Source organism: Salvia splendens, chromosome 19 (assembly GCF_004379255.2).
Source record: "Salvia splendens isolate huo1 chromosome 19, SspV2, whole genome shotgun sequence".
Classification (NCBI taxonomy): domain Eukaryota; kingdom Viridiplantae; phylum Streptophyta; class Magnoliopsida; order Lamiales; family Lamiaceae; genus Salvia; species Salvia splendens.
This window is the reverse complement of record NC_056050.1, coordinates 1-53,823: the sequence shown is the minus strand read 5'-3', so window position 1 is coordinate 53,823 and position 53,823 is coordinate 1. Positions and strand designations below refer to the sequence as shown.

Genomic DNA, 53,823 nt, shown 5'->3' with positions numbered 1-53,823 from the left:
GGGCGGGTGGAGCAATGCGGCTGTTGTAGGTGATGAGTCGTGGGCATCGGGAAATGAGATGAGGTAAGGATAATAGTATTATAGCATTATTAATATCGGGTGAAGTGGATACGTGCAAGGCGGGAAGCCTGAGAGTATCCACTATAAGGCGGACGTCCCCAATATCCCCGCCCTCTTTTTTGTCCACAGCCCCAATTTTTTTGTCCGCGCCCAAAAAAAAGGTTTCCGCCACTATAGGCGGACACTTCCAATAGCCCCGAAATTTTATAACCAATTTTCATTTTAATTTTTTCCTTTAGTTTTAAAATCATCGGAATTTAAATAATTATAAAACGAGGTAATTGAGACTGAATATTCGTTGTATTGGCAACGGTAAAATTATACAACGAACATTTAAAACATATTACAAATAAAAACGCCGCCACCGTCTAATCGGTGGCGACGTCGGAATCCTCCTCTTCTCTTCCGTCTCCCTCGCTGTCGCCAGCCGCCGCTGCCCCAGGAGCCTCATCAGCCAAGCGTATACGGCGCTGGATCCGACGTACGAGGTCGGAGTATACATCCTTGATGAACGGGTCGGTTGCGGCCTCGTATTTGCTGCAGACTTCGTGCAGTTGTTGCATCAATTGCACATATATGTTCTCCCTCAAGACCTCGCTGGCAATAGGGACCTTGTGCGGCGGTATAGGGGCGAGCTGCGGGGTGCGCGATCCAGACGCGACCGACGATCCGCGTGAGGAAATTCCAGCTTCTCTAGCACGTAGGATAGAGGCCTGTTGTCCCGGAGGGCGTGCGCACCTAGAGTGTGTAGCGGAGGGCTCTTCGGCTTTCTCGTCGTTCAGGTCGAATGATTGCGAGCCGCTGCCGCTGCTGTAGTCCCCGGCAATGTTGTGTCTTGTACGCTTCGGCCCAGGAGCTCCGGCCTGCTCTTGCGCACAGATGGCCTTGAATTTCGGACAGTCCTCGAGAACTAGATACTCCTCCCACATTGTGAACTTCGGCCAGCCCTCAGTGTTGTGTTGGCCCATCGACAGTGCCTTCACGTCAGCTTCGCTTCGGCCACTCTCAGCATGGAGCAGGTTGTTCTGGTATATGCCCGCGAACCGCTTGGTGGCCGGCAGAATCCTAGACCACTTTTTGCGGAGCTGTTCTGCGTCAAGCGGTCTGGCGCCGCGAGGTTTGAACTCGTTGTACGCCAACTGGACGCGCTTCCAAAAGCTCCCCTCGATCTGATCGGTGCCCACTATGGGGTCGGATGTGACAGCATCCCACGCCCTCGCCACAACAATGGACTCTGCTTTGGTGTAATGGACACCCCGTTTGTTTTCCGGCGCCGCTGCCACTGCCCGAGCAGCCACCGCCACTGCGACGGCCGCCAACTCTTCCGCCACCACCGCCGCTGCCCGAGCCAGCCCCTTCGGACCCGCCGAGTCTCGTCGCAACGGGCGTATCCGATAAGCCGGAACTGAGCAGACCCATCATCGTATCCAGTGCGTCTTGATCTGCGTCAGTGAGAGGAGAGTGGCTGGATTGGAAAGGGGTCTCCGGACGCGGATGGTTAAGGGCGTCGAGGTTGGGTCTGTAATCTCCAAACGCCGAGCGGCTCAGATTCATGTGCAAAGGTTGGGGAGTGGGAGAAGACCTCCACGGCTGAGATGGAGGAGGAGTTGGACTCGATGCCCACGGCGGGGGAGATTGACTCCAACTCCAAGGCTGAGACGGAGAGCCGCCATATCCCGACGGCTGAGAAGGATAGCCGCCATATCACGACGGCTGAGAAGAATAGCCGTCATATCCCAACGGCTGAGAAGGATAGCCACCATATCCCGATTCGTGCGAGCCGGGTGATTCATCGTCTCCACCGTGCATTTTTAAAGAGTGAAAGTGTAGATAGTGAATGAATTGAGAATGTGTGAAAATGGTGTAAAATGGATGGTGTAGAAGTAGTATTTATAGGGTTAATTTTTGAAAAAAAAAAAATTTGAAGGGGGCGACCGGCGCGCCGATCGCCGGCGCACTATAGGCCAGCGCGCCTATAGGCGCGGCGATGGGCAACCGCCGCATCCTCGCACAAAAAATGCCGCTCGTCTGCCCCGTTTTTTTTCTTCCGCTTCGGAGCGGACGTCGCTCCCACTATAAGCCGCTCCGAGATCGCCCTTTCCGGGGCTATAGCCGCAGCTATACTATAGTGGATACCAATATATTTACGTATCCGGGCACAGCCAGGAGTTGGTCCCCATACATGGATCGAGAAGACAAGAGCTGACAACTTTGTCTATCCAAAGGCGTACGATGACTTTGTGTATTCTAGCAAAAGCAATGTGTTCACTTGGTTGACCTGACGAATCGGGGTTGGAGGACTGGGACCTGACAGACATGGATGATTCTCCCAAATTAGCTTGGATTTCTGGAGCAGGCGGATGAGCTGTTCCTGGTTATCCACAAACGCCAACACAAAACTCAGTTTTTCATTACATGTAAAATTATGGAGGAGGAGGATGGATGGATGGATTCGGTACCCATCTTCATCTTCGTCTTCGTCTTCATCTTCATCTTCGCCTTGTTTCTTGGAACCAACCACTCCTTCCTTTGCCATCTCCTTACTTCACCCACCATAAACAACGTCATCATCATCAACCAGATGTCGGAATATACCATTGCGGCCCATTTGATTTGGTTTACTCCAACACTAGCTTGATTCTAGTATATTTTTTTTAATGTTTTCTGATCCCTATTTATTTGATTATACTACTTAATTTTTGGCTGCAACATATTATTATTAAGTACATGAGTTGTTAGCGTATTTATAATGAACAATATATATTGCATTTATGCTAGTTATTGTGATACTACTTATTTGTTGGTATGCTGCTAACATATTGGATTTTAAATGCACAAAAGCAGGCCAATGAGGTGGTGCTCCGTTAACGGTATGTTATGTACGTACATTTTCCTCCCAGCGCAGCAACAATTTGCTTCAATTGAATTTCTTGCTCACATTCCTCAATTTTTACCACCATTTTCAATTGAATACTCACTCATACTATGTATTTCAAACAATATTTTATTTATCAAGCTATCATTCTCTATAGCATTTATAGAGTCGTGGGAAAAAAATGTCAACCAACAAAGAATGAATAATCAACTCAATATCCATCATATGTCGAGGATTATCACTTTTCCATTTTGGTATGTCACCAAAATTATGCCTCATCCCAATTTTACTCTTATAATTGGTTTTTTAATCATTAAATTCCACATAATTTAATCTTTAAGAGATGGTTAATGATATAACTATTACAATTAGATTTAATAAATGAATATTTGCATCAAAATCTTTTAACATTATCACATGGTTACATTGTTGAGTAGAACTGAAATTTTTTCATTTACAAATACAAGAAATAGACTAATTTAATGAGAAATATTAGTGTCAAGTTCTAACCTCAGCATATATTACATAAAGGTTAAAGACCACTATTCAACACACAAGGTATTCAACAGGAAGTGCTCATAAGAAGCTTGTGGCAACACTGAGGTCATTCAAGTTGGACATGATCTGCATCCGTGTCGTACCAATCTGATTAGCGATTTCAAGTTGATCTTCGAGCGCCAGCATCTCGAAACTGCCAAAAAAGGGTAACTTTTTTTTCATAGACAGAGAAATAGGCTAAGTAAGGATGTGTGTGTGAAAGAGTAAGATACGTACTGCACGAGCAGCTCACAATCGACAATGCTGTCAGGACCTGGGCGATGAGCCTTTCCATTCGAATGGAAGTGTCTGAAAGATCGTGGATTTAGTCCAGCAACATGGCAGACAGAATTCACGAGCTTTTTCTGCAATGACTGCAGACGACGAAAGGTAAGTTCCTCCAGAGGTGCAATGCAGCCAATGCTGCCTTCCAGGGTACCAAAAAGTAATGCAAATCGGTTTGTCTTATCAGAGCCAGGAATAATTCGATCAGCAGATGTGGGAAGAAGCTGCAACCGTAGAAATTTGGTAATATGGGCGCCAACATGAAACTCAGCTCTCGACAGAAGCTTCTGTCCTTTCCAGCTCTCTGATGCTTTTGGAGCATAATAGAATATCTATATGTTGCACAAAAAGGTTACCAGTTATAACATATAACCATTTATATATATGAGCATATTACAAATATTCAGAAAGAGAGAAGAAACACTATATTTATACATATATTTTTTAAACTAAGAAGAATATACTTCACTTGCAATTACCAAAATAAAATACACATAAAATACAGTATTAAATAGAAATCAAAAGGCAACCTAAAAAGGAAAAAACACACTCGAAATGTTTCATTATTTGTTCACAAATGTGCTAACCTGAACATTCTTCTGGTCATCTGAAACAGTGAGGCTGAGTGTCGTTCCATCGATCAAAAACTCAGTTGCTAAACAATCAAGTGACCCAAAATCTTTTGCCAACAGATTGAGTTGAGAGCCCTGCTCTTTCCAACTAAGAAAATATATGCTTTTGTGAATGTCGCCGAGAAGAATAAAATTTTTAACCTGCACAATTTTCATGATTAACAGCAAGTCCAGTATAAAAGCTTGAAAGTTCATAATAAAGCTACAGTGCTGCATCTCTTTTAGAGTTTTATAAAACCAAACAGGGTATAACAGATTGCAATTAACAAGACAGAAAAGTATTTTAAGTTGAAAGTTAAACATAGATTTCCTAGGAAAACTTGCCCAACCCATAAGATTTTTCAATTCAAGTCTTAACAAAGATGAAAATCTAAGCAATTGAAAGAGCTTGTCTGCTATCTCAACTGGACAAAGATGCATCAACTGAAAATTTTACACTGCCAACATTCAGCTTCCTTGCAATTGAAATTCGAGGATGTTGGCAACACCATATTCAGTGATAAAATAATCTTGAAAATATTTAAGATTTTGATGTCCGTACTGAACAAGAATGACTAGGATGTTCAGTTGGGAATAAAGCAATTATAAATAGGACAAGTCATGCCTCTGCAACCATTAATCTACCTCTTTATATAGCAAAATGCACATGATAGAATTGCTTGGACCAAAGCATAGATTGAATAGCAAGTGAGATTTGTGTCCAGATAATTATGAGTTCACTGTTTATGCATCTATATCTGTCCTCGGGTCAAGGAGCAAACATATTTAAAATACACATGTTTCATGTAGAATAAAGAGGGGCTTACGATGTTTAAGCTCACGACATAGAGAGGTGGAACATCATGAAAGGCAACACCGTTCAACTCAGAGCCTGTCCATTTGTGCAGGATAATTTTAGGACCTGAAGCAAGTAGTAAATGGCCTTGAAGTGATGCAAGAGCTGATATAGCACCCTTCAACTCCTTGGAATAGACTTCTGTAACCTGAAAAGACTAGGATAAAGTTAAGCATTGAAGTATTAAAAATATAAAGGGGAAGATCAGACACCAATATGACTGGTTGAAACTCTGAAATAAGTCTCATACAACCCTCATATTAGTTAAAAGAGTTCAAAGTAAAACAGCAAGCTACCTTCACCTGTATACTGTCTGAGATTCTTTCAACAGAATATAAAAGAATGCGTCCCCTTGCTGCAACATCCTCTCCTTGTACATAAGCAGTTCCAATTGCCAAAAGTGTCTCATTTCTTTGTGCAGTGGTGTTCTGAAAGTACATAAACACAACAGGGACTATGAAAATTCCACAGATATCTGACCATCTTCATAAAGAAAATGGCAAAACCAGATAGCACAGGGGAAAAATGGAGAAAACAACAATGTCAAATGTCCAATGACGCAGCAAAATATGTGAAGTTGAGCTTACAAATAATGTCACCACTCGCACAGTAAGAGCATGTTCAGAACTTTGCATAGGAATAGTAGCCCTAGTCTGCCAGGGGCCATTTATTTTCTCTGGTTCCATAATCCGAACCTCAAATTCTTCCGTGGGATATGTCCCCTCCATATTAATATTATCATGCTCAAACTGATTTCCGACTTCTTGATCAACAAGAGATGAGAGCACTTGATTAAGTGGCTTGAGCACCTACATGAAAATTCAAAAGAACGGTTAGTTAACCCAGCTTTAACTTCATATCTTATTATCATTTGGTAATCACAACATGGAGAGGCAGAATTGGGTCACGTAAGTACTCATGGAAACAGACTTCATGATAGAGATTGCCCTTACTGGAACAGAAACTATAACAGGGTAAAAGTTCTTCTCTGCAAAATAGGTAACTTGATGTGGAGTCCCCTTCAGCCCAATCTGCCAGCACTCCCAATAGCCAATGGAGAGAGAGCAAAGGCACCCATACAAAACACAAAGAAAAGCAACTCGCATGAGCAAATTAGGCACATATGACCAATAGCATACAAATTGACTTGTGGCGCAGAGAAAATCGAGAACTGATGGACATGCACCTTTTGTACAGGCCAATAATTGTCATATGATAAAGCTGGAAGCTGGCATATTTTCAGAGCACCCTGAAAAAAGGAAGATTATATATTGCTCGTTGACATAGCAAACAAGGTTCCGGCAGAATTACATAATTAGAAAGCTAACCTCTGAAGTTATACATATAAACCCATGGTTGCAGTTAACATTGTGAAGAACGGTGAAGGCTACTATAGGTCCATCACAGCCCTTAAACAGAAAATGGTAATAGTGATTAATGAGCTCATTAATAACTGGAAAATTGGAATATGAATATTCTAGTAATACAACAAAATGCTATGAGAATAGTTGCTTAGTAATTGAATCAAACTAACCTGTGGGTGCATCCGAAGCCGCTCTCGAAACATCATAAACCACATTGGCCTTGAGCCAGAAAGAAAAAAACCTTGTAGACCACCAACATTCTTGAAAACAGTGATGCGTTGTGAGCGGACTCCAGATGGTGTCTCTTCTTTTGCATATGTGTCCAAGGGGACACGAACGAATCGTAAATTTCTAAGCCTAGATGCATTCGTATTGCTAAGATTAACGGAATTCTGAGAAGAAATGACACCCTCAGTCTTGGAAGCATTATCTGAAACTTCATAAATGTAAGCATGATAACAAAGAATGGTCCCATCAGACAATATTCCTAAAAGGAATGGCCGGTTATGCTCTGAATCCCATCTCTGCATAGACAGCTCAACCACCTTTATATTGTGAGTGGCCTCTTTTCTGACTTGTCCAATATCTTCAGAATAATTGTTTGTGAGGTTTATATGATTATTCGCTGCGCCATGGAAAAATGTATCTAAGATGTGGCTCCTTCCAGATACAAATTTATCGACCAAGAAAACACTGTTAAAGTTAGGTACATCAAATATCTCCAGATCTCCATTGTCATAGCATACAACGCAATACACGTCACCATGATCATGTGTTGAACCATCAGCCCCATCGATAGCCTCACCAATCCCAGTAGAAAGCCAGGCATCAGTACTTGTCTTACGAATCCATGGTTCAGAACCTTTATCATGATAGAGAGTGCAAGCTAATACCAACTTATCAGAGTTTTCAGATACTGGTGGATTGATGACTGAAACAGAGCAGGTATATGGATCTGGGACAAAAGAATCATCAACCAACATGTCAGGAAAGGTTAAGTATACCATATGACGCTTGGTAACAAGTAAAAAATATGTGTTGTATCCATAAATGTCTCTCTGAAATACAAAGCATACATGTATATAGATTGTAGACTAGAATATTAGGTCTGCAAGATTGATCTCCAAGGGATACAAATTTAATTCCATTTTGTATATTTAAATAGAAATAAAGATTCTTGAAAGCAAAGTACATACAGCAAACACAGACAAGTAATTGCAACTCTATAAATATTGTCGAGACATACCTCCAACAAGAAGCTGAATGCTTCCATCAGTCATTCTCAGCAACACATAAGGATCAGCTATGGAAACTGAGGACACAGTTGCCCCATCAGAAGCTGCATTCATCTCTGTATTGGAAGATTTTAAGCTCAAATCTTGAGTCATAAAAGCACCATCAAGTATCCGAGCACCACGAGCAAACACTTGGATAACTCGACGTCTGTTTGAATATTAGCATGAAACATAGTCACTTATTAGAATTCCCATCAAGGTATTGTGCTAAGATAAACTTTTTCTACATAAGCAGGAATCCATGCATTCAAAAGCTAGGAAAGATTTTCAAACTAATGTCACAGAAATTTTTTATGCACCAAGGTGCCAAAACACTCTCCCTCTCATAAACTTATAAAGAAGAGAACTTCTCACCATCAAATCTCCTAATAAAGCATATTTGTGTGCTGTTAAAAAACAACTGACAATAAGTAATTTGAACCCCCTGCATAATTTAGTCTTTACTCTTTAGCAGAACCATTTTTCACCTCCTTCCAGAAAAGGACTAATTTCTTCCAGAACCTCCAACCCCCTCCCAATAACACATGCGCGCACACACATACCAGAAAGATGTTATATGATGGTTTGTCGGTAGACTAAGAAACGCACCTTCCAAATAAATTTCCTGCAGAAACTGTAGTTCCTTGGACGTAATAGTCCACATTTTCAGTTACCTCCTCAAGATTATTAGCAGTTTGCAATACCTGTAGAGTAAACAAGAACAGAATACAACTGTAAGAAAATAACAGGTCAAGGCAATAAGTGTTTTATACAACAGATAGTGATTAATTTCCAAATGTTATCTTCTTCGGAAGGAAAAGGTGAACAGCAGCACACCATTGTACGATTTTCCAAACTAATAATCAAGTATGCATGATATTCATCCTTGTCAGCTACTCCTTTAGAGGAGTCACTGCGCAAATTCTTGTGGTAGACGGTCCAAATTCCTTTGCAACCAGGTAATGATTCCTTCAGAAACAACGTATAAACAAACTCATGAAACAATCAAGGAGAAACTAAAATTCTCTTAAAGCTTTACATTCAGCGAAGAAGAAAGTAAGAAGCTCTCAATACAGTTACTCAGCCTTAATTTAATACAGTTACATAAGACATTATGTTTAGTACCCTAATAGAAAATGCTATACATCATAATATAGTTCACAAAGATGTATGGAGACCAAATACACATGGGGGCATTTGTAATATTTAAGACCCTACAAAAAGGACAATTTCAAAGTGTAGATCAAACATTTTATTTATTTATTTTGTTTCTTTATATATATGTTTTCTGGGAAGATAAGGAATATTAATCTAGCTAAAAAAACAAATGGGCTTGGTCTGATTGACATCCCAACTACTAAGTTCCAATGTCGAAATAGAAATTTGACATTCACAGATTCTAAGAAGAGATATTCTTATGTTTTTTTATCTTAATTTGACAGTTTTTCAAGAGAATTGCAATGAATTTCATATACGATATAAATGGCCACAAGTGTGTAGCCTAATAGTTTTACCAATAGAAAACTAAGTTTATAAAACTGAAGGCATCGCATGACAAGCTAACAATGTAAGAATAACCACAACCTACATGATTTTTTACTTTTCATTTTCTGTTCTAAAAACATACTGACTTATTCACAGATAATTCATTCATATTACTACTAGACATTAGAAAAATCATGTGTAGGACAGTAGGGTATAACATCTTCCAGAATTATACAAGAAGCACAGCAATAACCTGATATTTAAAAGCCCATGTAGTGAGTAAAAGGAAGTGTACACACTTGAGTTACTGTATCTGGGCGGATTGATTTTTGAAGTACTGTGAGAGCACCATTTTTTCCATGGCCAGAACAGCATACCTAGATAGGGGATGCATACATGATTTGTATATCAGATAACAAAGGACTGTAAATGTCTGAACAATGAAGGACAATTTAATAAATAAGGACAACACTTTTAGCAATGCATTGGTTATCAACTGATAAGCCAACTTAAACTGAAGAATGAAGCTAAAACTAACCAGTTCATAATTACTTTGCTTCGCAACTCCTGTAGCATTTGGATCGCCATTAATTCTCAAACCATAAGAGAAATCCTTTAGTGGCCCAATATTAAGCAATGAATCCCGTACTGCAAATGTAAAGTTTTTCTGCAAAAACCAAATAACCAACTCATCACTTAAAAAATAGAAAATTCTAAAATACATTTCAGTATTAATGCATTAAAACCAAATGTCAATTCAGCAGCTTAGAATGAAATTTATCATCATACTATGAGAGATCTGACATGACATCCAATCAAGTTCATCAAGGTCAAATTACAACAGAAACAGAACCCAAGATAGGAAACCATAGGATATCATCTAGTTAATTCATATGACTTCACATTCGAGATGAGTACAACCTCAAGTCCATAAACATAATATCGCTGTTCTACAATTAAGATTGCGCTTCAGTAAGAAACTAAGATGCAAAGTTCAAAGCAGCTAGAATTTTAAAAGGATTGTCAATGTTTGGAATTTATCAATCCTAGGGGAGAATGTGAAGAAAACCTTACGGTCCCAAACTTACAGTGAGAGATCCAACAATAAACGTAAGTCAAGGTCGTCTGGTGAAGTTTAGTTTTTACATTCATCCTCAAAGCAATTGTTGAGCCTTCTGATTGAAATCTTTGATAGATAAATTATAAATATGGGCCGTATTCAAAGCAATGTACTATATTTTTAGGCTCTCTTTTGAGAAGATTCTCAATATCTGCTTAAAGCATTTTCCCAAACAAAATTCAAGCTCACGGAGAGAGGCTGATGTTATATAGAGCACCAATAACTATAAAAACAAACATCACAGATAGGCTGAAGAAGCATCTTCTACGATCCTAATGAAGCACTATTGTCAGTTTGTCACAAACTTTAATCATTTCTCCAGCAGAGAATAAATGACAACCTTGATATCAAAGCAATATATGATACGTATAGAATTTTCTTGATGCTAAAACAATTAAAAATTTAAGGTTAGTTTTAAGAATAAACAGGTCAGTTCTCTTTGAGCATAGTTCTACTTCACATTAAAAAATCATAATAAAATAAACACAATGGAGCTCAGCAAAGAATGCAGATCATGGTTTAACCTGAGCAATTTGAGCATTGTTTGGACCTGTGCCATAGAATGTAAGTTCCTCGCTGGTAATCAAATCCTGCAATGCATCAGAAGGAGATCTCCGCAGTCTCTTCATTGAAGGGGCATCACTTTCAATATCCCCAACCTAGAGAAAAGGAGAACATGCACAGCCCATGTTAACTGTGCCTTAAGATACATAAAAAAAATTAGAGACTTGCAAACCCCATGGCTAATATTATGCCAGCACTTACAGAGTCCGCATTTCAAGATCAAGTCTTATTTTAAGAAAGCAAACTTGAAATATACTCATTCTGAGTTCTAACAGTCAAAATGACAAACCTCTTCCTTTACACCAGGACTTAGTGTTGGAGCTCCAACTCCAGAATAGTACTGTACAAGCAGACTATCACCCAACCGACTGCCCAAGAAGAAAAACGAGCTTCCAATGGTAGTAATGTCCTACGAAACATCAAGTTCAATTGATGAAAAATCTATCATTGCAGATGTTCATCAGGTAATGTGTAATAACATGAACTTAATGTGGCTGACCGATGTAAGGACTGAAGCTCTTGACTTCATCAGTTCAAGCCTCTGAACAACTCTGCAGAATTGAATAGGACAGCATATCAAATATACAGTATACGACTACATAAGTAATGTCACCGGCCCTAGTTTTTACACAATCAAAGGCAAGCCAACAATGCATAGCCCAGGCATATTTATACATCATATTCTACACTTGAAGCTTAAGTATCTCATTTTTGCATACTCTCAACCGAAATGATAACACATCACTAGAAAGTCTTTCAAACCAGATCTGCAGAGGTTTAATTTGGCAATATTTGAAAAGCTATAAACATAACATAAAGAAATTTCCAGATATTCCCAGTAACACACTCTACCAACAGATCATAAGATAAAATTGTTGAGCCAGATAAGTCAGCAAAAGAATATTCTAAACACCCATGTCAGGAACAGAATATGCAAAGTTAAATGCAAGGGTTGACTTAGTTAAACAAAATGAATACGGCACTTCCGTATGTCCCCAATAAGAGAACCAAGTGAGAGTAATAAATCGCCAACCTCCCATCATAAACAAGAGTAAGCAAAAGCAGTTCCCCAGATTTAGAGGAGAACACAGCAACATCATTAGTTAACCACGTCGCAGTGGCGGCATCAAGCTCCGTAGTAAATCCAGACCTAGGCATCTCTTGACTGAAAGAGGAGTGCATATACATTAGAAATAATGCAACTTCTTAGTAATAAAGGCTAGGTGGAGATATCAAACATTCTAATCAAAGTTATTAACAGTAAGTACTATGTTTACAAATATCACCTTTAAAACTGATGCGAAGCATATTTCCTATTCTTTACCCCGGTTTTTATGTTAATTGTAACTCACCAAGTCGTGCTTTGAGTGTAGTTTCGGGTGTTAGAAGCTGGAAGTTCGTCGGAAATGCATAGCTGAGATTCCAGAGAGTTCGCCCGGTCGGGCGTTTTGAAGTTGCTAAACGCCCGGTCGGGCGTTTCCATTTGTGCATGCGGAGTCCAGAAAGTTCGCCCGGTCGGGCGTTTTGATTTCAACTAGACGCCCGGTCGGGCGTTTCCCGCGAAGCCATGCAGAAGCCTTTCGCCCGGTCGGGCGATTCCCTCTTCTAATATCGCCCGGTCGGGCGTTTCGGAGCAGAACTGCAATTCGGCAGTTGGACGATTAAAAGGAGGAGAAAACAGACAGTGTCAGGGACGGTTTTTGACAGAGGAAAAAAGGAGAGAAAAAGGAGACAAGAGAGAAGGAAGAAGAGAGGAAGAAGTCCGGCCAACTTTCCGACGATCCGACCCCAAATTCCAACTCCACTCATCGAGAGCTTGAATCCTACGGTTTTCATTGTTATTTTCTCCATGTGTTTAGGCTAGACTCTCATTGTTGCTCCAAGTTGTGGTGTAGACTTGTTCGAATTTATCTACAACTCTTAATTCATGTTTTGACACCGTTGATGTGTTTGATACTAATGTTTATCACTTTAGAGGCCTCTATCGTTATAGATGTTTAATCCTTGTTTATCATCTCTTTAACATAGACTTGGATGGATTAATCAATTGATGTGTAGTTAAATTAGAATTGTTCAAAGGATAATTTGACGACGGATTAGGTAAGTTCTTATAGTAGATGATATTTTATTCTCGCGCTTCCGCAGGAATTTAATATCGTTGAAAGTTAATTCATGGAACAAGTGTTCAGCTGACTGTGAATTCTACGTCGCAAACATGTTCAGTGCACGTGATTAGGTTGATTAATTAATCCCAAAAACTTGTGATATAGTTGTAGGTAAAATGGTTCACGTCTAACGAGCAACTTGGAGTGACATTTTTTTCTTTCCATTCTTCGTCAATTAGCTTGTAGTGTTCTTCTTAGATCTTAAAAGTAAAAACCTGTCTACACAACCCATCTCTTATGTTTCTTGCTCGTATTGGAGTTAAATAAACTTTACCTTCCCTGTGGATCGACACTCGAAATATCGCAATCGACACTGTATTCTTGCAGTATTGTTGTAATATTAGAGCTATCTTTTTAAACTTGTGTGTTCTAAATCCCTTAATATAAAAGCTCGAAAATTACACATAAAAAACCAGCAAACCTATATGTACAATAAGTAGTTTTTTTAGGAACGGGACGGAAGAACAATGTATAACCTATCCTAAAAGGTGGCACCGTGCTTTGTGCACTTATTCCTAATGTAAATCATTATAAGAGGCAAAGTCAACAATGAACCAATAGTTTGTCTAATAATACATGCACGGTCTAACTTAAAAAAACTAGTAGATTATATTGAATGGTAATACATCCTTCTCCACATATTATAGAGAAAAATAAGGGGCAGAAAGAAATAGTGAAGCTGAAATTTCACCTTCCATCTGCGGGAACAGCAAAATTGTTCAACCCCAAGTGACATGAAGCAGACTGACCAATTAAGCACCATCAGATATAGAGCAGGACAAAAAGAATGGAAAAGCAGGTGATAACGAAGATGCAATGCCAAAAAGAGCAAACCTGGCTATGATAATGAATTGTATTTGCACCAATTACAAGAACTCCACCAATAGGTGAAGGAACTGCAAGAAGCTTGTATGCATCATGAGGGAGATTCTGAAAATCATGTAGAAAAATATAGTAATTAGTTCAGATTACATTGGTTGGAAATTAGAGGGTGGTTAGCTTTAAGCTAGTGTGAAAAACTCCAACGTTCTTCCTTTGTAATCTATCAATGCCTAAGAAAGGTACAAATAGAAGATAACCGAGGCATCATAATGAAGGCTTTCTCAACGATGGATGTAGGTCATAAAGTATACCTCTAGCACCACAAAAATATGCTATATTAGCGTTAGCACGTAAAGAAAAAATATACTTCATGACATGATAAGCTCTTAATATAGTTGGAACAATTACATGAGACCCTATAGGTAAAATAAGAGGATCATAATTTAAAACACTGACCATGGCTGACCATATGAGCGGATGCTGCTTTAATGTTGTATTGACGCTGAGTGCTGAAACCATACAAGTGTGATGTTTCCAAGCAACCCGACCCGCCCATGTAAGCTCATGTTCATGAAGAATTACCACAACAGGCTCAATATAACCTGAAAAATAGCTTTTAATCATTCTCAAAAAGGAGTGGCCCGGAATTGGCTGAGGTGCATAATGAAATGAAGTTGCTGAGAAAAGATATACGAACAGATCACAAATTAGTTGCCTGAATCTTAGAGAAATATAATCAGGATACTAAGGACCTAAAAGCAAAAACAAAAGATTAAATAGAACCACTGATTAGACCAAGCAATGGCTGCAAGTAAGACTACTTCACAGCAAATCAGAATAGTCCTCTTATTAGAGGCCCTTGGTGTACCCAAAAAAATTATGAAGTTGAATTGAGAATTTAATCATTTATTATAAATTGATTACCACTTAGTTGCTGGCGGTCAAGAGTGTCTCACTGAGTTGGAGTCGTCTATAGAACAGAAGAAGGTCAAGAATTTTTAACTGAAGAAGATCAAAACCTGGTAACTACAACCACATTAAATTATAACTTATAAATTTTAACTGAAGAAGGTCAAAACCTGGTAACTACAACCTTAAAGCATAAAACAGATTTTTTTCTTTATCACTACTTCACTAGCATCAAATTATCCAGATTAGAGAAGATTTTGACAATTCCACCTACTCAAAGGAAAATATACAGAAAAGATCTATGTCGTAGACTTCCCAAACTAGTTTTTTTGCCCTGTAACCAATAAGCTCAACTTAAACTTGAGATAAAAGGAGCGGCAATGATGAGAAAGTCAATAGAACCAAACAAGTAATGGTCAGTCTCTGCCTTTTAGAAAACCACACTTGATACAATTGAATAATGCAGTCATTTTAGAAATCAAAGCTATCAAACCAAGCATATATTGGGAAACCTATAACTTGGAAAGATAAAGATCAGATTAGCATCCAATTAAGAATACAGAACAGAAAAAAAAATCATCATAAGCCCTTTTCAAAATCAGCAATTAAACATCGGCAGTTACAAGAAAGGAAATTTTTGTGCTGTAGCCAATAAGAAAGTGCTGATTCCCAATCTGGTTCTGGTGCATGCCTTTTATTGACTATTCTGAAGTATACAATCAAAACTTTCCAGTGAAGTATGGGTAAGGAAATTACAATGATTAGGAAATCTATAGCAACAAAAAGCATACACAAATATTTGAGAATATATACTTAGCCATATTGGATTTTCTGAACCACCCTTTATTAAAAAAGGATGCCAGAAAAACCAAATCAGAATTCTTACCATGGATGAGAATACTTACCATGGATGAAGATGAAATCTTTAACATGCTTCATATCAAGATCTCGTAAGCCAACAATATACGATGATTCAATTCGAGATGCAGCAGCTGTCCTGAAAGTACTGTCCTCCGCAGGTGCAGTTAAACCAGTGCTAGCCTAGCATCACGTTTCACAATTGAATTTACAATTTTTTAAACAATAAAAGCAGTTACTACTTGAAAGCATCATAATCCACATGGCTCAAACATTCATCATCCCCAACAATCTAAATAGTTCATGAATTGATACAGTATATATCTAGTAGTAATTAAAAAATATATTCCCGTGTTCCTAGTAATCAAAATATCCATATCAAAAGAACTATAACAGAGTAGAGACAGATCAGTTACACAACCTCGGCTGCTTTGAGGACTATCATTTGTAATCCATATGCAAGCACTGCAGCACACCTCCCCAATGGATCAACTTTCACTAGTGGGCCTCTTGGGAAAAATTCTCTGCCTCTTCTCAAGTGAACCCAATCAGAACCCTCAAAACAATGCATGGAACTGAAAGAGAAGAAATAAAAGTATCTATAAGTAAATTACCACCAAACAGCATTCTCCTGACAGTTTGTGTTGAGGCATACTATTCTGTTCGCAACTTACGATCTGAAATTACTCTCCATAGCTTCGGGTTTGTTATATATCTCAGGATTTAAACTTGTAAGCAGTTAGAATTCACAAGTCCATGTTTAAGAAATATAGCAACATATATAACTAAAAACAAATCAAAGACCTATTTTTCCTGTCACAAATAATGTAAAGAGCTACTTATATATGCATATGACTACATGAGTGCCACCAATAGCAGCATAGAATGCGTTGCGTTCCTTCAACATGTGGGAAAGGAATATGCAATAATAAGATTACATCACACCTGGTTCGTAGCCCACATATTGATTCATCAAACTCCAAAACTGAGATCTTTGCATCTCGAAAAGTCAATATAATAGAGTCTCTCCTCCTTCCACCATCAGTAGCTCCATTTGGTAACACCTCCAATGACTCCACATTGCCATGCAGCCTACACCACATTAAACAAAATTGAATTAGCATCTGAAATAACGAATAATAGTGTTGTGCCATTGCAACAAATTACTTGAGGAAACTGACACTCATTCTGAAAAATTGTGGGTGCAAAAAAAGAATCATTGCTAATATTAACAAAATTTACTACAGTAAATAGCTACATTTTAATCCAATTTCCAAAACTAGGTTAAAATACTGAGTGCGACAATGATGATGACGTTATGTAAGCTCAACCACGACAACTACTTTCTTAATACAATCTTAAACAACGTGAAAGACAATAGGTAATAGAACAAAAAAAGTGAGTAACCATGATGGTACATTTGTTGCATTTGATGAATTTAGCTTCATATTAATACTCAATAACATTGTTGCAAACAAAAATTTCGCAGTTTTACCTACGAACATTCAAACATCTCCGACAAATTTCAACTAATTCCTCCAATCATCAATTTGAACACATATAATATTAACTAACTAAAAACAAAGTATAGCTATGCAAGGCATCAAACCAAACTGAAAACTAAAAACAAGAGGACAATTTCTCAATACAACATGTCCTGCAATACAGTATTTTCCTGGAGCATCCGCCTAGCAAAAAAGTGCAAACGAGCTCAATTTCCCCTCCCAATGAAAGGAAATGCATAATTCAAGTAATTACTAGATATAGGAAAAGAAGAAACCTATAATGGCAAACGAGCTCAAGTGAGGCACCGGAAACGCCAGCTAAGACGGCTCCACCACCCTTGGGCTCGGCAGCAGCTTTGTGAGCTAAGGACGGAGAAGCCTCTTCCTGAATTCTTACAATGTAAACTTCAAGAACGTTGGCGGCAGCAGTAATGAGGTTGGGAACCGGTCCAATCGGCTTGGTGGAGGTGGTCCAGTCCGAGTCGATGTCGTCGGCGGTGATCGGAGGGATTTTGGGCGTGGAATCTGCGGAGGAATGGGTGATGAAACCCGAGGCGCAGTGCTCGATGCCGGTTGCCCAATGCATCATCTTGAACGCCGCGAAACTCATATCTGCAGTTGATTGGATTCAAATGGTGGAAGTGGGGATGAGTGATGGTTTGGGGATATTGGGGATAATTTTGCTTTTTCATTATCTATGATAATCTAAAGTGTTAGTTTAATGAAAAGACTTATTTGCCCTTTTTGGCGGGAAAATGCAAAGCTATTTTGTTTACCCTTTTGGTCATTTAGAGGCCGATATTATTGGACGAAATAACATTTTTACCCTTTTTGGAGGGAAAATGAGAAGCTGACTGTAAAAAGTATAATACTTTATTTTCTTTCTTTATTTTGAGTGTTCCAAAATATAATTCAAATATCGATGGCTGTGCAGTAAATTAGTTTTAGGATTGAAATCTTTATAAATACCATTATAAGCTACACAAAAAAATATTAAGTACAATAAAACAATTTTAAAAATTGAATATTGGAAGGTATAGAAATTTGAATCAAACCAAATCTTGAACTCCCGAGGCAGGCGGAAGGATGCAGACGGCGGGAGTACCGGCGAGGTAGGGTGGTAGAGGAAGAGGCTGACTCGCGGCCTTGCCGCCGGCGCCTGCGCGACTCTGTCGCTGTCGTGGGCGGTGCTGGTAGCACAGAGGAGGAACTTCCCTGCTGCAGCAACGCAGCTAACGTTCAGCAGCTTTGGAAAGCGGCGCTGTCTGGTTCTGCATACAACTCACCTCACAGGCAGCGGGCGGCGAGACAGGGGGTGAGGAGTGCCGGCGAAGTAGGGCGTGGCGGCGAGGCGGGTTCCGCCGATTAGGGAAGGGAGAGAAGAAATGGAGGCGGGTTGGCAGCTTATCATTTAGGGTTGAGGAGAAATATTAATGTATGTAAATATTGGACTTTAGTTTAGGCTTTAAATATATTGTACAATTATAGTATCATTTAAATTTAAATTTTGGGCTTTAAGTTTATTGTAATGTTAGTATAATTTGAATTTTAAATAATAGTAGAAAAGAATTTTGCTTTTTCAAAAAAAATAGTAAAGAATTTTATAATGTATCCTTTTTAAATAAATAGAGTTTAATTTAGATGTTGAGTTCTATTATTAATTTATTATTATGTCTAAATTCTACTGCTAATCTAGATTTTTAATTTATTGGATTGTGTTCGATATATGTTATAAAATTAAATTCTTTTTCATGAAGTATTTGAATTTATACATTTATTTATTACACCTATATTTATATATGAATTATTTATTTACATGTAATATTAAAGATATATGGAGTAAATTAAAAAAAAGTTTAATCTATAACAACGAGCGAATCTGCTATCAAGATACGTTTGGAGGTTTGTTTTTATTTACAAGCCATTTTGTCTTTAATTTAATATAAAAAAATAGTACTAATGGAGTGTTATATTGCTAATTCAATACTTAATTATTAACTACAATTAAATAATAGTCCTTAGATATTCAAATCAAGGGTCCAGATCAGCAGCCACGAAATGTCAATACGATCAACAAAAAACGTCAATAAGGTTATTAAGGTCAATTTATAATCATTTAGTTGTAACTAACTTTTGAAAAATATCACATAACTTTAAAACGCATATAACTTTCTCGATTTAAATTATTTTTTCGCACAAGATATATCAAATTAAAGATAATTTCATAAGGATTCTAATGAGATCTCACTTGCATATGTTCCAATGTCAAAATTTGAAAAAAATAAAAAAAAATCAATTTTCAAGAGCAATGTGGTGACATTCTCTAGTCATTGTGTTGATATTTTCACAACACCATATTGACATATTTATCCAAACCCCTAATTTGGTAGTTTTTTTTTTATTGTACGTTTCTTATTCCAATTTCTACTCTTTGATCTTTACTCTCGCATATTTTCTTTATTTGTATATTTATTCTAATTAACTTATATTCTTTGATCCTTAGTTACACATATTCTTTTTTGTCATTAATTTTATTGTTTTTACTCCACTTGGATCATAAATTAAAATTGTATATAAATAATACATTCATTAAGGAGTAGTACATTTTTTTTAAAATCTTCACATTACTTTGAGTTCTTTTTTTCTATATTTTTATTATACTTTGTATTCATTATTTGAAACTCTTATGTCACGTGCATAGCACGGAGGTTAATACTAGTTTGTGTAATGCCAAAATGTCTCGATGAATTTTTTTCGGCTAATGATCGAGTTAATTAGTGGATTAGATTATTTTCGAAGCTGTATGTATAGGGGCAATAATTGTCACATGAACGTAGAAGCAAGCAGTGGATGATCGAGAAATCTTGAAATTAAGACAATAATTTTCATTGAAAAGTTAAAAAAGAATGGGATATGCCTAAGCATTTATATTTGATAAAGGTAGATTTGATTTGTCATATTGCTCACACTCCTATGAGGGTTGCTACAATGTTCGTGATCCAATACGAAGGACAAGGAGGAAGTGCAAGAGGCATGAGAACACGGGCAACGATCTAAAATTGGATAAATGACTATAATATAGTGGTTAAAAGGGCGATGATAAAGAAGGGGGATAAAACATTGGGCGATGGAGGAGGCGGAGACCGCGACACGATACTAAAAGAAAGGACGGTACAACAACTGGAGAGAGTGAATCGATAGGGTGCATGTTAGTCCCTAACAGTGTTACACATAAGTCAAAATGACAAAAAATGACAAAGTGACATATTTACTCATAAACTAGTACAGCATCCGTACCATGCACGATCCTTATAGTTGTCACATACAAATTATACATTCTCAATAAATCAATGGAAATAAGATTAATATCATTGCGTAATCTTCGAAAAATAAAATAATGTGTAATACGGAGTAGCATTTTATTAGATAAATAAAAAAATTTTAATTAATTAAATGTAAATTTAAAAGAGAGAAAGAGTCAAATATGCATGGGAAGGGAATTTGAGGGTTTTAATTTGCCATTTTTCATCGCAGAATGAGGCTCTTCTCAGGATTTTTCAATCTGAAAGGTGTATTTTCATATTTTTAGATGGATCTTTGTGCCCTTGTGCCCATGTTTTTTTCATATTTTTGTGTCCTTGTTTTTCTATATCTGCTTGATTTCGATTTTTTGTGCCCCTCCTATTATGTATCTCGATTGTAGTTCAAATGTTAGTCTGTATCTCGATTTTTGTGCGAATGTTGTTTTGTATCTGCTAGATCTCGAATTTTGTGGTCGTGTTATTCTCTATTTGCTCGATCATAAGACCATCCACAATAGGCGCCCAGCGACCGCCCAGCCGAGCGCCGGCGCTGGGCGGTTCGCTGGGCGGTCTATTGCAGCCGCCCAGCGGCTGAGTGGAGAGAGAAACCGCGCAGCGCTGGGCGGTTATGTGGCGCTGGGCGGTCGGCTGGGCGGTCCGTTCGGCGCTATTGCAGCGCTCGGATCGCCCAGCGCACCGCCTAGCGCGAAAAAATAAATTTTTTTTTCGAAACACTATATATACGCGCTTTGTTCGTCATTTTCATTCGCACGACTTGTTTTAACGAGTACTCTCTCTATCTTAATTTCTGTTCAAGATCAACAACGCAAAATGAGTAATGCTGGTGGTAGTAGTGGTGGTAGCGGAGGGGATGCTGAGGAGTACGAACGTCGAATGGCCGAGGCGTTGGACGCCTATACGACCAACGCGATAAACCAATGGATGGAAAGGGCCTTGCAGCCGCCGCAGTGTGATTGATCGGGATCACGTAGCTGCACATCAGCGCCTATACGAAGACTACTTCGCACAGGAGCCTCGGTTCAACGCCAACCTTTTCAGGCGCCGTTTTAGGATGACCAGGAACCTGTTTATGCGTATTGTCAACGCTTTGGAGTCTCGATATCTGTATTTCCGCTTCAGACACGATGCGTCTGGCAGACCTGGCGACACACCTATTCAAAAGTGCACTGCGGCAATCCGGCAGTTGGCCTACGGAGGCGCGGCAGACATGTGGGACGAGTATCTCCACATCGGTGAGACGACTGCCTTGCAATGTCTGAAGAATTTCTGTCTAGGAGTGATAGAAGTATTCAGTGATCAGTATCTGCGAAAGCCTACCCCCGAAGACTGCCAAGATCTGTTGCGGATGCACGGGAGTCAGCATGGGTTCCCGGGTATGTTAGGCAGCATAGATTGTATGCATTGGGACTGGAAGAACTGTCCCGCAGCCTGGAAGGGGTTCTACACGTCCGGCTACAAGGGAAAGAATCCCACGATGATCCTGGAGGCCGTAGCTGATTACCGGCTTTGGATTTGGCACGCGTATTTTGGGATAGCTGGTTCGAACAACGACCTCAACGTCCTCAACTCGTCGCCACTTTTCAACGAGCAGTGTCAGGGCGTCGGTCCGGCCATCAGTTTTATCGCCAACGGCAACCAACATGATATGGGCTACTACTTGGCGGATGGGATATACCCTAGGTGGCCCGTCTTTGTGAAGACGATCCGATGCCCAGGAGATGCGAAGAAGGCCTACTTTGCGGCACGGCAGGAGTCGGCGCGCAAGGACGTGGAGCGCGCATTTGGTGTGCTCCAGTCTCGATGGGCGGCAATTAAGGGTCCAACGCGTTTGTGGGATGTCCAATGCATTGCTGATATCATGTACGCATGTATTATCATGCACAACATGATTGTCGAAGATGAAGGTGGCGAACTGACCAATTGGGTCAACGACGATAATGAAGCCGGTCCAAGCCACGGCGTGGCCGCCCCCAACGTACGGAGTGGGGTACCTCACGATGAAGCCGGCCTCTTACAAGCGCACGCCGACATGCGCCAAACGGCGGCTCATATTCGACTCCAAAAGGATTTAATTGAAGAGTTTAGGGTTTAGGGTTTTTTTTTTTTTTTTTAAAAAAATTAACTTCATATATTTATATCATATATATGAAGGAGGAAATTACAAATCAACTCCTATAACAAGGAGGAAAGATAAATTACGCCACCCAGGGTTCGAACTCGAGACCTCCGGGATGGACGCGGTATCCAGCACCCTTTACCGCTAGGCCAAGGGGCTTGGATAGTTTAGGGTTCAGGGTTTAGGGTTTTTTTTTTTTTTTTTTTTTTACACACACATTGGAGTTCGTGATACATTCGGCAAGCGAGCTAACCCTGACACACAGCCCCTCATGGCTCGAGGACTAGCCCTGACACACACAGCCGCGCACCAGCCTGTGAACAAGCCCCTCCTCAGGCCCGTTCTCTAGCCTCCCGTTCGACGGGTCCGGGGCAGCCGGGGTCGGGACCGTAAACTCTCGCCATCAAGCGGGTCGGGGTCTGCAAGCTTGCCAAGCCCCAAGGCAACAAGCCTTGTAAAGGCTCACAGGGGAAATTAATCCCAATTTGCACCATCCAGGATTCGAACTCAGGACCTCCTGGATGGCGCCATATCCTTGCCTCCTTTCTCAACCAGTTGAGCTAGGAGGCTTGGATGGTTTTTTTTTTTTTTTTTTTTTTTTTTTTTTTTTTCAAAATTAACTTCATATATTTATATCATATATATGAAGGAGGAAATTACAAATCAACTCCTATAACAAGGAGGAAAGACAAATTACGCCACCCAGGGTTCGAACTCGAGACCTCCAGGATGGACGCGGTATCCGGCACCCTTTACCGCTAGGCCAAGGGGCTTGGATTTTCTTTGGTTCAGGGTTTAGGGTTTTTTTTTCTTCAAACACCATCACGGCGGGGGGTTAAGGCGGACCCCCAACCTGTATATATCAAAAATCACCAAAAGAACATACATCAGACGAGCCCAAAAGTGACTCGGTCCGCACGAGAGATACAAAACATAAGAGCTAACAAAGCTACTATGGTATCCCCACAGACCGGGTACTAACCATCTAACTAAAGAGAGAATAAACATAACAAAGCTATACATCATAAAAAGGACAAGGATGATGGCCAAAAGCGGGCCAAATCCAAAGGAAATAAAAAAAACCATAAATCAAAACCACGAACCAAGTGAAGTAGTCATCCATCTCGATATCTGAATCTGAAGTTCGGATAGCCCAACTGGTCCATCCTGACGAGCGACTTCAAATACCGAGGCGCTGAATCCGCATCAAAGAAGGTGATGGCAGGGGTCAGGACCCCCCTACCTGCCAAAAAGTCTGCTGGTCGGTTGCCCTCTCGAAAGATGTGAGAGAACATGAACAGTATCTGTGCGAGCAAAGTACGAATGCGAGCCATGTGATGTCTCACATCCGCTGCTCCTCTGCGTCCTGAAGCGAACACCGCGACCACTGCTGCCGCATCCATCTCGACCCAGACATGCGAGGAGAACTGCATAGCCAGTGTCAGCCCGTGAAGAAGAGCTAATAGCTCCGCCTCGAAGGCCGACCCAGCTGCGAGAGGCGTACAAAAGGCACCCAAGAGAGAACCGTCTGAGCCCCGAACCACTCCCCCACCGCCTGCCTGTCCCGTCGAGCTAGTAAAGGCCCCGTCGGTGTTCAGCTTCACCCAAGGATCGTCGGGTGGATGCTAAAGCACTTGCAGGGACCTCAGAACTCGCCGGCGAGGAGGAGCCAAAGGCATGAAGTCAACGGCCGGGGTGCAACCGCGCCAATGAAGGGGGACTAGCACACCCGCCGCCACCAAGATCCGTAGGTGCCGAACAACCTGCCAAATAACATGTGAAGAACGAAAAGAAATGCCGCGATGCTTGCAGCTATTCCTCTCCGTCCAGATAAACCAGTATACCAAACAGGGAATGATGAAACTAATGTGCAAGGCGGTGGCCCTGTGAGAGGACCTCCACCAAAAACCTAATCTAAGTGCAATGTCAGTGCACGTGTGAATGTGTGTGCTGATGTAAGGGAACCAGCCATCAAAGTAATCCCAAACCGATCTCGCCAGAGGACTCGACACAAACAAATGCTGAAACGACTCGACTGAAATAGAAGAGACACAACAGAGACACTTGGATGCAAGAGAGATACCACGGGCCTGAACATAACACTCAACAGGGAGCCTGTGGAGGAGGAGGCGCCAGATGAAGACAGAGATGGTAGGGGTCAGCCCAGCATTCCAAACCATGCGAAGTCCGAAATGTCTAGGGGACCGTGTCCGAATGAGCTCCCAGGCTGAGGCCGTCGAGAACTCGCCATCGCCAGTGAGGCTCCATCGCATCACATCCCGCCTGCCCACCTCAATCGGGACAGCCCTGATAAGATCCAAAACATGCAAAGGCACACCATACAAAGCCAGATAATCATGCAGTTTTTCAACATGCCAAGTATGATCATGCCAGAACCTAGAAACCTCAGCAGCAGGAAGATCAGTCCCGGGCAGACAATAGGTCCTAAGGGGGAGATCCCCGACCCACACGTCATCCCAGAAACTAATCCGCCCTTCGCCTAGGGACCACCTAATGAGACCATGAACCTGACCCCTAATGTCCGTGAGACGATGCCAGATAGGACTATCATGCACAGAGTAAGGAGAAATGAAAGCACGACCTGCATGGAAGCAATACTTGCGCATGGTGAACTGCGCCCAAAGTGAATCCTGCGCGAGAAATCTCCACCAGAGCTTGATGCTGAAAGCTTTGACGACCTCGCGGAAACGACGGATGCCGAGGCCTCCCTCATCCAACGGCAGACAAATCTTCTTCTTCCAGCTAACCCAGTGGATCTTCCTCTGCTCCCCAACTGTGCCCCAAAAGAACCGGGCCAAGATCTGCTCCAACTCTCTCATCCAGTACTGATACGGCTTCAGGACCTGGAAGATGTGAAGAGGGATGGTGACAAGGGTGCTCTTGATCAGAGCGAGGCGCCCTCCAAGAGAAAGATGTCTGTGAGACCAGCTGTGAATCCGGTCCACCATCTTCTGTCGGATATCTAAAAGGTAGCCGGCCTTCAGCCCCCCCTTATAGATAGGGACACCAAGGTATGTGAAAGGGAGGAATCCCTGCTGGAATCCACTCGCCTCTGCCACCTCAGCGGCCCAAGCGTCGAACTTCTCAAAGAGGTAGAAATGACTCTTTCCCCTGTTCACCATCTGACCCGACACGGCAGAATAGTGCTCGAGACAATGAACCAGCCTCTCCACGGACTGTCTGTGCGCCCTGACAAAAATGATAACGTCATCGGCATAAGACAAATGGGATATGGCCGGCGCGCGCCTAGCACATCTATACTCCATATCGGGATATGTGTCAACCAGCCTGTTCAAGTTCCTCGAAAGATAATCAGCAGCAAGCACGAACAGCGACGGCGATAACGGATCTCCCTGGCGAAGTCCCCTCGTAGACTGAAAGAAACCTGCCGGAGCCCCGTTCACAAGCACTGAGAACCAGCAAGAAGAGATGCATCGATCGACCATACTCACCCACCCCGGCGGGAATCCCATCCTCTCAAGCACCAGGAGGAGGTAAGGCCACTGCACTCGATCATAGGCCTTAGCCATATCTAGCTTAAGGGCCAGATTAGGCGACTTTGCCTTCTGAATGAGCGACCTGCCGATATCGTGAATCAATTCCTGAGCCAAGAGCACATTATCACTAAGCAAGCGACCCTTTACAAAACCGCTCTGGTTCGGCGCCACAACCTGAGGAAGCAGCGGCGCCAAACGCGATGTCAAGATCTTGGAGATGATCTTGTTGGTCACGTTGCAAAGGCTGATCGGCCTGTACTCTGCCCAGGTCGCCGGGCTTGCCTTCTTCGGCAAGAGAATGATGGTCGTGGCCGTGAAGCTGCGAGGCATGGGAGCTCCTAAGAAGAAGTCCGCCACTGCTGCCACCACCTCTGCTCCTACGATGTCCCAACAGTGCTGGAAGAAAAGAGACGAGAAGCCATCCGGTCCCGAGGCGCTGTCCCCACTGATGCCAAAGACCGTCGCCCTCACCTCATCGTAGTCGGGAACTGCACAGAGGCCCTCGCGGTCCACGGAGTCTGGGAGACCGCGCAAGAGGTCAAGGTCCGGCTGCTCCAAGTGCTCAACGTCTGACGTGAGAAGCCGCTGGAAGTAGTCAACCGCCGACTGTCTGATGTCCTCCTCCGACGTGAGAGTCTGTCCTCCTGCCTGAATGGCGTGAATCCGGGACTTCACCCGCTTCTGTCGCACCCACCCGTGGAAGAATTTGGAGTTCCTTTCGCCTTCTGCCGCCCACCGAATGGCAGCCTTCTGCTTCCAAAAATCCTCCTCCATCCTTGTACGGAGTACGTAGAGGGCGGTGCAACGGCTAAGCTCACTCCTGTGGGCTCCTGTCGGGTCCCCGTCGTAAGCCGCCTGCGCAGCGGCAACCGCCTCCTCTGCCTCCCTCAGCTTTTCAAAGATGTTCCCAAAGACCTCCCTGTTCCATCCCTTGAGAAAACCCTTAACTCTGCTGAGTTTGAACTGAAGATTAAGCATGCCGAAGAAGCCAGTCTCCGCCGTCCACACTCTGGCAATCTCATCCCTGAAAGTGTGATGCCTAACCCACATGTTCTGAAACCTAAACGAAGGCCTCGGAATCTGAGCCGTGAACTGGCACCGCACAAGCAAAGGGGCATGATCTGAAGAGATCCTAGGCAAATGAGTCACCCTAGTAGCCGCAAAGGCGGTCGTCCAGTGCTCCCCAAGAAGAACTCTGTCCAATCTCTCCCAGAGCCCACTCCTCGTCCATGTGAACGGTGGGCCATCAAAGCCTGGGTCCAGTAGCTGGCAGTCTGCTACGGCGTCGGCGAAGTCCATCATCTCTCCGTGCCTGTCTGTCGTGCTGCCCTGTCTCTCTTCCTCCAACAAGAAGATGTTGAAGTCACCACCAACAAGCCAGGGGGCCCCGTCAGTGGCTAGAGAGATGTCCCTGAGCTTATTCCACAGATCGTATCTCCCCTCCCTCGAGCACTTAGCGTACACTACGGAGAGATAGATTGAAAAAGGGAATATCGCAGCAGAAACTCGGACGTGAAGGACCTGCTCAGAGTCGTCAATGACCTCGACCTGCCAGTCCCTGTGAGAAAAGATCCAAATCTTGCCGTTTGTGTTCGAACACCTAAACTGCAACCCAAATCGCCTACTAAAGAAAGAAGGCCGGGGATCCGTCTGGGGCTCAAGCACCGCGGCAAACAAAACACTATACATATCGATCATATTTTTGAAAGTGCCCTGGGTAGTAGCGTTCGCTATCCCCTGGGCATTCCAGATCATGAAGTGAGAAGACATGGGAAACTCAGTAGGCTCCCGAGGCCGAAAGCCTCGCCTTCTTCGATGAACCCTCTGCGGGAGGGGAAGTGGGTCCAATGTACAGCAGCACCGGATCGTCGGGTTCAAGCCTCGTGGTCGGAACTTCACAAATCATATGGTCCTGGTGATCATCGCTGTCCACCTCAACCTCGGCATCATCCGAGGGAAAATCCTCCAAAGCCCCGAACATGTTATCACCATGCAAAACCATCGCAAGAGGCCCATAACCGAATCCACGTGTAATAGAAGGCGATCGGGATCTAGAGCCCCGCCCATTCCCTGACGAGGACTCATCTGCCTCCATGCCCTGCTGTCCCTCTCCCTCTGACACTGTCCTCGCCGAGGTGGTGTTCGCATGTTTCTTCTTGCCCTTATACTTCTTCTTGCCCTTATTCTTCTTCTTAGGCACGACGAAGCCGTCATCCCATGCAGCCTGTGAACCCTCTGCGGCTGCTGAAGACGGCCCATGGTGTGAGACGGGGCCAGGGGCCGGGTCTCTGATCACCACGCCCTGGCTGCGCCTCTCCTGACGCCGTGGCAGTCCAACCTCAGGGGGTGGCCTCTCTGTAGGCTGGCTAGCAAAAGGCTGGAACCTCGGGCCCTGAGGCTGTCTACTAGGACCTGCCGGATGCGACTCTCCCTCTCTGTTGGGAGGAGGCCGGTTCTGTGGGGTCGGCCGTTGGGAGTAGTCCCTCTTTGGCGGCATAGGCCGCTTCCCCGAAGCGTAGCATGACATCGCCGAGTGCCCCACGTGCTTGCACTCGTTACAATACAAAGGGATCTTGTCCCATTTCACCTTAAGTGTCACATGTTTACCTGCAATATCAATATCTATCTCCTCCGGAATAGGGCGCGACAAATCAACCTCGACACAAATCCGAGCAAAGGAGACGCGAGATCTAGTAATAGTAGCCCGATCAACTTGGACAGGCTTACCAAGCATCTCACCAATAGCAATCAACGAGGACTCCTCAAATAAATGCACAGGTAAGGCAAGAATATTGCACCAAATAGCCACAATAGGGATTTCAAAAAAGGGGTCAAAATCGGGGGTCCACTTAAAGACACGCATAGGATGATGCTCAACATACCAAACAGGCGAGTTATTAGGACCATTTAAAATTTTCACATAGTCACGCATGTCGGAAAGTTGAATAAAAATATGTTTAGCATTTAAGAAATTCCATGACATAGCACCAACTAATTTTAAATTACCTAGCGCCTTTTGGATTTGGTGGGCAGGGGGGATGGAGTGTGAAAATTTGCCGACGATGGCGGGACCTAAACGGCCTGCAAGAAGAGAAGTCTCATTAGCCGAAAAAAATAAACAAGGTTTACCTTCGACAATGCGGACTTCGCCTCTTTTATCGGCTCTTTCCCGATCCAAAAGAATCGGACCCTCTGCCGGCTGCCCCTTCTTTAATACATCAGCCATAGACCTCCCAAAATAGATGTTAGATTGGTCTTCATTATTTTGAACCGATGGAAGTGGCTGCCCCTTTGAATTTTCTCCATTTAAACCTTTCTCCAAGTGAGTTTCTTCAATCATTAAATCAGCCCAAGCTTGCGGAGGAGTAGTCACGCTCTTGGCTGGAAGAGGAGCCGCGGCTGGGGTGGCTGTCCGACTGCTCTCGGCGACTGGAAGAGAAGCAGCGGCTGGGAGGGAGGGGGAATTACATACGACATTTTGCGGGGTGGATGGGGGCAGTTTGGAGCCTCTGATCGGAGGGAAGTTCTCCAAGGAAGGGCTCAAAACAGCATTGCTGGAATGTGGGTGAGCAGGAGGGGTGTTTGGTGGTTTGCTGGGGTGGTGTTTGCCGGAGAAAAGAGCGACGGCGAGCTCTTTGCCGGCGGCAGTAGCTGACCGAGAAGAGTGAGGCAGAGGGGTATCAGTTTTTTTAAATTGGGTCATTTTTTTGGGTTTGATTTGTTTATGTTTGGGCTGTGGGGAATTAGAAATAGGATTACAAACTGGGTTGGGCTGATGGGCTTGTGGGTGGGTAGAGGGATGGGAAATAAAAGAGATGGGCTGGGGGTTATTTGGAGAAGGGGTGGGCTGGGGTTGTTGGGAAGCTTGGGCCGAAATTAAAGAAGGCCCAGAAGAGGAACTAACCTGGCCCGCAGCGAGAGAAGAGGAGCCCAAAATTCGCGGCCCGTTTTGGAGGCCCGAAAAGCCTAGCTGCTGCACCTGGGATCGAGACTCCTCAAGATCAAGGTGAGCATTTTTTTCTCCACTCAAATCCTCAAGCCCAGCAGCCGTCCGTTCCATGCAAAGGAGATAAGGGTTGTTTTCTTGAGAGGTGTTCCTTGCACAAATTGAGGAGTAGGTAGCTGCATTAAAGTTTTGAGCATTTTTCAATAGAGTAGGTGTGCTCTTTACGGCTGCAATGTGCTTGTCAAAAGAGAGAGAGTCTTCAACTGTTGAGGTGACACAAGCACCTCCACTAGACAGAGAGTACATGCCACCCTTATCCTCCATCAAATCTGCATGTGAGTAGGATCCAAATTGTAGGGTTGCAGGATAGTCACTCGTCCCATTCTCGAGACGAGCAGCTGCATGCACGTCTGAAACGGGGTCGTCGACGTCCATTCCGGAATTTACGTGATGTTGCTCCATCACCAAGCATGGCCTCTCCTCCTCATCCACGACCAGCGGGAAAGCAGCAAGCGAGAGGGCAAGGTACTCCGCCGCCTCCTCTGGTGTCACCGTCGTTCTCGTCGGCGGCAGTTGCTCGTCGATGAGATGGCCATTTTTCTCATCAAGAATTCGTTGCTCTGCGATCTCCTTCTGATATTCTTCCTCATAGTCTAACAAATCCTCCTCTAACAAGTCATCTTCATCAAGCTCCTCCTGTGACAAAGAACGATAAGACCCATCTGAGTCCGACGCCAAGTCGACGTACAAATCTGGTTGAAAACCCACATTTCGAGCCTCAGTTGAGGCTTGTTCAGTTTCTGCATCAGTTTCTCTTTCAAAGACAGACACCAACTGTCGGACAGAGGCTGGTAAACGTCTTGGCGGTCGATCCGCCATTGACGGCGAATTTTCGAGCTTTTCCGACCACGACCAAACTTCAAGCTGAAACTACCAGACGAAACCTAGCACCTAAGAGACACCTAGACCCGCCACGACACGACGAAACGGCGGCCAGAATCGCCGGGGAAAAGGGGAGAAGACGACGGAAAGCTTAGAGAGAGAAACGGCCGAAACCAAAAAGTGGCCGGATTCCGGCCGAAACGCGACACCAGCAGAAACAAAAACGATAGAAACGAACCTAAGACTCAAACTAAGAGGAAGAACGGAAAAAACGAAAACGAAAAACGCAAAACAAAGGCGAAACCGGAATTTGAAAAAACAAAGGGCTAGAGAGCATTGTGTGTTTTAAGTGTGTGTGATTTGCATGCAAGGGCATGAATGGTTTTGGTTCAGGGTTTAGGGTTTAGGGTTTTTTTTTTCCTTCAAACACCATCACGGCGGGGGGTTAAGGCGGACCCCCAACCTGTATATATCAAAAATCACCAAAAGAACATACATCAGACGAGCCCAAAAGTGACTCGGTCCGCACGAGAGATACAAAACACAAGAGCTAACAAAGCTACTATGGTATCCCCACAGACCGGGTACTAACCATCTAACTAAAGAGAGAATAAACATAACAAAGCTATACATCATAAAAAGGACAAGGATGATGGCCAAAAGCGGGCCAAATCCAAAGGAAATCAAAAAACCATAAATCAAAACCACGAACCAAGTGAAGTAGTCATCCATCTCGATATCTGAATCTGAAGTTCGGATAGCCCAACTGGTCCATCCTGACGAGCGACTTCAAATACCGAGGCGCTGAATCCGCATCGAAGAAGGTGATGGCAGGGGTCTGGACCCCCCTACCTGCCAAAAAGTCTGCTGGTCGGTTGCCCTCTCGAAAGATGTGAGAGAACATGAACTGTATCTGTGCGAGCAAAGTACGAATGCGAGCCATGTGATGTCTCACATCCGCTGCTCCTCTGCGTCCTGAAGTGAACACCGCGACCACTGCTGCCGCATCCATCTCGACCCAGACATGCGAGGAGAACTGCATAGCCAGTGTCAGCCCGTGAAGAAGAGCTAATAGCTCCGCCTCGAAGGCCGACCCAGCTGCGAGAGGCGTACAAAAGGCCCCCAGGAGAGAACCGTCTGAGCCCCGAACCACTCCCCCACCGCCTGCCTGTCCCGTCGAGCTAGTAAAGGCCCCGTCGGTGTTCAGCTTCACCCAAGGATCGTCGGGTGGATGCCAAAGCACTTGCAGGGACCTCAGAACTCGCCGGCGAGGAGGAGCCAAAGGCATGAAGTCAACGGCCGGGGTGCAACCGCGCCAATGAAGGGGGACTAGCACACCCGCCGCCACCAAGATCCGCAGGTGCCGAACAACCTGCCAAATAACATGTGAAGAACGAAAAGAAATGCCGCGATGCTTGCAGCTATTCCTCTCCGTCCAGATAAACCAGTATACCAAACAGGGAATGATGAAACTAATGTGCAAGGCGGTGGCCCTGTGAGAGGACCTCCACCAAAAACCTAATCTAAGTGCAATGTCAGTGCACGTGTGAATGTGTGTGCTGATGTAAGGGAACCAGCCATCAAAGTAATCCCAAACCGATCTCGCCAGAGGACTCGACACAAACAAATGCTGAAACGACTCGACTGAAAAAGAAGAGACACAACAGAGACACTTGGATGCAAGAGAGATACCACGGGCCTGAACATAACACTCAACAGGGAGCCTCTGGAGGAGGAGGCGCCAGATGAAGACAGAGATGGTAGGGGTCAGCCCAGCATTCCAAACCATGCGAAGTCCGAAATGTCTAGGGGACCGTGTCCGGATGAGCTCCCAAGCTGAGGCCGTCGAGAACTCGCCATCGCCAGTGAGGCTCCATCGCATCACATCCCGCCTGCCCACCTCAATCGGAACAGCCCTGATAAGATCCAACACATGCAGAGGCACACCATACAAAGCCAGATAATCATGCAGTTTTTCAACATGCCAAGTATGATCATGCCAAAATCTAGAGACCTCAGCGGCAGGAAGATCAGTCCCGGGCGGACAATAGGTCCTAAGGGGGAGATCCCCGACCCACACGTCGTCCCAGAAAATAATCCGCCCTTCGCCTAGGGACCACCTAATGAGACCATGAACCTGACCCCTAATGTCCGTGAGACGATGCCAAATAGGACTATCATGCACAGAGTAAGGAGAAATGAAAGCACGACCAGCATGGAAACAATACTTGCGCATGGTGAACTGCGCCCAAAGTGAATCCTGCGCGAGAAATCTCCACCAGAGCTTGATGCTGAAAGCTTTGACGACCTCGTGGAAACGACGGATGCCGAGGCCTCCCTCATCCAACGGCAGACAAATCTTCTTCTTCCAGCTAACCCAGTGAATCTTCCTCTGCTCCCCAACCGTGCCCCAAAAGAACCGGGCCAAGATCTGCTCCAACTCCCTCATCCAATACTGATACGGCTTCAGGACCTGGAAGATGTGAAGAGGGATGGTTACAAGGGTGCTCTTGATCAGAGCGAGGCGCCCTCCAAGAGAAAGATGTCTGTGAGACCAGCTGTGAATCCGGTCCACCATCTTCTGTCGGATATCTAAAAGGTAGCCGGCCTTCAGCCCCCCCTTATAGATAGGGACACCGAGGTAGGTGAAAGGGAGGAATCCCTGCTGGAATCCACTCGCCTCTACCACCTCAGCCGCCCAAGCGTCGAACTTCTCAAAGAGGTAGAAATGACTCTTTCCCATGTTCACCATCTGACCCGACACGGCAGAATAGTGCTCGAGACAATGAACCAGCCTCTCCACGGACTGTCTGTGCGCCCTGACAAAGATGATAACGTCATCGGCATAAGACAAATGGGATATGGCCGGCGCGCGCCTAGCACACCTATACTCCATATCGGGATGTGTATCAACAAGCCTGTTCAAGCTCCTCGAAAGATAATCTGCAGCAAGCACGAACAGCGACGGCGATAAGGGATCTCCCTGGCGAAGTCCCCTCGTAGACTGAAAGAAACCTGCCGGAGCCCCGTTCACGAGCACTGAGAACCAGCATGAAGAGATGCATCGATCGACCATACTCACCCACCCCGGCGGGAATCCCATCCTCTCAAGCACCAGGAGGAGGAAAGGCCACTGCACTCGATCATAGGCCTTAGCTATATCTAGCTTGAGGGCCAGATTAGGCGACTTCGCCTTCTGAATGAGCGACCTGCCGATATCGTGAATCAATTCCTGAGCCAAGAGCACATTATCACTAAGCATGCGACCCTTTACAAAACCGCTCTGGTTCGGCGCCACAACCTGAGGAAGCAGTGGCGCCAAACGCGATGTCAAGATCTTGGAGATGATCTTGTTGGTCACGTTGCAAAGGCTGATCGGCCGTACTCTGCCCAGGTCGCCGGGCTTGCCTGCTTCGGCAAGAGAATGATGGTCGTGGCCGTGAAGCTGCGGGGCATGGGAGCTCCTAAGAAGAAGTCCGCCACTGCTGCCACCACCTCTGCTCCTACGATGTCCCAACAATGCTGGAAGAAAAGAGACGAGAAGCCATCCGGTCCCGAGGCGCTGTCCCCACAAATGCCAAAGACCGCCGCCCTCACCTCATCATAGTCAGGAACTGCACAGAGGCCCTCGCGGTCCACGGTCTCTGGGAGACTGCGCAAGAGATCAAGGTCCGGCTGCTCCAAGTGCTCAACGTCTGACGTGAGAAGCCGCTGGAAGTAGTCAACCGCCGACTGTCTGATGTCCTCCTCTGACGTGAGAGTCTGTCCTCCTGCCTGAATGGCGTGAATCCGGGACTTCACCCGCTTCTGCCGCACCCACCCATGGAAGAATTTGGAGTTCCTTTCGCCTTCTGCCGCCCACCGAATGGCAGCCTTCTGCTTCCAGAAATCCTCCTCCATCCTAGTGCGGAGTACGTAGAGAGCGGTGCAACGGCTAAGCTCACTCCTGTGGGCTCCCGTGGGGTCCCCGTCGTAAGCCGCCTGCGCAGCGGCAACCGCCTCCTCTGCCTCCCTCAGCTTTTCAAAGATGTTCCCAAAGACCTCCCTGTTCCAACCCTTGAGAAAACCCTTAACTCTGCTGAGTTTGAACTGAAGATTAAGCATGCCGAAGAAGCCCGTCTCCGCCGTCCACACTCTGGCAATCTCATCCCTGAAAGTGTGATGCCTAACCCACATGTTCTGAAACCTAAACGAAGGCCTCGGAATCTGAGCCGTGAGCTGGCACCGCACAAGCAAAGGGGCATGATCTGAAGAGATCCTAGGCAAATGAGTCACCCTAGTAGCCGCAAAGGCGGTCGTCCAGTGCTCCCCAAGAAGAACTCTGTCCAATCTCTCCCAGAGCCCACTCCTCGTCCATGTGAACGGTGGGCCATCAAAGCCTGGGACCAGTAGCTGGCAGTCTGCTACGGCGTCGGCGAAGTCCATCATCTCTCCGTGCCTGTCTGTCGTGCTGCCCTGTCTCTCTTCCTCCAACAAGAAGATGTTGAAGTCACCACCAACAAGCCAGGGGGCCCCGTCAGTGGCTAGAGAGATGTCCCTGAGCTTATTCCACAGATCGTATCTCCCCTCCCTCGAGCACTTAGCGTACACTACGGAGAGATAGATTGAAAAAGGGAATATCGCAGCAGAAACTCGGACGTGAAGGACCTGCTCAGAGTCGTCAATGACCTCGACCTGCCAGTCCCTGTGAGAGAAGATCCAAATCTTGCCGTTTGTGTTCGAACACCTAAACTGCAACCCAAATCGCCTACTAAAGAAAGAAGGCCGGGGATCCGTCTGGGGCTCAAGCACCGCGGCAAACAAAACACTATACATATCGATCATATTTTTGAAAGTGCCCTGGGTAGTAGCGTTCGCTATCCCCTGGGCATTCCAGATCATGAAATGAGAAGACATGGGAAACTCAGTAGGCTCCCGAGGCCGAAAGCCTCGCCTTCTTCGATGAACCCTCTGCGGGAGGGGAAATGGGTCCAATGTACTGCAGCACCGGGTCGTCGGGTTCAAGCCTCGTGTTCGGTACCTCACAAATCATATGGTCCTGTTGGTCATCGCTGTCCACCTCAACCTCGGCCTCATCCGAGGGGAAATCCTCCAAGGCCCCGAACATGTTATCACCATGCACAACCATCGCAAGAGGCCCATAACCGAATCCGCGTGTAATAGAAGGTGATCGGGATCTAGAGCCCCGCTCATTCCCCGACGAGGACTCATCCGCCTCCATGTCCTGCTGTCCCTCTCCCTCTGATACTGTCCTCACCGAGGATGTGTTCTCCTGTTTCTTCTTGCCCTTATTCTTCTTCTTGGCCTTATTCTTCTTCTTAGGCACGATGAAGCCGTCATCCCATGCAACCTGTGAACCCTCTGCGGCTGCTGAAGAAGGCCCGGGGTGTAAAACGGGGCCAGGGGCTGGCTCTCTGATCACCAAGCCCTGGCTGCGCCTGTCCTGACGCCGTGGCTGACCCACCTCTGGGGGTGGCCTCTCTGTCGGCTGGTACCTCGGGCCCTGAGGCTGTCTACTAGGGCCTACCGGATGCAACTCTTCCTCTCTGTGGGGAGGAGGCCGGTTCTGTGGTGTCGGCCTTTGGGAGTAGTCCCTCTTGGGAGGCATAGGTCGCTTCCCGGATGCATAGCACGTCGACGCCGAGTGACCAACGTGCTTGCATTCGGAACAATAAAGAGGGATCTTGTCCCATTTCACCTTTAACTTGACATGTTTCCCCGCAATATCGATATCAATCTCATCAACAATAGGGCGCGACAAATCAACCTCGACACAAATGCGAGCAAATGAAACGCGGGATCTAGTGATAGTGGCCCTATCTACTTGAACAGGTTTGCCTAGCATCTCACCAATCGCAATAAGAGACGACTCTTCAAATAAGTGTACAGGCAAAGCAAGTATGTTACACCAAATTGCGACAATAGGGATTTCAAAAAAAGGGTCGAAATCAGGAGTCCATTTAAAAACACGCATCGGGTGATGGTCAACATACCAAACAGGTGAGTTGTTAGGCCCATTCAATAATTTCACATAATCGCTCTTATCAGATAATTGAATAAAAATATGCTTCGCATTTAAGAAATTCCAAGACATAGCACCAACAAGTTTCAAATTACCTAGTGCCTTTTGGATTTGGTGGGCAGGGGGGATGGAGTGTGAAAATTTGCCGACGATGGCGGGACCTAAACGGCCTGCAAGAAGAGAAGTCTCATTAGCCGAAAAAAATAAACAAGGTTTACCTTCGACAATGCGGACTTCGCCTCTTTTATCGGCTGTTTCACGATCAAGCAAAATGGGACCTTCCGCGGGCTGCCCCGACCGAAGCACATCCGCCATGGAACGGGCAAAATGCACGTTAGGTAGCCCTTCATTTGATTTGTCGGGATGAGAATTTTGTGCCGAGATGGCAGCCTCCCTGTTCGGTACTTTTTTATTTGAATTTTTCCAAGGATTGTCGGCATTTCGAGGCTGCGAAGAGGGCAAGGAAGCAGCCGCTGAACTGCCTTGCAAAGAGCTCCCTCCAGTGACCCCCGTGTGGATCAGTCCCGTGAGTTCAAGAGGAGGAAACTCCAACATGTCTTCATCATTAAAATCTGGAGCAATCGGGCGCCGAAACTGAATTTTCTGGACAGAGGAAGACGGCTGCAGAGAGGTCGATGGCTGGGCAGAAATGGCTGGCTGCATGGTGGTGGTTTTCTGGGCAGGCTGCTGTTCGGAATTCGCGGCAAAGAGGTAAGCCGTGAGCTCTCTTCCGGTCAATCCCGAAGCTGACTGAGCTGAAGCTCCAAGGTTTGATTTTTTGGTTTTATTTTTTGAAGAGGGAGATGAAATAACAGGGGATGTGGGGCCTGGTGGACCATTAATACCAACAATATGTGCACAATTTGGGGTAGAAGAGGTGGGTGCTGAAGACGGTAATGGAGGAAATTCCACTTCATCCGAAGTTTGCAAGCTCGCCGACGTTGAAGGAGATGCGGCATGGTGGTGGGGGTTTTTTGGTGGTTGGCTGCGATCAGCAAGGAGGGAAGCCGCTACCACTTTTCCGGCCAGCACAGAAGCCGGCTGATTTCCAGCCAGTATAAAAGCAGCTTTTGTTCTATTTTTTGAAGATTGGGCTTTTGATTTAATTTTGAAGGTGGGGGCAGAGTTATTTTTTAAATGGGCTGGTGGTTTGGGTATAGGAAATCTGGATTTGGGCGGCTGTTTTGTGTGAAGATGGGTCTGTTTTTGGGCTGAAGGTGGGGGAGTAGAATTGGGGGCTGTATTGGGCCTGTGCAAGTGGGTCGAAAGTGTGGTGTTTGAATTAAATTCCATAGGATCTAGGGACAAACCAACCTGGCCCGGAGCATGAGGAGAGGAGCCCAGCAGCGTCGGCCCGTTTTGCTGGCCCGAATGTAGTTGCTGCTCCACCAGGGTTCGAACCTCAACAAGATCAAGGCAAGCATTATTTTCTCCATTCAAGAACGCATGTGAGGCTGGCGGCTGAGCATTTAATTCCAGCCCACAATTCATAGAACTAGGCGTGATATTCTCGGTAGGTATGCATTTTCCGAAAAATCGTTCCCCATTCCCAAGTGAATTAGGTGAGGATCCTCCATACTTTGCTGCCATATTCTCCCTTAAATCCGCCGACCCCAATCCCACCTTTTGTTGATATTGATTAGAAGTATGTATGGCTGCTGTACTCTGTTCCATTTCCCCATCACCTCTCCCAAACTTCAAGCATTTACCGAGACCCCTAGTAGCAGGTGTAGTAGCAGGTGTAGTAGCCATAGCCGTGACATCTCCCATCAACTTCCCAAACTCGCCGACGGCAGCAACTTCCTTCCCGTTACGAGACAAACGCGATTCAAAAGCTGCCACCTTAGCAAGAACCTTATCAGAGGAAGGTGAAGTACGACGAGGTGGAGGTGGCTGTGTATGGGTCACCAATAGTAACGCCGGCGGTTGCTGGACCTCTTCGAAGTGGCCGTTTTTTTCATCGGAAATTCGCTGCTCTTCCACTTCCTTTTGATATTCTTCGTCGTAATCTAGCAAGTCATCTTCTTCAAGTTCCTCCGCCGACATGGAGTGGTCGGAGACATCCGGGACCGTGACTGTGGCAACCTCCGGTTCCCGCTGATTAGCAATCTGCCGCAAGAAGGCTTTTTTCATCTCCTCCACTTCCTCTAAAGAATGCAGACCCATCTCATTATCTTCTTCCCTCTTTCCACACATGTCGGCCACAATGTCTGCCAATGATTCCGGCAGCCATGCAGCACCTATTGCATGCGGTGGATCGTTCTCCTCATCCAAACCACGAGCAGCACCAGTTGCATGCGGTGGATCCGCCATTACCGCCGAACTTCGAGTCGGCGGCGACTGCACGAACACACCAGAAACACGCACAGCCACTCAGAACCGTACCTGTAAACACAGCAGACGCGACGACTCCCCTAGAACCTGCAACAGACGGTGGGAACCGCCGGAGAGACGACCGGAGAAGACAACCGGAAAAGGATTCCGGCGACAGAAACTAAAAACGGCCAAAGGCTGGCCAAAAACACGACGAAATAAAAAATAAAAACGGACAGAATGTAAAAACACCCAAGAGGAACAAGATGGATGGAAAAAAACTAAACGAAAAAACACTAAAAACGGCGAAATCGGACTTGGTTCAGGGTTTAGGGTTTAGGGTTCAGGGTTTAGGGTTTTTTTTTTTTTTTTTTTTTTTTTTTCCTCAAACACCATCACGGCGAGGGGTTAAGGCGGACCCCCAACCTGTATATATCAAAAATCACCAAAAGAACATACATCAGACGAGCCCAAAAGTGACTCGGTCCGCACAAGAGATACAAAACACAAGAGCTAACAAAGCTACTATGGTATCCCCACAGACCGGGTACTAACCATCTAACTAAAGAGAAAATAAACATAACAAAGCTATACATCCTAAAAAGAACAAGGATGATGGCCAAATGCGTGCCAAATCCAAAGGCAATAAAAAAACCATAAATCAAAACCACGGACCAAGTGAAGAAGTCATCCATCTCGATATCTGAATCTGAAGTTCGGATAGCCCAACTGGTCCATCCTGACGAGCGACTTCAAATATCGAGGCGCTGAATCCGCATCAAAGAAGGTGATGGCAGGGGTCTGGACCCCCCTACCTGCCAAAAAATCTGCTGGTCGGTTGCCCTCTCGAAAGATGTGAGAAAACATGAACTGTATCTGTGCGAGCAAAGTACGAATGCGAGCCATGTGATGTCTCACATCCGCTGCTCCTCCGCGTCCTGAAGTGAACACCGCGACCACTGCTGCCGCATCCATCTCGACCCAGACATGCGAGGAGAACTGCATAGCCAGTGTCAGCCCGTGAAGAAGAGCTAATAGCTCCGCCTCGAAGGCCGACCCAGCTGCGAGAGGCGTACAAAAGGCCCCCAGGAGAGAACCGTCTGAGCCCCGAACCACTCCCCCACCGCCTGCCTGTCCCGTCGAGCTAGTAAAGGCCCCGTCGGTGTTCAGCTTCACCCAAGGATCGTCGGGTGGATGCCAAAGCACTTGCAGGGACCTCAGAACTCGCCGGCGAGGAGGAGCCAAAGGCATGAAGTCAACGGCCGGGGTGCAACCGCGCCAATGAAGGGGGACTAGCACACCCGCCGCCACCAAGATCCGCAGGTGCCGAACAACCTGCCAAATAACATGTGAAGAACGAAAAGAAATGCCGCGATGCTTGCAGCTATTCCTCTCCGTCCAGATAAACCAGTATACCAAACAGGGAATGATGAAACTAATGTGCAAGGCGGTGGCCCTGTGAGAGGACCTCCACCAAAAACCTAATCTAAGTGCAATGTCAGTGCACGTGTGAATGTGTGTGCTGATGTAAGGGAACCAGCCATCAAAGTAATCCCAAACCGATCTCGCCAGAGGACTCGACACAAACAAATGCTGAAACGACTCGACTGAAATAGAAGAGACACAACAGAGACACTTGGATGCAAGAGAGATACCACGGGCCTGAACATAACACTCAACAGGGAGCCTGTGGAGGAGGAGGCGCCAGATGAAGACAGAGATGGTAGGGGTCAGCCCAGCATTCCAAACCATGCGAAGTCCGAAATGTCTAGGGGACCGTGTCCGAATGAGCTCCCAGGCTGAGGCCGTCGAGAACTCGCCATCGCCAGTGAGGCTCCATCGCATCACATCCCGCCTGCCCACCTCAATCGGGACAGCCCTGATAAGATCCAACACATGCAAAGGCACACCATACAAAGCCAGATAATCATGCAGTTTTTCAACATGCCAAGTATGATCATGCCAGAACCTAGAAACCTCAGCAGCAGGAAGATCAGTCCCGGGCGGACAATAGGTCCTAAGGGGGAGATCCCCGACCCACACGTCATCCCAGAAACTAATCCGCCCTTCGCCTAGGGACCACCTAATGAGACCATGAACCTGACCCCTAATGTCCGTGAGACGATGCCAGATAGGACTATCATGCACAGAGTAAGGAGAAATGAAAGCACGACCTGCATGGAAGCAATACTTGCGCATGGTGAACTGCGCCCAAAGTGAATCCTGCGCGAGAAATCTCCACCAGAGCTTGATGCTGAAAGCTTTGACGACCTCGCGGAAACGACGGATGCCGAGGCCTCCCTCATCCAACGGCAGGCAAATCTTCTTCTTCCAGCTAACCCAGTGGATCTTCCTCTGCTCCCCAACTGTGCCCCAAAAGAACCGGGCCAAGATCTGCTCCAACTCTCTCATCCAGTACTGATACGGCTTCAGGACCTGGAAGATGTGAAGAGGGATGGTGACAAGGGTGCTCTTGATCAGAGCGAGGCGCCCTCCAAGAGAAAGATGTCTGTGAGACCAGCTGTGAATCCGGTCCACCATCTTCTGTCGGATATCTAAAAGGTAGCCGGCCTTCAGCCCCCCCTTATAGATAGGGACACCAAGGTATGTGAAAGGGAGGAATCCCTGCTGGAATCCACTCGCCTCTGCCACCTCAGCGGCCCAAGCGTCGAACTTCTCAAAGAGGTAGAAATGACTCTTTCCCCTGTTCACCATCTGACCCGACACGGCAGAATAGTGCTCGAGACAATGAACCAGCCTCTCCACGGACTGTCTGTGCGCCCTGACAAAAATGATAACGTCATCGGCATAAGACAAATGGGATATGGCCGGCGCGCGCCTAGCACATCTATACTCCATATCGGGATATGTGTCAACCAGCCTGTTCAAGCTCCTCGAAAGATAATCAGCAGCAAGCACGAACAGCGACGGCGATAACGGATCTCCCTGGCGAAGTCCCCTCGTAGACTGAAAGAAACCTGCCGGAGCCCCGTTCACTAGCACTGAGAACCAGCAAGAAGAGATGCATCGATCGACCATACTCACCCACCCCGGCGGGAATCCCATCCTCTCAAGCACCAGGAGGAGGAAAGGCCACTGCACTCGATCATAGGCCTTAGCCATATCTAGCTTAAGGGCCAGATTAGGCGACTTTGCCTTCTGAATGAGCGACCTGCCGATATCGTGAATCAATTCCTGAGCCAAGAGCACATTATCACTAAGCAAGCGACCCTTTACAAAACCGCTCTGGTTCGGCGCCACAACCTGAGGAAGCAGCGGCGCCAAACGCGATGTCAAGATCTTGGAGATGATCTTGTTGGTCACGTTGCAAAGGCTGATCGGCCTGTACTCTGCCCAGGTCGCCGGGCTTGCCTTCTTCGGCAAGAGAATGATGGTCGTGGCCGTGAAGCTGCGAGGCATGGGAGCTCCTAAGAAGAAGTCCGCCACTGCTGCCACCACCTCTGCTCCTACGATGTCCCAACAGTGCTGGAAGAAAAGAGACGAGAAGCCATCCGGTCCCGAGGCGCTGTCCCCACTGATGCCAAAGACCGCCGCCCTCACCTCATCGTAGTCGGGAACTGCACAGAGGCCCTCGCGGTCCACGGAGTCTGGGAGACCGCGCAAGAGGTCAAGGTCCGGCTGCTCCAAGTGCTCAACGTCTGACGTGAGAAGCCGCTGGAAGTAGTCAACCGCCGACTGTCTGATGTCCTCCTCTGACGTGAGAGTCTGTCCTCCTGCCTGAATGGCGTGAATCCGGGACTTCACCCGCTTCTGTCGCACCCACCCGTGGAAGAATTTGGAGTTCCTTTCGCCTTCTGCCGCCCACCGAATGGCAGCCTTCTGCTTCCAGAAATCCTCCTCCATCCTAGTGCGGAGTACGTAGAGGGCGGTGCAACGGCTAAGCTCACTCCTGTGGGCTCCTGTCGGGTCCCCGTCGTAAGCCGCCTGCGCAGCGGCAACCGCCTCCTCTGCCTCCCTCAGCTTTTCAAAGATGTTCCCAAAGACCTCCCTGTTCCAACCCTTGAGAAAACCCTTAACTCTGCTGAGTTTGAACTGAAGATTAAGCATGCCGAAGAAGCCCGTCTCCGCCGTCCACACTCTGGCAATCTCATCCCTGAAAGTGTGATGCCTAACCCACATGTTCTGAAACCTAAACGAAGGCCTCGGAATCTGAGCCGTGAGCTGGCACCGCACAAGCAAAGGGGCATGATCTGAAGAGATCCTAGGCAAATGAGTCACCCTAGTAGCCGCAAAGGCGGTCGTCCAGTGCTCCCCAAGAAGAACTCTGTCCAATCTCTCCCAGAGCCCACTCCTCGTCCATGTGAACGGTGGGCCATCAAAGCCTGGGTCCAGTAGCTGGCAGTCTGCTACGGCGTCGGCGAAGTCCATCATCTCTCCGTGCCTGTCTGTCGTGCTGCCCTGTCTCTCTTCCTCCAACAAGAAGATGTTGAAGTCACCACCAACAAGCCAGGGGGCCCCGTCAGTGGCTAGAGAGATGTCCCTGAGCTTATTCCACAGATCGTATCTCCCCTCCCTCGAGCACTTAGCGTACACTACGGAGAGATAGATTGAAAAAGGGAATATCGCAGCAGAAACTCGGACGTGAAGGACCTGCTCAGAGTCGTCAATGACCTCGACCTGCCAGTCTCTGTGAGAGAAGATCCAAATCTTACCGTTTGTGTTCGAACACCTAAACTGCAACCCAAATCGCCTACTAAAGAAAGAAGGCCGGGGATCCGTCTGGGGCTCAAGCACTGCGGCAAACAAAACACTATACATATCGATCATATTTTTGAAAGTGCCCTGGGTAGTAGCGTTCGCTATCCCCTGGGCATTCCAGATCATGAAGTGAGAAGACATGGGAAACTCAGTAGGCTCCCGAGGCCGAAAGCCTCGCCTTCTTCGATGAACCCTCTGCGGGAGGGGAAGTGGGGGTTCAGGGTTTAGGGTTTAGGGTTTAGGGTTTAGGGTTTAGGGTTTTTTTTTTTTTTTTTTTTTTCCTTCAAACACCATCACGGCGGGGGGTTAAGGCGGACCCCCAACCTGTATATATCAAAAATCACCAAAAGAACATACATCAGACGAGCCCAAAAGTGACTCGGTCCGCACGAGAGATACAAAACACAAGAGCTAACAAAGCTACTATGGTATCCCCACAGACCGGGTACTAACCATCTAACTAAAGAGAGAATAAACATAACAAAGCTATACATCATAAAAAGGACAAGGATGATGGCCAAAAGCGGGCCAAATCCAAAGGAAATCAAAAAACCATAAATCAAAACCACGAACCAAGTGAAGTAGTCATCCATCTCGATATTTGAATCTGAAGTTCGGATAGCCCAACTGGTCCATCCTGACGAGCGACTTCAAATACCGAAGCGCTGAATCCGCATCAAAGAAGGTGATGGCAGGGGTCTGGACCCCCCTACCTGCCAAAAAGTCTGCTGGTCGGTTGCCCTCTCGAAAGATGTGAGAGAACATGAACTGTATCTGTGCGAGCAAAGTACGAATGCGAGCCATGTGATGTCTCACATCCGCTGCTCCTCTGCGTCCTGAAGCGAACACCGCGACCACTGCTGCCGCATCCATCTCGACCCAGACATGCGAGGAGAACTGCATAGCCAGTGTCAGCCCGTGAAGAAGAGCTAATAGCTCCGCCTCGAAGGCCGACCCAGCTGCGAGAGGCGTACAAAAGGCACCCAAGAGAGAACCGTCTGAGCCCCGAACCACTCCCCCACCGCCTGCCTCTCCCGTCGAGCTAGTAAAGGCCCCGTCGGTGTTCAGCTTCACCCAAGGATCGTCGGGTGGATGCCAAAGCACTTGCAGGGACCTCAGAACTCGCCGGCGAGGAGGAGCCAAAGGCATGAAGTCAACGGCCGGGGTGCAACCGCGCCAATGAAGGGGGACTAGCACACCCGCCGCCACCAAGATCCGCAGGTGCCGAACAACCTGCCAAATAACATGTGAAGAACGAAAAGAAATGCCGCGATGCTTGCAGCTATTCCTCTCCGTCCAGATAAACCAGTATACCAAACAGGGAATGATGAAACTAATGTGCAAGGCGGTGGCCCTGTGAGAGGACCTCCACCAAAAACCTAATCTAAGTGCAATGTCAGTGCACGTGTGAATGTGTGTGCTGATGTAAGGGAACCAGCCATCAAAGTAATCCCAAACCGATCTCGCCAGAGGACTCGACACAAACAAATGCTGAAACGACTCGACTGAAATAGAAGAGACACAACAGAGACACTTGGATGCAAGAGAGATACCACGGGCCTGAACATAACACTCAACAGGGAGCCTGTGGAGGAGGAGGCGCCAGATGAAGACAGAGATGGTAGGGGTCAGCCCAGCATTCCAAACCATGCGAAGTCCGAAATGTCTAGGGGACCGTGTCCGAATGAGCTCCCAGGCTGAGGCCGTCGAGAACTCGCCATCGCCTCACTGGCGATGGAGCCTCACTGGCGATGGAGCCTCACTGGCGATGGAGCCTCACTGGCGATGGCGAGTTCTCGACGGCCTCAGCCTGGGAGCTCATTCGGACACGGTCCCCTAGACATTTCGGACTTCGCATGGTTTGGGGTTTAGGGTTTAGGGTTTAGGATTTAGGGTTTAGGGTTTAGGGTTTAGGGTTTCAGGGTTCAGGGTTTAGGGTTTAGGGTTTAGGGTTTAGGGTTTAGGGTTTAGGGTTTAGGGTTTAGGGTTCAGGGTTTAGGGTTTAGGGTTTAGGGTTTAGGGTTTAGGGTTTAGGGTTTAGGGTTCAGGGTTTAGGGTTTTTTTTTTTTTTTTTTTTTTTTTTTTTTTAATTTTAGGAGGATCGACGATGGTTCCCCATCTACCCTCCGATGTGACTCGGACCCCCGACCTAACAGTTGGAGGTGAAGCGTCTTACCCCGTAGGTGCGCTTCGTTGTCATTCTGGGCCCCACAGGCCCAAGGAGAAATTAATCCCCAAATCTGCACTTCCTAGGATTCGAACCTGCGACCTCCTAGGAAGTGAAAGCTCCCTGATATCAACTCCCAAGCCACTAGAGCAGCTTGGTTGGATGGTTCAGGGTTTAGGGTTTAGGGTTTAGGGTTTAGGGTTTAGGGTTTAGGGTTTAGGGTTTTTTTTTTTTTTTTTTTTATAATTTAGGAGGATCGACGATGGTTCCCCATCTACCCTCTGATGTGACTCGGACCCCCGACCTAACAGTTGGAGGTGAAGCGTCTTACCCAGTAGGTGCGCTTCGTTGTCATTCTGGGCCCACAGGCCCAAGGAGAAATTAATCCCCAAATCTGCACTTCCTAGGATTCGAACCTGCGACCTCCTAGGAAGTGAAAGCTCCCTGATATCAACTCCCAAGCCACTAGAGCAGCTTGGTTGGATTTAGGGTTTAGGGTTTAGGGTTCAGGGTTTAGGGTTTAGGGTTTAGGGTTTAGGGTTTAGGGTTTAGGGTTCAGGGTTCAGGGTTTAGGGTTTAGGGTTTAGGGTTTAGGGTTTAGGGTTTTTTTTTTTTTTTTTTTTTTTTTTTTTTCCTCAAACACCATCACGGCGGGGGGTTAAGGCGGACCCCCAACCTGTATATATCAAAAATCACCAAAAGAACATACATCAGACGAGCCCAAAAGTGACTCGGTCCGCACGAGAGATACAAAACACAAGAGCTAACAAAGCTACTATGGTATCCCCACAGACCGGGTACTAACCATCTAACTAAAGAGAGAATAAACATAACAAAGCTATACATCATAAAAAGGACAAGGATGATGGCCAAAAGCGGGCCAAATCCAAAGGAAATCAAAAAACCATAAATCAAAACCACGAACCAAGTGAAGTAGTCATCCATCTCGATATCTGAATCTGAAGTTCGGATAGCCCAACTGGTCCATCCTGACGAGCGACTTCAAATACCGAGGCGCTGAATCCGCATCGAAGAAGGTGATGGCAGGGGTCTGGACCCCCCTACCTGCCAAAAAGTCTGCTGGTCGGTTGCCCTCTCGAAAGATGTGAGAGAACATGAACTGTATCTGTGCGAGCAAAGTACGAATGCGAGCCATGTGATGTCTCACATCCGCTGCTCCTCTGCGTCCTGAAGTGAACACCGCGACCACTGCTGCCGCATCCATCTCGACCCAGACATGCGAGGAGAACTGCATAGCCAGTGTCAGCCCGTGAAGAAGAGCTAATAGCTCCGCCTCGAAGGCCGACCCAGCTGCGAGAGGCGTACAAAAGGCCCCCAGGAGTGAACCGTCTGAGCCCCGAACCACTCCCCCACCGCCTGCCTGTCCCGTCGAGCTAGTAAAGGCCCCGTCGGTGTTCAGCTTCACCCAAGGATCGTCGGGTGGATGCCAAAGCACTTGCAGGGACCTCAGAACTCGCCGGCGAGGAGGAGCCAAAGGCATGAAGTCAACGGCCGGGGTGCAACCGCGCCAATGAAGGGGGACTAGCACACCCGCCGCCACCAAGATCCGCAGGTGCCGAACAACCTGCCAAATAACATGTGAAGAACGAAAAGAAATGCCGCGATGCTTGCAGCTATTCCTCTCCGTCCAGATAAACCAGTATACCAAACAGGGAATGATGAAACTAATGTGCAAGGCGGTGGCCCTGTGAGAGGACCTCCACCAAAAACCTAATCTAAGTGCAATGTCAGTGCACGTGTGAATGTGTGTGCTGATGTAAGGGAACCAGCCATCAAAGTAATCCCAAACCGATCTCGCCAGAGGACTCGACACAAACAAATGCTGAAACGACTCGACTGAAAAAGAAGAGACACAACAGAGACACTTGGATGCAAGAGAGATACCACGGGCCTGAACATAACACTCAACAGGGAGCCTCTGGAGGAGGAGGCGCCAGATGAAGACAGAGATGGTAGGGGTCAGCCCAGCATTCCAAACCATGCGAAGTCCGAAATGTCTAGGGGACCGTGTCCGGATGAGCTCCCAAGCTGAGGCCGTCGAGAACTCGCCATCGCCAGTGAGGCTCCATCGCATCACATCCCGCCTGCCCACCTCAATCGGAACAGCCCTGATAAGATCCAACACATGCAGAGGCACACCATACAAAGCCAGATAATCATGCAGTTTTTCAACATGCCAAGTATGATCATGCCAAAATCTAGAGACCTCAGCGGCAGGAAGATCAGTCCCGGGCGGACAATAGGTCCTAAGGGGGAGATCCCCGACCCACACGTCGTCCCAGAAACTAATCCGCCCTTCGCCTAGGGACCACCTAATGAGACCATGAACCTGACCCCTAATGTCCGTGAGACGATGCCAAATAGGACTATCATGCACAGAGTAAGGAGAAATGAAAGCACGACCAGCATGGAAACAATACTTGCGCATGGTGAACTGCGCCCAAAGTGAATCCTGCGCGAGAAATCTCCACCAGAGCTTGATGCTGAAAGCTTTGACGACCTCGTGGAAACGACGGATGCCGAGGCCTCCCTCATCCAACGGCAGACAAATCTTCTTCTTCCAGCTAACCCAGTGAATCTTCCTCTGCTCCCCAACCGTGCCCCAAAAGAACCGGGCCAAGATCTGCTCCAACTCCCTCATCCAATACTGATACGGCTTCAGGACCTGGAAGATGTGAAGAGGGATGGTTACAAGGGTGCTCTTGATCAGAGCGAGGCGCCCTCCAAGAGAAAGATGTCTGTGAGACCAGCTGTGAATCCGGTCCACCATCTTCTGTCGGATATCTAAAAGGTAGCCGGCCTTCAGCCCCCCCTTATAGATAGGGACACCGAGGTAGGTGAAAGGGAGGAATCCCTGCTGGAATCCACTCGCCTCTACCACCTCAGCCGCCCAAGCGTCGAACTTCTCAAAGAGGTAGAAATGACTCTTTCCCCTGTTCACCATCTGACCCGACACGGCAGAATAGTGCTCGAGACAATGAACCAGCCTCTCCACGGACTGTCTGTGCGCCCTGACAAAGATGATAACGTCATCGGCATAAGACAAATGGGATATGGCCGGCGCGCGCCTAGCACACCTATACTCCATATCGGGATGTGTATCAACAAGCCTGTTCAAGCTCCTCGAAAGATAATCTGCAGCAAGCACGAACAGCGACGGCGATAAGGGATCTCCCTGGCGAAGTCCCCTCGTAGACTGAAAGAAACCTGCCGGAGCCCCGTTCACGAGCACTGAGAACCAGCATGAAGAGATGCATCGATCGACCATACTCACCCACCCCGGCGGGAATCCCATCCTCTCAAGCACCAGGAGGAGGAAAGGCCACTGCACTCGATCATAGGCCTTAGCCATATCTAGCTTGAGGGCCAGATTAGGCGACTTTGCCTTCTGAATGAGCGACCTGCCGATATCGTGAATCAATTCCTGAGCCAAGAGCACATTATCACTACCCAGGGCACTTTCAAAAATATGATCGATATGTATAGTGTTTTGTTTGCCGCGGTGCTTGAGCCCCAGACGGATCCCCGGCCTTCTTTCTTTAGTAGGCGATTTGGGTTGCAGTTTAGGTGTTCGAACACAAACGGCAAGATTTGGATCTTCTCTCACAGGGACTGGCAGGTCGAGGTCATTGACGACTCTGAGCAGGTCCTTCACGTCCGAGTTTCTGCTGCGATATTCCCTTTTTCAATCTATCTCTCCGTAGTGTACGCTAAGTGCTCGAGGGAGGGGAGATACGATCTGTGGAATAAGCTCAGGGACATCTCTCTAGCCACTGACGGGGCCCCCTGGCTTGTTGGTGGTGACTTCAACATCTTCTTGTTGGAGGAAGAGAGACAGGGCAGCACGACAGACAGGCACGGAGAGATGATGGACTTCGCCGACGCCGTAGCAGACTGCCAGCTACTGGACCCAGGCTTTGATGGCCCACCGTTCACATGGACGAGGAGTGGGCTCTGGGAGAGATTGGACAGAGTTCTTCTTGGGGAGCACTGGACGACCGCCTTTGCGGCTACTAGGGTGACTCATTTGCCTAGGATCTCTTCAGATCATGCCCCTTTGCTTGTGCGGTGCCAGCTCACGGCTCAGATTCCGAGGCCTTCGTTTAGGTTTCAGAACATGTGGGTTAGGCATCACACTTTCAGGGATGAGATTGCCAGAGTGTGGACGGCGGAGACGGGCTTCTTCGGCATGCTTAATCTTCAGTTCAAACTCAGCAGAGTTAAGGGTTTTCTCAAGGGTTGGAACAGGGAGGTCTTTGGGAACATCTTTGAAAAGCTGAGGGAGGCAGAGGAGGCGGTTGCCGCTGCGCAGGCGGCTTACGACGGGGACCCCACGGGAGCCCACCGGAGTGAGCTTAGCCGTTGCACCGCTCTCTACGTACTCCGCACTAGGATGGAGGAGGATTTCTGGAAGCAGAAGGCTGCCATTCGGTGGGCGGCAGAAGGCGAAAGGAACTCCAAATTCTTCCATGGGTGGGTGCGGCAGAAGCGGGTGAAGTCCCGGATTCACGCCATTCAGGCAGGAGGACAGACTCTCACGTCAGAGGAGGACATCAGACAGTCGGCGGTTGACTACTTCCAGCGGCTTCTCACGTCAGACGTTGAGCACTTGGAGCAGCCGGACCTTGATCTCTTGCGCAGTCTCCCAGAGACCGTGGACCGCGAGGGCCTCTGTGCAGTTCCTGACTATGATGAGGTGAGGGCGGCGGTCTTTGGCATCTGTGGGGACAGCGCCTCGGGACCGGATGGCTTCTCGTCTCTTTTCTTCCAGCATTGTTGGGACATCGTAGGAGCAGAGGTGGTGGCAGCAGTGGCGGACTTCTTCTTAGGAGCTCCCATGCCCCGCAGCTTCACGGCCACGACCATCATTCTCTTGCCGAAGCAGGCAAGCCCGGCGACCTGGGCAGAGTACAGGCCGATCAGCCTTTGCAACGTGACCAACAAGATCATCTCCAAGATCTTGACATCGCGTTTGGCGCCACTGCTTCCTCAGGTTGTGGCGCCGAACCAGAGCGGTTTTGTAAAGGGTCGCTTGCTTAGTGATAATGTGCTCTTGGCTCAGGAATTGATTCACGATATCGGCAGGTCGCTCATTCAGAAGGCAAAGTCGCCTAATCTGGCCCTCAAGCTAGATATGGCTAAGGCCTATGATCGAGTGCAGTGGCCTTTCCTCCTCCTGGTGCTTGAGAGGATGGGATTCCCGCCGGGGTGGGTGAGTATGGTCGATCGATGCATCTCTTCATGCTGGTTCTCAGTGCTCGTGAACGGGGCTCCGGCAGGTTTCTTTCAGTCTACGAGGGGACTTCGCCAGGGAGATCCCTTATCGCCGTCGCTGTTCGTGCTTGCTGCAGATTATCTTTCGAGGAGCTTGAACAGGCTTGTTGATACACATCCCGATATGGAGTATAGGTGTGCTAGGCGCGCGCCGGCCATATCCCATTTGTCTTATGCCGATGACGTTATCATCTTTGTCAGGGCGCACAGACAGTCCGTGGAGAGGCTGGTTCATTGTCTCGAGCACTATTCTGCCGTGTCGGGTCAGATGGTGAACAGGGGAAAGAGTCATTTCTACCTCTTTGAGAAGTTCGACGCTTGGGCGGCTGAGGTGGTAGAGGCGAGTGGATTCCAGCAGGGATTCCTCCCTTTCACCTACCTCGGTGTCCCTATCTATAAGGGGGGGCTGAAGGCCGGCTACCTTTTAGATATCCGACAGAAGATGGTGGACCGGATTCACAGCTGGTCTCACAGACATCTTTCTCTTGGAGGGCGCCTCGCTCTGATCAAGAGCACCCTTGTAACCATCCCTCTTCACATCTTCCAGGTCCTGAAGCCGTATCAGTATTGGATGAGGGAGTTGGAGCAGATCTTGGCCCGGTTCTTTTGGGGCACGGTTGGGGAGCAGAGGAAGATTCACTGGGTTAGCTGGAAGAAGAAGATTTGTCTGCCGTTGGATGAGGGAGGCCTCGGCATCCGTCGTTTCCACGAGGTCGTCAAAGCTTTCAGCATCAAGCTCTGGTGGAGATTTCTCGCGCAGGATTCACTTTGGGCGCAGTTCACCATGCGCAAGTATTGTTTCCATGCTGGTCGTGCTTTCATTTCTCCTTACTCTGTGCATGATAGTCCTATTTGGCATCGTCTCACGGACATTAGGGGTCAGGTTCATGGTCTCATTAGGTGGTCCCTAGGCGAAGGGCGGATTAGTTTCTGGGACGACGTGTGGGTCGGGGATCTCCCCCTTAGGACCTATTGTCCGCCCGGGACTGATCTTCCTGCCGCTGAGGTCTCTAGATTTTGGCATGATCATACTTGGCATGTTGAAAAACTGCATGATTATCTGGCTTTGTATGGTGTGCCTCTGCATGTGTTGGATCTTATCAGGGCTGTTCCGATTGAGGTGGGCAGGCGGGATGTGATGCGATGGAGCCTCACTGGCGATGGCGAGTTCTCGACGGCCTCAGCTTGGGAGCTCATCCGGACACGGTCCCCTAGACATTTCGGACTTCGCATGGTTTGGAATGCTGGGCTGACCCCTACCATCTCTGTCTTCATCTGGCGCCTCCTCCTCCAGAGGCTCCCTGTTGAGTGTTATGTTCAGGCCCGTGGTATCTCTCTTGCATCCAAGTGTCTCTGTTGTGTCTCTTCTTTTCAGTCGAGTCGTTTCAGCATTTGTTTGTGTCGAGTCCTCTGGCGAGATCGGTTTGGGATTACTTTGATGGCTGGTTCCCTTACATCAGCACACACATTCACACGTGCACTGACATTGCACTTAGATTAGGTTTTTGGTGGAGGTCCTCTCACAGGGCCACCGCCTTGCACATTAGTTTCATCATTCCCTGTTTGGTATACTGGTTTATCTGGACGGAGAGGAATAGCTGCAAGCATCGCGGCATTTCTTTTCGTTCTTCACATGTTATTTGGCAGGTTGTTCGGCACCTGCGGATCTTGGTGGCGGCGGGTGTGCTAGTCCCCCTTCATTGGCGCGGTTGCACCCCGGCCGTTGACTTCATGCCTTTGGCTCCTCCTCGCCGGCGAGTTCTGAGGTCCCTGCAAGTGCTTTGGCATCCACCCGACGATCCTTGGGTGAAGCTGAACACCGACGGGGCCTTTACTAGCTCGACGGGACAGGCAGGCGGTGGGGGAGTGGTTCGGGGCTCAGACGGTTCACTCCTGGGGGCCTTTTGTACGCCTCTCGCAGCTGGGTCGGCCTTCGAGGCGGAGCTATTAGCTCTTCTTCACGGGCTGACACTGGCTATGCAGTTCTCCTCGCATGTCTGGGTCGAGATGGGTTTAGGGTTTAGGGTTTAGGGTTTAGGGTTTAGGGGGTTTAGGGTTTTAGGGTTTAGGGTTTAGGGTTTAGGGTTTAGGGTTTAGGGTTTAGGGTTTAGGGTTTAGGGTTTAGGGTTTAGGGTTTAGGGTTTAGGGTTTAGGGTTTAGGGTTTAGGGTTTAGGGTTTAGGGTTTAGGGTTTTTTTTTTTTTTTTTTTTTTTTTTTTTTTAAAATTAACTC

General features: G+C 46.8%; 1 protein-coding gene across 4 annotated transcripts; it reads right to left on the bottom strand.

Moving 5' to 3' along the window:
- Positions 1-3,308: 3,308 nt before the first annotated feature.
- LOC121779976 (cleavage and polyadenylation specificity factor subunit 1-like) lies at positions 3,309-18,712 on the bottom strand. Of its 4 annotated transcripts, none has more exons than XM_042177474.1 (27): positions 18,346-18,712; positions 17,566-17,902; positions 16,731-16,877; positions 16,207-16,360; positions 15,833-15,968; positions 14,475-14,620; positions 14,031-14,126; positions 13,888-13,940; positions 12,065-12,196; positions 11,531-11,582; positions 11,321-11,440; positions 10,992-11,126; positions 9,886-10,014; positions 9,647-9,724; positions 8,700-8,831; positions 8,472-8,566; positions 7,835-8,031; positions 6,759-7,543; positions 6,553-6,633; positions 6,411-6,473; positions 6,178-6,255; positions 5,812-6,033; positions 5,521-5,652; positions 5,196-5,372; positions 4,345-4,530; positions 3,710-4,089; positions 3,309-3,626 (listed from the first exon to the last, which is right to left on the bottom strand). In XM_042177474.1, the coding sequence occupies exons 2-27, from the start codon at positions 17,898-17,900 to the stop codon at positions 3,512-3,514; spliced, it is 4,356 nt and encodes a 1,451-aa protein (XP_042033408.1). In that variant the 5' UTR covers positions 17,901-17,902; positions 18,346-18,712; the 3' UTR covers positions 3,309-3,511. The 4 variants fall into 4 exon arrangements, with proteins under 4 accessions (XP_042033408.1, XP_042033409.1, XP_042033410.1 ...); XM_042177475.1 differs by having other exon boundaries at positions 5,527-5,652; XM_042177476.1 differs by lacking the exon at positions 12,065-12,196.
- Positions 18,713-53,823: the final 35,111 nt, after the last annotated feature.

Coding starts and splice junctions, on each gene's coding strand:
- LOC121779976 (XM_042177474.1), bottom strand. CDS start 17,900: ATGAGTTTCGCGGCGTTCAAGATGATGCATTGGGCAACCGGCATCGAG. Junction 11,583..12,064: donor ACTCTTGTTTATGATGGGAG/GTTGGCGATTTA, acceptor TCAATTCTGCAG/AGTTGTTCAGAGGCTTGAAC. Junction 8,567..8,699: donor GTTTGGAAAATCGTACAATG/GTGTGCTGCTGT, acceptor TTTACTCTACAG/GTATTGCAAACTGCTAATAA.